The sequence below is a fragment of the Hypomesus nipponensis genome, chromosome 23 (genome assembly GCF_054491055.1).
Source record: "Hypomesus nipponensis isolate SF chromosome 23, ASM5449105v1, whole genome shotgun sequence".
Lineage (NCBI taxonomy): Eukaryota > Metazoa > Chordata > Actinopteri > Osmeriformes > Osmeridae > Hypomesus > Hypomesus nipponensis.
This window is the reverse complement of record NC_140383.1, coordinates 21,823,452-21,891,923: the sequence shown is the minus strand read 5'-3', so window position 1 is coordinate 21,891,923 and position 68,472 is coordinate 21,823,452. Positions and strand designations below refer to the sequence as shown.

At 44.5% G+C, this 68,472-nt stretch overlaps 5 protein-coding genes across 9 annotated transcripts in view; all 5 read left to right on the top strand.

Annotated features, from left to right (window-relative positions):
* Window positions 1-4,640: 4,640 nt before the first annotated feature.
* LOC146234885 (olfactory receptor 10J5-like) lies at window positions 4,641-5,591 on the top strand. The gene has a single exon (XM_084688591.1). The coding sequence runs from the start codon at window positions 4,641-4,643 to the stop codon at window positions 5,589-5,591; it is 951 nt and encodes a 316-aa protein (XP_084544717.1).
* Window positions 5,592-7,964: 2,373 nt separating this feature from the next.
* LOC146234884 (olfactory receptor 5AP2-like) lies at window positions 7,965-8,903 on the top strand. The gene is made up of 2 exons (XM_084688590.1): window positions 7,965-8,532; window positions 8,566-8,903. The coding sequence occupies exons 1-2, from the start codon at window positions 7,965-7,967 to the stop codon at window positions 8,901-8,903; spliced, it is 906 nt and encodes a 301-aa protein (XP_084544716.1).
* Window positions 8,904-10,480: 1,577 nt separating this feature from the next.
* LOC146234883 (uncharacterized) lies at window positions 10,481-21,820 on the top strand. 3 transcript variants are annotated; one of them, XM_084689614.1, is made up of 14 exons: window positions 10,481-10,543; window positions 11,079-11,211; window positions 11,776-11,853; window positions 12,114-12,227; window positions 12,354-12,461; window positions 12,710-12,823; window positions 12,950-13,057; window positions 13,197-13,497; window positions 13,662-13,689; window positions 13,848-14,111; window positions 14,345-14,629; window positions 15,984-16,256; window positions 16,384-16,480; window positions 19,915-21,820. In XM_084689614.1, the coding sequence occupies exons 2-14, from the start codon at window positions 11,159-11,161 to the stop codon at window positions 20,876-20,878; spliced, it is 2,787 nt and encodes a 928-aa protein (XP_084545740.1). In that variant the 5' UTR covers window positions 10,481-10,543; window positions 11,079-11,158; the 3' UTR covers window positions 20,879-21,820. The 3 variants fall into 3 exon arrangements, with proteins under 3 accessions (XP_084545740.1, XP_084545739.1, XP_084545741.1); XM_084689613.1 differs by lacking the exon at window positions 10,481-10,543 and adding an exon at window positions 10,575-10,937; XM_084689615.1 differs by lacking the exon at window positions 10,481-10,543 and having other exon boundaries at window positions 10,986-11,286.
* A 4,392-nt stretch (window positions 21,821-26,212) lies between these two features.
* lypd6b (LY6/PLAUR domain containing 6B) lies at window positions 26,213-46,530 on the top strand. The gene is made up of 6 exons (XM_084689413.1): window positions 26,213-26,330; window positions 37,567-37,616; window positions 44,087-44,235; window positions 44,375-44,473; window positions 44,754-44,884; window positions 45,208-46,530. The coding sequence occupies exons 3-6, from the start codon at window positions 44,112-44,114 to the stop codon at window positions 45,376-45,378; spliced, it is 525 nt and encodes a 174-aa protein (XP_084545539.1). The 5' UTR covers window positions 26,213-26,330; window positions 37,567-37,616; window positions 44,087-44,111; the 3' UTR covers window positions 45,379-46,530.
* A 7,996-nt stretch (window positions 46,531-54,526) lies between these two features.
* lypd6 (LY6/PLAUR domain containing 6) overlaps window positions 54,527-68,472 on the top strand; it is a 23,376-nt gene continuing 9,430 nt past the window's right edge. For 2 of the 3 annotated variants that reach the window (XM_084689230.1, XM_084689228.1), the window contains exon 1: window positions 54,527-54,671. The gene's annotated coding sequence lies outside the window, so the exon portion shown is untranslated. Of the gene's footprint in view, window positions 54,676-68,472 lie in introns of all 3 variants that reach the window. The other variant, XM_084689229.1, reaches the window with a different exon arrangement.

Sequence of the window (68,472 nt, the reverse complement as noted above, 5' to 3'; positions counted from 1 at the left end):
AACTTTGGACTCTAATATGTTGACAAAATGAAACAAGGTTTTTCACGTTCTGATTTCCGTTCTGGAAATGTATGCAAATGATATCATATTTTACAACTTAAAAACATTGGCTCATTTAAACATACATTTACAGGAAACTGGTAATGAAAACAATATTTGACCTAGCCTACCATTAGTTATCAACTGGGCAGGTTTCATGTTGATATTATCCCTATTCACTGGGGTGTCTCCCCTTAACCCATTCTGTTGTCCTTGGGTTGCTTTGAGCCATTTTCTAATCATTTCCATATCAGATTTTTTTTTTTTTCCCAATCAAAACCTTTCAAACCAAAAAGGACAATGGGTATCTATACAATGCTCTTCACAAGTGATACATAAATGATCATTTCACTACTTTCATTGAATTTTGATGTTTTGTTCACTTTTATAGCATTTTCAAAAATAATAAATAGGACATTGAAAGAGATAAGTGGTGAAAACCCCCAGAAAATATTCAAAAGGCACAACAAGAAAGCCACAAAAAGGTATTAAAAAGACCAAAACGTAAAACAAAGTTTAACAAATACATCCTCATGTGTTCTCCCTTCCCTAGGAAAACAGAAAAATATGTCAGTTTAACTAAGTTTAGTGTCATTCATTCAGTCAATTACTATCTCTTCTCATATTCCAGTTTTTCTGTCTCCAGCCTTGTTTTTTTTATTAAAAGCCTCATATAATCAAGCTCCAGGGTTCTTTTATACAGGGCCCCTCACATTGTCTACTCCAACCTGAAACAAAAGAGCATTGTCCCTTTTAAAGGCACACTTGGTCAAAGTTGAAGGTGTCCATTTGACTATTACAAGGTTCATTGCTTATACCTTGTGTCTTTGTCTTGGCTTTGAAGTGGAGGCCCTAGGCTCAGGGGGAGGAAGACTTTCTTCTTCCTGCTGAGTTTAACACCATAGCAATATAATCAATTGAATTGGAAATTAGCAATTTAAGGACTTGTGTCTTATGTTGAGACCACCACCATTAGTAAGTCATCACAGACACTTCAATCACAGCCACATGTTCAAACACTCTCACCATCTGTGTTGCAAGTGGTAAATACAACTCAAAAGTGTACCCCCAAAATGAGCAGGCAGACACAGTTTCCTGATCATCTAGGACCTCCACTTGAGAAAGTAAATGGTATATTTGATCCATATTCAGCAATCACATATGGCATACATACTGGCGTATGACTATAAGTTTCACTGTTACCTCTGTATGGCACAGTGGGACGACAGTCACTGCAGAGAACAGTAATACATTGCCTGGGTAGTACATACATATGCCTGGGCTTCCAACCTGCTGCCACCAGGGTCTGAAGAAATGCCCCCTTCCACTCCTTCCATCATGGGGTGACCCTGATAGATATCTTAAAAAAGGGAGTTCAGGCAATTCAGCCTTGTACTTGTTGGTCTTAAAATATGTACAAGTATTGGCTTACCGTTTTGAATTGTGGTTTTATTTACTCCCACAATCGTTTGCCACTGCAGGGTTGCCACTGCAGGGTTGCAACTAAAATAATACAGCAACAAAAGTTTAACATTGTGGAATGCACACGTGTAATTAAGGTCACATCTTCAATAAGTCATGTAGTTTACGCATTTACAGCGTATGCTATTTTCTGCAAGCTTGGCAGCAGTGACTTTGTTGAATGTTGCCTGTATTATATGTCTATATTCCTGATATGCTTGTATTACAATATTTCACGCAGGAGGAGTAGACAAAGTTTGTAAGATTAATGTCTGCTCTTCCTGCGTGAAATATGCGGCTCTTGTTTTGTCCATGTTTGCGATTGGACATACGATGCAAACACCGCCCCTCTATGTGAACGCGCACGTCTCTAGATTGGAAAGATCTGGGTTGAGTTAGAAAGTTGATAACTGCCGTCGTAGTACCGCTTATCGTGACTGTGATTGTTAGGGTAATTGAAAGTAATCCAGAGCATGTTGATCTTGATTTGTAGTACAGGCCCCAGGTGAGCAAGGGGTAGGGATTGTTTTTGACCTGTTCAATACTATTGTTTGTTTTATTTGCTTAGATGGCGGCTTCTTGGTTTCGGTTACACTGTCACCTCAAGAGGAGTTCACGGTTAGCTCGCGAGGGTGGTGAAATCATGTTTCACGTCAAAGTTAGCGCGGGTAGAATACTGGAAGAGCTAGCTTCCGATACCGTTGTATTGTGACTGCGTGTGAGCTGAAACAGCGGAATAGCGTAAACTGTTAAACACACATTTTACACATAACAATGCAATATTGAATAATCTGTGTATACTAATAAATTGGGTTAATCGGTATGTCCTTGCCTACTCCAGAGGGGAGATATTGTTGGTGGTGTCTTTTGGTAGCCTGGCTGCCAGCCCAACTTCTCCCCGCCCACAAAAACATTTGGTCGGGAAGTTGGGTCTGGAGGGTCTCGTATTGGGAACAAGTACATTAAACCAGGATTTGGGCGGACCAATGAAATTGACAGGGCGGGCTTTATACGATGATGGACAGATGATCAACAGTAACGTAATCAACAACGTCACGAAAGAGCCCTTGGGTTGAATTCGTTTTGAACAAACAACATATTACGTTGCTCTGATTGGTTGTAGGTCTATCCAATTGAGCGAAGAGGCATTTGTTTTACGAGTTAGGTTGAAACACGCCCCATAGTCACAGCCCAACGGAGAGTTTTCAGACTCATATTCTGACTAGAATTATGAGTTTGACAACGTCAGGCTAGTCTTTCGGGTTTCCATGTGTGGTTTGGCGTGCAGACTGTACACCAGTAGAAAGTGAGTGTATATGAAGAAATGTCATGAACAATGGTTAATTGTCAGCCAATGTTTTGATTTACCAATGTTCTGTAATGTGTGGCTCAACCATTGTATTTTTGTTTATTTTCTTTCATTATTCAGAATAGGCACTACTGTTGCTTATACAGTTGCCTATTTTGTACCTATTGTATACATGTACCTAAGTGGGGAAATCAGTATTTTTGTTTGGAAATGTCCTTAAAGCTTAAAGATTAATACTGTTCTTAATAAGTGCAGTCAGGGAATCAAACCCACAAATAAATATAAAAACAATCTTTACAGTCCTGTGTCCGGTCTGACTATTACCGGGCCACATATGAAATCCATTATTTTGGCATTCAAATGTGCTTTGCTTCACATAAAAAACAGGATGCTTCTCACACCTCACGACGTGAGGTGGGGTTGGACCCAAATGCAGTGGAGTCAGCAGGCATGGTCGAAAACAAAGGGTTTTATACTTGAAACGGGAACAGACAGAGTACACGCACGCAGGGGTAGTAGCAGTATGACAAGACAAAGACTGGACACAAAACAGAAACCTAAATACACAGAACCAAACGACACACAGGTGAAGACAATGACACTAACGAGAACCAGACAGGTGAAGACAATGACAAAACGAGAACCAGACAGGTGAAGACAATGACACTAACGAGAACCAGACAGGTGAAGACAATGACAAAACGAGAACCAGACAGGTGAAGACAATGACACTAACAAGAACCAGACAGGTGAAGACAATGACACTAACGAGAACCAGACAGGTGAAGACAATGACAGGGAAACACGAGGACAGGGCAAAAGCAATAGGGGGGCACGGCTGTGGTCGTGACAGCTTGTTACCCATAAACCATATACAGTAATAAAACGCATACATAAAATAACAAACATCAATATAAATTATTACACTGGGTAACACTAGGTTTGCAAAACTTGCCTATCCTGACTTCAACGTTACAGACGTTTTGCGGGCCAAGTGAACATTAAGTGTTCAGCTATGACCTACAGGTTTCCGAGCACAAAATCAAAACTATACAACTACATGAGTGACTGACCACGAAGGATTGGATGAGTTAGCTGTCATCTTAGCTCCAATTTGATCTAACACTAGCTCTAAATCAATGTGTTCATATTGCAATCAAAGTTTTCTCCAAGGAAATAGATGTTCCAGATCAGTCATCTGGCTGTTCTCTCCCAGGGCGTGAAGAGGAAGGGTTATATTCTCATGAGCTTAATATAGCAGGGTATTGATCAAACATTGTTTATTCTATTCAGAGCATTACAAACAGTATAAAAGTAATAAAGTAATCATTATCTTTAATTATTGTTAACTGATCAGTGGTTAAGGACAGACCTCTTCAGGTATAAACCTTTTTTTACACTGAGCAGCCCAACTCATAATCAGCTCAATCCAACAGGGACAGCTGAGTACATCAAACATTTGGTTATCTATCTATTAACTTACATCATCTAAAGAAGATCATTGGTTGGCTACCTTGAATCCCAGAGCAACGTTATCAAGTGTTTATACATGTAGGGAGAAAGTATACTGACAGTCAGCAAGGAGTGAGAACAGAGGAGGGTGCTTCTGTAAGCTACAGCACAGGCTCATCGAGTAATTACATATATACTTTTTGTGCAATGTCTGGAAAACATTTTTCTTTTAGTAATCTTTAGTGTTAGACTGTATTAATCCGTATAGCTAGGGATATCTCATTTAGTCGTGTTTTTAGTGTAAATAAGACTATCAAGGGAGGGAGAGGACAGTAAATGTCTTTTTGATCATTTTTTACAGATTTGTTTTCCCCTTATAATGGAAAATGTGACATCTCTAATAGAGTTTACTCTATCTGGGTTCAGTGAGCTATTGGACTACAAACTAACATTCTTCTGTCTCACTTTACTGTTTTACTGTGTTATTATTATGGTAAATTTTGCGGTCATTGTTATTATTACCATGGACAGAAACCTCCATGAGCCAATGTATATTTTCCTGTGTAGTTTGTGCGTAAATGGACTTTTTGGAACTGCAGGATTTTACCCCAAGTTCCTATTGGATCTATTGTCTCATCACCAGGTAATCTCTTATACAGGGTGCATGATTCAAGTTTTAGTCATATACTCCACTGTGTGCATTGATATTTGTCTGTTAGCAGTGATGGCTTATGACAGGTATGTAGCAATCTGTCGACCACTGGAGTATCACTCTGTTATGACCAGGCAGAGGGTCGCTCAGTTAGTCTCCTTTTCCTGGCTTGTTCCTTCAGGTCTTGTATCTACTGCTATTATATTTACTTCCTGGTTGAAGTTGTGTGGCTCACACATACAGAAACTATATTGTGCTCCTTGGTTGGTTGCTAAGCTGTCCTGTGCTCCGACCAGTTGGATGACTTCATCCACACCGATCAATGTAGTAGTTAATGTGACAATACTTTTTTATGTTATTCTCGGAATTTTCATTGTTTTCACTTATGTACAGTTGATCAAATCATGTTTGGTGTCTTTGGAGAACAGAGGAAAGTTCATGAGAACTTGTGTTCCACATTTAATGGTTTTATTCAATGTCGTCATTGCTGCTTTATTTGATGTCATGTATATGCGATATGGCTCCTCAGATTTACCACAAAGTCTTCGGAATTTCCTGTCCACAGAAATGATTATAGTTCCTCCAATAGTCAACCCTGTCATGTATGGTATTACACTGACTCAAATTCGTAACAAAATACTTCCATCGTGTTTGAAAAGGAAAAGACAGATTTGTTAATGGCATCAAAATATAAGGTTCAGTAAATATGAAGAAACTTGATTTGACACTCGGAAGTATGTTATGGAATAAACATTGCATTTTTGTTGTAGCATTGATGTTGGGGTTGACTGTTGTATGAAATCCATTATTTTTATGTTCAAATGTGCTTTGCTTTACATACAAAAAATACACGTACAACAGGACACTTCTCACAGGTAAGAACTGCTTACCACATAAAGTAAAGTCAGCACTTATAAGATTATACATATTCTTACAAGAAAACAAAGAGATTTTAAGACCACAATGTTGAATGTTATTCTATCATGATTCATTACACAGCCTTGCTTGAGTTGAAATGTGCTTACATCATGGAGGTCTGTTCCCTTAATTATGTTGAAAACAAGTGACAGAGGAAGCTATATTGGATGGTAAAGATAATTGTGTTATTTCTGTCGTATTTTAATGTAACCATGCAAGTCTGAAACATTAAGATTCCCAAATTCATAGCCTTACTTTATATTTGTTATTAATTGTACCTGTACTGATAAGCAATTATACAGCGGATGCAGGGGGTGCATTTGCTGCTGTTTGGATGAATACATTTACATTTTCTAGTTAATGTAAAAAAAAACAATGACATGTATTTAAAACATGTTTACGTGATGTAAGAGTTTTATGTTCTATCATGGTTTGTTGTATTCTACTGATTAATTTGACATTTTAAGACCTAGTATTAATTTTAAACAATATTTGTATGCAAAAAAACAATATTCACAACCCTTTGCACTCCCAGTTTTAAAACCTAGAATCACCTCTGCCTGTACTTACACCGTTAAGTGGTCTGAATTTTCATGATTTAATCCAACAATATTTTCTTTACATGATGATTTGTCTTTTTCCAACTCTTGTGCTTTTTGATAAACTGTGACTTTTTATTTCTCCTTGTTTGCTAGATGTTCCTGAGACTTCAGATGCAAAGTATCCCACAAATATAAGTAAGGGATGATGCCCGACAAGGTTTTCATTATCAGGAAAGGACAGGGAGGAGGACAGAATGGTTGCCTCTCTGAGTTAATTATCTCTTGATAATGGACACCTCGAAGGGCAGTATCCCTCTTATACCATGATCACTTGCCAAAGAAATAAAAAAGTACTAACATTCATTTATATTTTCATGTGTCGTGCAATAGACATCTAAAGCTTTTCACAAGCCAAAAAGCCAGCGTAAATTGTTCTAGTCCGCTTGGGTAATGGAACTTTTTGGCTGAGCTATGAGCCAGAAAGCTAACGTTATGTTAACAAGATTCAAAAGCGAAAACATTTTGTATTGTTGACAGACAGTTTATCAATAATAGCTAGCACGCCTCTATATTTAGTATGAATGTGTGACCTTTGCTAGATTGTGTCTGAAAACAATAAATGTGTTCAAAATGAATGTGTACTTATTGTATTATGAACAAGCTTAAAAGACAAACTACTGGGGTGTTGATCAGGAGGCAGCTCTGTACAGGACAGAGTCAAGGTCATGGGCGTATCTAGCCCTATTTTAGCCCTAAAGTTTCATCAGTCCCCCCAAAACGTTAAATAAATACAAATAAAGAAATTGTGTTTTAAATCTAAATTTGTTTATTTCTCTTCCTAAAACCCACTAGAGGACACTATTTAAAATGATATTTTCCAAATGTCTTCTGGGGGAACATGCCCCCAGACCCCCCTAGTTTTGCTGGGTCACAGGAAAAATGATAGGTTTTATCTAGGGGCTTAGCCCCCCCAACCTAGAACCTTGATTTACCCCTGGTCAATGTATTCTTGAATCTACATAAATCACTTGGCTCTTCTGTTCCAGGGATTAAACAAGTGCTTCTATTTCTTTCTGTAACTTTTAAGTATTCAAAAAGGGACATCTAAACATGTTGTCACATACAGAAGTAGTCAATATGTCCAGCAGTTACATGCGTAGAAAATGTGTAACATACATGATTATTTAGCATCGGTGTCATATTCGACTCTTTCATCCCATATTGTCTATAGTCCACATTGATGTTGATCTATAATATCAACTATTCAACAGAGTTCTTTACCTCAGGCTACAAGCTCACTGAGTTTAGGAGATGATGTCAGGTCAGATCACTGATTGGACACCTTGAATCCCAAAACAACATGTTCATGTGTGTATATGATTATAAATAAACAGGCTGTCAGCAAGGAGGGAGAGCAGGGGCTGGACTTTCCAAGTACAGGCTTAACATTAACAGCACAGTTATTGTGTTATTTCACTATAGCCTGTTTGGAAGTTCTGTAATGTTAAAGTAAGGTTGCTTGTAATGAGTCTCGTCATTTAATTTACATGTAGCAGAGAAAATGAAAGGTTTGGTTTAGTCTTTCCTTGGAATGGAAAATGGGTCATCTGTCACAGAGTTTACTCTATCTGGGTTAAATGAGATATTGGAATACAAGGTAACATTGTTCTGTGTCACTTTACTGTTTTACTGTATTATTAATATAGTAAATATTACTCTAATTGTAACCATTATCATGTATAAAAACCTCCATGAGCCAATGTACATCTTTATATGTAATTTGTGCATCAATGGACTGTTTGGTACTGCAGGCTTCTATCCCAAATTCCTTGTGGATCTATTGTCTTATCATCATGGTATCTCTTACATAGGATGCATTTTTCAAGGTTTTGTAATGTATTCTTTTGTGTGCATTGATATTTCTTTGTTAGCAGTGATGGCTTATGACAGGTATTTAGCAATCTGCAGACCACTGAAGTATCACTCTGTTATGACCAGGCAGAGGGTCGCTCAGTTAGTCTCTTTCTCTTGGCTTTTTCCGTTAGGTCTTATGTCTACTTATATGATATTCACTTTCCAGCTGAAATTGTGTGGCTCCCACATACAGAAACTTTACTGTGCTGGTTGGCTTATTCTTAAACTCTCTTGTGCTGCAACCAGTTGGGTGACATCATCCACACCGATCAATGTAGTTGCTAATGTGACAATAATGTTTTATGTTATTCTTGGTATTTTCATTGTTTGCTCTTATTTGCAGTTAATCCGATCATGTTTGAAGTCCTTAGACAGCAGAGGAAAGTTCATGAGGACCTGTGTTCCACATTTACTGGCGTTATGTAATATCACAATTGCAGTTTTATTTGATGTTATGTATATGCGCTTTGGCTCATCGAGTTTTCCACAAAGCCTTCAGAACTTCATGTCTATAGACATGGTTATTGTTCCGCCATTATTCAACCCCCTCATTTATGGTCTCACACTCACTCAAGTCCGTAACAGAATACTGTATCCATTCCGGAAAAGGAAATGACAACGGAAGTTTATTGTAATTGCGTAGGGGGTAGAAAAAGGGTCAAATTGTATTACAAAAAAGGGAATCATACTGTAGTCCACTTAATTCTGAGCAAACACAGAAAAATTACGGCACTGACTATTGGGTTTACCATATATTGTCTGTAAGGATTCTTTTCACCCTCAGATGTTATTTGCCTCACATGAAAAGCATGACACTTGGAATAAAACATTGGGTTTTAGCAGTCAGGATATCTTCCCAACAATATAGAAGTATCCTGCATATAACGCAATTGTGAATGCTCTGGAATCAAGCTTTGCAAGTTACCTGCAATGTGAATGCTATAAGACTTAGTCCTCCTATGAATGCAGAAAAGTAGGGGTATGATTTGTAGCTTTTACATGGTGTTTTTCATGTTGCTTTGCAAAAAAAAAAAAAAAAATGTAATTACTCAGTTTGTTGCCTTTAACTTGGTCCATTGTATGTGGTTTACTGGAAAAAGATCTGTATCAAGCTCTGTGTTCACATTAGTGATTAAGTCACAGTCGAACCTGACCCTATCCTGCCACCTAGTGGGAGGCTGCAGGATTGGATACTACAATTACACATGCTGGAGGACAGCTTGTGTCTAGCCTTTCTACCCTTGTGATTTTGTTGTAAATGAAAATATTCTATTTGTTTGCACACCTTTCTTGAGAAGTGAGAGGCAAACAGTGGCCTGGAAATATGTTTCTTATGTTGCTCATAACCCGAAGTAAAATTAGAAGTGAATACTTAAATTGTTTTCTCAACAATCTAAAACATTATTATATAAATGTGTATTTGTGTAATAGGGTAGTATTAGTGTAAGTTGCATTAAGGACATTAGTGGAACTGAAGTCAGTCACACATTACCTAGTCCATATCATTCCTAGTCCATATAGTACGGACTATATGACTACATGAGTCACTCTGGGAACAGGAAGGTCATTCATTCCTTAATGAAACATTTCCACTATCCTTGTGGAGATGTGGTCCTGTTTGTGGGTGTGAGTGTCATCACTGAGGCCTGTTTGCCCACCAGCTTGTTGCCAGTGTTTTGGTTTATCGTTATCCATGTCTAAGGACAAACGTTGAGCAGGCCCGGAAAAGAAGCCGCACCAAAGATAAACGCAACACATGCTGCTTACTTTACCTTTCCTTAAGACAAATGCAATAGGTTGTAAAAAAAAATACATTAAGATGTCATCTATGTTCTTAGTAGGCCTACTTATATGCTATGTTATGCAAGGTTGCTTGCGTTGACTTGTCCTAAGAATTTCAGTGCCTGACCTTGTGTTGTTCTGTGCACCTGACAATAAAAAAACTTGAAAAAACATTTCTGAATACAAATCTCTGGTGGCAGTTATCTTTTAAATAAGGAAAATGTTACACTGAAATAGCCTAAAATAAATATTGCGTTTTTTTTTTACTGTGACACTGACACTAAATGGACGAACACATTCCATGAGCAGCATTTTCGTTCTTTCATTTTATAACATTGTATAATGATTTGGAATGCTTCCATGCTTATTTTAACGTAGGCTACTAGGGGCGTTCCTGAGAATTTGTCTGCGCAAAAACGAAAGTGAAACTACATTTGATCTAGCAGTGCGTCTAGGACGAGGTTTGTTAGAAACGTAAGCAAAGAAACTTACTGAGCCTAATTTTAATATACTAATCCAACTAATCAAAGAAAACCTTTAGATAAAGCAATTTGAATTAAGGACGATTCCGTTCATCAAGCATGTAAAAGTTGTGTTTTAGGCCTATCGAAAGCGGATCCCTTAGATTTTTCTTCAACGTAGAGTGCGTTACAATTACGAAGTTGAATTGTGCTATACGTGTTTCGTTATATGTTAAATGTAATGTAAATTGTGTGTAATGTAAAGTGTGTTCATATGGCACGTCGCGAAGGGTTGTGATGAAACACTTTACACCCTGCTCCTGCTGGTCGTTATTGTATCAACCAAATACTTTTCGAGACGATGCAGGCCAAGATGGAAGAAGTGTGTTGTTATGTAGGACAACAAGGTGGTGACACATGAGATTCATTTAGTGTGCCTATACAATTTGACATCGTCTGTTAATGGGAATAGGAATAATTGTGTTGCAGTTTATAACCCAGTTTAAGAAATATAATATTTGTATTATTTATTATAATCTCCAATATAGGACCATGTAGGTTGTGCTGTTGTCTGAGGGTGAAAGGAGTTTCCAGCAGTACAGGAGTGGGGAGAACCTCCCAGAGCAGCATGGAGCAAGCTCCAGGTCCTCCTCATGAGGAGGTGATCTCTCAGTTAAAGAGGTGAGACTGAGAGGATGTAGGCTACTGGAGGGGACAATTACATACAGCCTGTCACCTGACCAAAAACCAGTCAAGGTATAACGACATCGATTTGTGGAGCAAGTCAAATCAACATCCATTTATTACATTTTGAGTGTCGGAACGATTTTAGGTTACTTCAAAATTATGTAAAACTAATGAAATGGTAAATTTGTCACATAAATAAAATGTTCAGATGAAAATGTGTTTGTGTGTAGAGTTTATATCTCACACAATGTGTTTTTAAGATCCTGTGATACACCTTATTTGATGACATTCTAGAAAGCCAAACCAAGCTGTACATTATTTGGCGTATGTTTGATTACAGCCGAAAGATTTACACAAAAAGGGAGATCGTTCATAGAGTTTACAGTACCATCAACCCAGAACGTTAACAACTTTGAAATAGAACCTCATTTGCACCTGAGCTAGTGTCTTGTGATTCTCATTATTTGGTAATGTTGTCATTACAATGCCAAGTCACCAGAGCGATAATGGTCCTCTGAAGAGTCACCTTTGTGTACTTTTTATCTTCAAACATGATAGTGTGTCTGTTGAGGATGCAGAGTCACAATTAGCCAGCGACGAGCCTTCAAATAAGGAACAGCAACTTATGAAAGACAGGTGAAGTATACGATCTGTACTAGACAGTTTGTTGTACAACTGTACTACTTTATATTAATGTTGTTGTGTAGTAGTAAGCCCTTAAGGGTTTGTGTTAAGATGAAATCTTCTCAGTTTTTCTAGCCTATTTGACTTTACCCAGTCTTCAAATGTTGACATGATTATTGAAAGTTCTTGTTGCTTTTTTTGTCGTCACCCCTTTAGGATGTATTAGCAAGGCATTTATTATTTTTTTTAATTGTTTTGCTGAATTGTTGTAGGGTGAACGAGGAGAGACCAGTATCACCAACCCCCAGTTATCTGTCTATGAAGAGCGAACAATCAATGTCTGTTCTTAAGAATCGCAAAGACCAAGACATGCCTGATGAGAACGAGTAAGTTGTTTTAATTATGGCAATATTATAGATTTTTACATCAACATAGAAATTAAAAATTCATTTAACCTTACTATTAATTCATGCATTCATTTATGTCACTGTAAATATGACTATTCCCTACAGGGTTCAGAGTGACAGAGCCGGCTCACCAACCCCCAGTCATGTATCCATGAAGAGTGACCGCTCCATGGATATACCCATCAGCTTCAGGCTTGGAGGTTCAGCAACAATGTGAGATCATACTACTCAAGCAATGTCACTCATGAGGGAGTGCAGTATTACTGAATATCAATACGCTGCTCTAAAACAATTTACTGGCTTTCACATGTGTATGTGATTGCTTTGTGTGCTTTTTCAACGTTCGATCCAGAGAGGGTCTTTGTGATCCTTGTTTTGATGATGAAAAAAATCGTATAGGCGTGAAGACCTGTCTCACCTGCAGCAGCTGTGACAGAAATAGTTTTGCTGAATTGTTGTAGGGTGAACGAGGAGAGACCAGTATCGTCAACCCCCAGTTATCTGTCTATGAAGAGCGAACAATCAATGTCTTTCCTTAAGAATCGCAAAGAGCACGACATGCCAGATGAGAAGGAGTAAGTTGTTTTAATTATGGCAATATTATAGATTTTTACATCAACATAGAAATTAAAAATTCATTTAACCTTACTATTAATTCATGCATTCATTTATGTCACTGTAAATATGACTATTCCCTACAGGGTTCAGAGTGACAGAGCCGGCTCACCAACCCCCAGTCATGTATCCATGAAGAGTGACCGCTCCATGGATATACCCATCAGCTTCAGGCTTGGAGGTTCAGCAACAATGTGAGATCATACTACTCAAGCAATGTCACTCATGAGGGAGTGCAGTATTACTGAATATCAATACGCTGCTCTAAAACAATTTACTGGCTTTCACATGTGTATGTGATTGCTTTGTGTGCTTTTTCAACGTTCGATCCAGAGAGGGTCTTTGTGATCCTTGTTTTGATGATGAAAAGAAGCGTAGAGCCGTCAAGACCTGTCTCACCTGCAGCTGCTCCTACTGTGACAAGCACGTCAGGAGGCACTACACTGACGCAAGGTTTCAGAAACACAGTCTGGTGGATGTGGACCCAGCCATACAGCAGAGACTCTGCCAGGATCACCACAAGCCTCTGGAGTTGTTCTGCTGGACTGATAACATGCTGATCTGCAGACAGTGTTCTGTAACACAGCACGGAGGACATGATGTCTTTGTAAAGGCTGAACAAGCTGCAGGAAAGGTAGTCACTTAAGTTGATACTGTGATTTATAACTTGTGAAATTTTGAATATGTGTAATGGATATTTGATAACACACCATACAACAACATTTATGTTCATAAATCGAACAAATGTTTTTGTTTTAAATATAATTACTTAATAAAACAACTGTACTTTATTAACAGGAACGTCAAAGGCTAGATACAGTTAATCGTAAGTGTGTGTTATGAATATCCAAAATTAGATTATTTATATTTTATTTTATTGGCAATAGAGTTTCTTTGATAAACTGAGCCTTTATCCTTTGCATGATTTAAGAAAGCTTTTGTTCATGTTAGTTTATTCATCTTTTTCATTCTGCACTTCATCAGTGTTTCCTCCTGGAGAGATCAGCTTCCTGTCAGTGAAGCCAGACTCTGTAACTCTGACCTGGGGACCTCCTGAGGGTCTGGAAGGACCCAGGAAGTTTATAGTAACCTGGGAGGGTGATGGAGAACAGAATAACCTGATCATAAAAGACATGTACAGAGTACAAATCACTGGGCTTAAACCTGGTCAACATTATGATTTCAAGGTGGCAACAATGGGAGCCGAAGGAAGCCAAAGCAGTTCTATTTCAAAAACTGTAATAACAGGTAATATTATTTTATTACTGCTAAAATCATCTAGATTCATGAATAATGCGTAATCTGGAGTCAACTGTGAACAGAATGGCAGATTACTAGTAGCTACAGTAAACAAAGTCTCGGGACACATACATACTTTTAATGTGTTTATTACATTGTGCTCTATATAACCTGGCAAGGAGTATTAAATCCCACTTGAATAATCATCTCAAAATTATTTAATGTTGTCATTTTTCTCAAAGCGGTCCCAAAGCCCAGCTACCTGGAAGTAACAGAGAGCCTGGACAGGTCTCTGTCTGTAGAATGGGGCAGAACAGAAGGATTGCAGCTCTCTCATCGCTACTTCATAACCTACAGGAGCCCTGGATCAGAACCGCTGGCATTATACACTGAACACACAACAGGTCCACTCCACTTCTCCAGAACCCTGACTGACCTGCGGCCTTGTACTCAGTACACTGTTGAAGTCTCAACAGTGTTGACAAATGGGCAGCAAAGTGAACCATTGTCTCAAACCATCTCCACCAGTAAGACATCTTTATTATTCTACTGCTCTCTGTGTAGAAGATTGACCTTTTACAGTGCTGTACAGTATTCCTGTATACAAAAACTCTTTAAATTCTTCATATTTTTGTATCCCTCTTTTTAAAACACCTTTATGGCGTCTTCTAGAGATGTTGATGATTCTTGCAGATAAAGCGGTATGCCATCTGCCTTAAGGCTGTTCTTGTGAGGAGTGTGGAGGGGTTTGGATTCCCTTGATGTTGTTGTTTTGACATATTGCAGCAGCAACAGGTTCAATGAACAGGACAAAAAGGGATAGACAGAGTGGGCATCCTTTTCTGATTCCCTGTGCCATGTGAAACTGTGATGATAATCCGTTGAAAGCAACTCGGGCCATTGGTGAGCTGTACAGTATTACTATCCACTGAATAAACATGTATCTGAAATCCAATTTGTGTAGCGTTAGAAATTGAATTTATTTGTCATTTTTTAGTTTGAGTTGGTTAGTCTGATGTTTTTCTGATTTGTTGCTCTTTGTGAATAATGTGTTGACATCAGGATCTTTAAGCACAGAAGTGTTTCATCATCATACATGCTGTGATCCAATATTGTCTCTTGCATTACTTTGTTTACGTTCGCAATGTTACTGATTTGGGCAGAGAACGTTTGAACTTTCATTTAGATGTTTTCTTCCAGAAGCATTTTGATTGGTGAATGGGAGGATTTGAGACTGGATTTCAGTTCTGTGAGGTCTGCGTGTAATTATTCCAATAATGAGAGATTGTTGTTGATAGACGAGTAAACTGACCTTGATTGTGGTAGTTTTGTACTCAGTCTCGATAGACTGGTCTTCTCAGTTGCTTTTTGCTGGGTTCGAAAGGTAGTTGTTGATGAAGGTTTACAATTTTTGGACAGTTGAAGAGGTAAGTAATCAGATGTTGGCAATAGTGGGAGTAATATATACAGGCTAAAGGTTTGGTTGTGATGTTTCTGCTTGATGAGAATTTAGAAGGATGTCGCCATGTTGTCTTAAACCGCTTCCTCACAATGTACCCATAGCTGCATCATCAATGTAGAGTGTCTTTAATGTAATAAAGTGTGTGATTGTCTTTATTGAGCAATATGTAATGCATTCAATTACATGAAGTAAGTGGAATTCCATATCCTTACGCAATGTAGAATTCCATCAGTTTGACACGTTAATGTTTGGAGTCAGTAAAAAAAGTAGCAGAGAAGAGAATGTGTCAGTTACCTTTGCCACGACTCCCTGCCTAAAATAGAGGTGTTTATGTTCAGACCAACAACTTAAACAACAAGTGTTTACTGCAAATCAAAATGTTTCTATCAAATCTCTAAAATACCCCCCTTTCACTTAAGGAGTTCCATCACCAACTGACCTGACCACAGAGCAGTTACAGCCCTCCTCTGTGACCCTGCGTTGGACCAAGCCTGAAGGAATGGAGACAATCCCACATCACTTCCTCATAACCTACAGCAGCCCAGGAACAGAGTCCCAGCCCACACAGACAGGAGACTGCTGCACAACACTGACAGACCTGCTAGCTGGTACTCACTACACTGTTGGAGTCTGTACTGTGCTGGATCATGGAGGACAACTGAGTAAACCTGCCTCCACAACCATCATCACTGGTGAGACACTTGTACATTTCAATTAAAGTTTTTGTCACCAGAACATTGTCTGCACGTAAATTTTGTCAAGGGACTCTTGAAACTGTATTTTATTACAATGTTCATGATCTTTTATTACCTTCTCCAGACGGGTGGCCTATGGGAAATTGTGGACCCACTGCAAGAACAGAGCACCCCCACCCTACCTCCCCCACCCTGCCGCCAGCCAGAGGAATTCAACATCAGTAATTACACAGAATATTTTTTTTATTTATTTTTATCGATTCAGCAACATTTGGTATATTACCATAGTATACCCTATAGCTATAGAATTTTAAGATGACATGCTCCATTACCTCTCCATTGATATGGATGGGGATGTGTAAAGCTCCAGGCTAGTCTGAAGTCCACAATGATCTCGTTGGTCTTCTTGGTGTTGAGTGTCAAGTTGTTGTCGTTGTTGGTGCCACTTAGCCAGGCGCTGGATCTCATCTGTGTAGACGGTCTTGTTGTCTCTGCTCAGGCCATTGTGGTGTCATCTGCAAATGTAATAATGCTGTTGGACCCCAAAACTGGAGTTGTGTTTACGACAGTAACGTCATAGTGGTAGCTAACTAGCTAGCCACAGTCACAAACACTGCTAATGTCACAATGTCAAACCCCTGCGTGCGTTTACCTACAGTACAAGTCGCTTTTCAGTAGCTTCTGGGAGATTGCTAGCTAACTAAAACTGCAAAAAGACTCACAGGGCACAGACCAGGGTGTCAATGATATATTGGGGTCTAACTAAATTATTTTCCCAATAAATATTCAACACTACCCCATCAGGAAAACTGGGCCCACTGAACTGTTTGCAAGTGTGTGTGTGTCATTGACACAGGTATGAGTCTCTGTAGACTGTGTGCTCTCTGTGTGTGCACACCTCTCTGTGCATCTTGTTTATGCCTTTTTCTTTTTTTAGTGATATTCCTACACAGAGGAAAAATACAAAAACCCAACAACCCAAAAACTCCACCTTACCTAACTGTTATTTAAATCTGTTAGTTATAGAAATATGTTCCCTGTTACATATTTTGTGTTGACAAAATATCAGTAACTGTGGTCTTGTGATTGATAAATATTGTTGACTTGAGAGGGTTTTTGGGTCACTGTAAAATAAGTCTGTTTCCAAAATTGACTTGAAAATCCTTTCACGAGTGAGATAAGGAGCTGGCCTCCATGTTAAATTGTTGTAGATAAGAACAAGATAGTTAAAATGCGTAAACATGTCGTCAATAGGCATAGTAGCTGCCGTCGGTATGTGTGAGTGTGAGTATGAATGGGTGCGTGAGAGGCAAAATTGTAAAGCAGTTTGGGTGCCGTTAAGTTATAAAAACGCGCTATATAAATGCAGTCCATTTACCATTTTAGCTTACTCTAAGTATTTTCTGGTGTAAAATAAGGATTGAATGACAATGATGAGGTAAGACCATTCAACAGAAAATCTAAATACATTTTCATCAACATGACATAAGCAATTGATAATGTATGAAACACCGGACAATAGTAGCATTGCCAATTTGTTTACAGGAAGGAGTAAATTATTTTATTAATGCATTAATGACTATTTTGAGGTTAAACAAGTTGTTTTGAGAATTGTAATTGTGATCTGAGAAATGTAGGTACAAAAGCCATAGGAAAAACTATCCGCATCGAAATCACAAATATCACTTCTAATTCCAGGAATCTGTGTATGTGTGTCTGTAGATTCATATTAATTAAATTGTACGCATTTTAACACTTAAGTGTTTTTTATTTAGTATTGACAATCCTTTCCATGCTGGACTTTCCATGCTGGCGCCAAATATGCTACGACCGGTGTTGTATCACCCGATGCATGACTCTCTGGATTGGCACCCCCTTGCGGGAGCGCGCGCGATTCAAAGAGTGAAGGATACTGGGGTATATTTCCTCAGAATGCGATGTCGTGGAGCAAGAATGTTGGTTCGCGTTTGTAACTATACCGTTTGAATGACGAATTTTAAGGATTTTGTGTTGAAAATAGCATCTGATATTTACACAGATAACAGACTTCTGTCTCCCCTTCTTTTGGATGCGATATCAAGACGAAATCCTTCACTCTTTGAATCGCGTGCGCTCCCGCGAGGGGGTGCCAATCCAGAGAGTCATGCATCGGGTGATACAACACCGGTACTGAATACAGAGATTCGTTATAAGAGAGATGAAGAGAAGTCTATCATTTCATTACACGTTAGTAATAACCTTTTATGCTTTTAAGTTATAATACATTTGGGCACATCCATGTTTTAAGCACCCAAATTGATACATTACCCTTGTTAACCATCAAACATGATACGCTACTGTGACTACAGGAGAAATTCACATTCAGTTTTTGTAATACCCGGTTACATGTGCAGGTGACCTTTGTTTTTATTCACACGGTTCAGACAGGAGGTAGGCTATGGTATATGTAGGAAAATACGTTAATTTAGTTAACATAGATCATAAATGTCGCTGGCACACAAGCTAAATAATAGCTAAAGAGAGAGACTAAAGCAACCAGCAGCCCTCGATATCAAAGGCGAATTACAACTGACTGCACCTGCGTGCGCTGTCCCCACGTATTCAGTGTCCATACTTATCAGGTACATTAACAGCCCTCCCGGGCCGTGACACACCAGCCCGCCTTGCATTCCCCTCTCCCAATTACTCGTGCCTTCTATTAAGGTATATCACCTGCTCATGTAGTGCACCCTATTTCAGTGTCCCACCTGACACACCGGCTTGGGATTGGTTCCACTAGGCTACATTTTGGATGCAGTGTCCGAACTGTCACACTCATGTAATTGGTGTTCACTTGAGGAAAGGCTTTTCTCCATACCGTGTAGATTTTGTAGAGTTCAGAAACAAATGGGTTGAAAACCCTCTCATTATCCTTCACATAAGATGGTCTCTCATAGAAGTTCATAGCAGGCAACAAAAGGCGTGACTGCGGCCACAGGGAAGTCAGGGTGAATTACGGCACACAGAAACGCCGAGGCAGATTCCCAAGCCAGCAACAGGATTAGACGGCTCACATTTTGAGAGGAGACTAGTGGTTATGAGTTAGACACATTAAACACACAGAAAATTCAAACGGATACAATTTAATGCACTTTTTAAAATTGGCCTAAAAACCTATGCCTTTGACTGCTTTTGTTATCTGAAAGACTGCGCATGTCTGTGGACTCCTTGCATTATTTGATGATGTATTTTTTGTAGAAATGTTGTTTAGATATAATAAATTGAATGAAATGAAATAAATTGTGACATACCCTAGGATTTGGTGAAGTGCTGCCTGCTGGAAATGCAAGCCACAAAAAATTGCTAAAAATAAAATAAAAAAAGATTATAGGAAAGCTGGCCAAGTTTTCCCAGCACCCTTCAACAAACAGAAGTATCAAGGTCAACCACCTTTACATCTGTCAAAATGTGGTTGTCAGAAAACCCAATAACCCTTTATGTAAGCCTTCAGTGTGTATGCCAAAGTAAATTTTGCATAGCTGGAGCTTTTATTGGCAAGTTTTTGGCACAGGTGAAACCATTTTAACATGTAGAGAAAAATGCTGGATGTCCTTTTTGGATAAAATATTGATTTGACTTCCTAATATTTAGTAATCTATCCAATTTCTTTTTTTAGGTTTGCATCAACAGCAAAAATGTCATACCTTTCACCGATGCTTACGATTGGTGGACAAGGAGGTTCTCCCTTTGACTTCAATGGTATCGACAGTGGAGCCATGCTGGAGAAGATCTGGGTGTGGGTAGGAGGCTGGCAGGTGAAAGCTGTGAAAGTTTGGCTTACTGATGGTCGAAGCCAAGAATTTGGAGAACCTGCAGGAAGGTTTTCTGAATTTCAGTTTGAAGATGGAGAGCATTTTACCAAGCTTTCACTGTGGGGAAATGGTGCTGGAACACGTTTGGGTGCCATGAAGTTCCAAACAAATCGCTCAAGGGAGTTCTTTGCTTACATGACAGACTGGGAGCTGAAAACTGAGTACCCTGTTGATGTCGGCTCCGGGATCTGCGTTGGAGTCTCTGGAAGGGCTGGTTCAGACATGGATTGCTTAGGTTTCCAATTCATTAATACCATCAAGTCTACCGTATTGACGGATGTCTATTACCCCACACTTCAAGATGTAATACCCCAGGTGGCTACTGAGCTAATTAAGTCTGTGACCTACAAAAACAACTTTTCTGTCCCTCAAGAATACAAAATTGAAACGTCTAAAACGATCACCAAAAAGTCATTGTGGTCTGTAACTAACAAGTTTGAAACAAACTTTAACTGTTTGGTGAAAGCAGGAATCCCAGAGGTAGCAGAAGTATCTGCTGGATATGGCTTCACTGTGGGGACAGAAAGCCCGCATGGCTTAGAGGAAGAGAGATCCCATACTGAGTGTCTGTCTTTTCCGATTGATGTTCCTGCAGGAAAGACCGTACATGTTGACATCACTATTGGTAGAGTTACAGTTGATCTCCCCTTCACTGCCACAGTGGAAATTACTTGTCTCAATAACAGTGTTCTGATGTTTAACATCAGTGGAACCTACAAGGGCCTCACTTACACAGATGCAAAAGTAGTTACAAAGGAGATGCCTTAAACCAGGCCCAGATCATTTGTCCTTTATGTAATGTGGGGCCGGGTCGGTCTGTAACAGAAACAGTATTATTGTGGAGATTTTATAATGATTTTAAATGTATTAATAATGCATTAGTTTATTATTTGCATGAGTTTATTATTTTGTTATTCACCATACATCCATACATATCAAGGGATATATAGCCTATTAAAAGAGCATTATTACCATCGTAAGGAGCTTTTTTCATATTAATTGCTATTGAAATCAAAACATTTACTAACGTATGCATATTAATCAGTGTTAACTTTTTTGTTTTTAACGTAATATTATATATAATGCTAGTAAGAGTGTTGTTATGATTTGCACAACTAAAGAGGATAAATGTCTAAGCATTTCTGTTTTTAAATTGAAAATAATCTGAATGTTCGAGTGAAGGTGAAATATATTGAAAACATTTTGATGACAGATGATGAGGACATTGAAAGGCAACATCCCATGATGTATACAGAGGATAACATACTTGCACACAAGTTTAGTGCATGTAAAGATGGGGTGAAGGTCTTTGTTGAAAGCATTTTGCACACCACTCTACACAGCACATTTGTGGTGAAACTATAGGATAGCAAGCTTACAGAGACTTCAAGAAGCTTATAATGATGCAATGGTATAGTGCGAGTGAAATGTTAGTGGCTGCAGTCAATACTTTGCATGCTGTTTTAATCAATTTTATGTATACGTTTATTTGTTGACTCAACAATTCAGAAAATGAAATTGTGGGCATATCGACTGTAAGGATCAGTACTATATACTACAAATCAAGCTGTGGAAAATCTGTTACCGTTGCGTCTTTGTTACACACTGATCTGTATGAATTATTGTTATTTTTTTGTCAATGTAATGAACTGTCTTGTGTCTTACTGTAACTGGACCCTGAGTCTGTATTAAAAGTTTTTGAATAGGAAACTATTTGATTTTGTTTGACAATGGGGACTTTTGGGAATGTTACTTTTTGAAATGACAACATGTAAGTCTGCTGTTGCAGAAGAACTTCTGAGGGGTATACAAGCCTGTATATAATGTATAATATAATGTATACAAGCCTGTTCATTGTTGCTTCATGAGAGACAACTACAAACTCGGTAGCAAGTGTCTCTTCTATGATTGCAATCATTAAAGTACTCGACTATTAGAAGCTTAGTCAAATTTATCTCGTTAAATTGATGCATGAGTTCACCGACTCCTCAGTCTTTAGGCAGGATTTAGGAATCTGTGAAGTGGTTTCCATGTGGAGAAGGAGGCATCCAAGTCCTTCTGTTATGATGGTACAGTATACAAAGTGGTGTAGTCTAGCTTTTATGTAGTGAGTATACTGTGAATTTTAGGACCTAGTCTCGGTTTGATCTGAGATATAGGGACTTTCACAGGTAATGCAAATTTGAATCTTTTAGCATTCATTTGACAAAAAAATAGTTTTGGGAGCTTCATGTAATATGAACTCATATTTTTATTTGCCCTAAAATGACAACCCACATTTCTACTAAAAAAGATTCAAGGCTTTTGAGAAAACATTCGGCTTTGCCGAATGAATGAAGGTGTCAAAGTTCTGTCACAAAACAATATTGTTACTATCCTCACACTTCTATAAGTATTATTTTTCTAAGGACAATTTTGAGTGAGCCTTCTGTTCTTCACTCAAAATTGTCCTTCTCAACTCTTTAAAAAAGGAAAGAAAAAGGTGCAGTGGTCTATATTTTGTTGCTGTATATGGCTCATTAGACTTACAAGTCACCACAATTTCTTGTCTTTGGAACTGGTTATCTTTCCGCCATTATTCAGCCCCCTCATTTATGGTCTCACACTCAGAATCGCCACACATGGCACTAGAGAGGTGGCATTGACCTCAATAGAGAACTCTGAACAAACTCAGTGAGTAGGGGACACGAGCAGACCTGCTCAGCTGCTCTAAATCACGCACCCTGGAGAGACTAGAGACCTGTGCTGGCACTCAAAACTATTCACCTTCTGGCCTCAAAGACTTGACTAAACAAATAGTTTGCCTCAATAAATCATGGTTGACACTTGAGCTCAAATACTTTAATATAGTGACTGTGAATGTAAGTAGTACCATAGACCTGGTATATACTGTATCAAGTACAGCATGTTCACTGTAAATCTACGGTGCTGTTGACGGTATGCATGTGAGTGTGTGTGTGTGTGTTTGTGTGTGTGTGGCCCCCTGTCTAAACCTGGCTGGTGTTGAACATGTCTCTCTTCCCCCACCAACCTAAGCAGAGATCCCCTTGTGAGAGTAGACCGACAGATTCCCACTCTCTGCTATTTGCAGATGGATTTTTTACACCCAAGATTGAAACAATGCACGTCTTGAAGACAGAAATATGTGGGCAAATCACATATAACTGCAGTCATAGAGCCCAGCTGTGCGCCTGTTTTTGGTCGAGTCACGCGTTTAGGCTGAATTAATCTGATTGGTCTAATTGGTGTTGGCCCACATTAACACTGTTGCATTGCAGGGGGAAGATTAACGAGGCAGTCAGGGAACCAGCATTCATTAATGAGATTTCAAAGTCTTTCAAGCTGTAATCAGTTCTGAGGAGAGTCTGGGAATCTTTGGGTTTACAGAGGAAAGCCCACACAGTCTCCTTCTGTGTTGTTGCCAGTGGCCTGGTCAGGAGAACTGCATTCATTTGTTTCCATGAATGAGGACAAAAGATCTGATTGAGAGAGTGAGTCTTCATAAAGAGCAGCCCCTACTCTGAGCTGCCAGCTGGGGTCTGATGCTGTTGTCTTTATGTTTGTTGCATTACATTAACCTGCTCTTATGGTAACTTCAGTCAGCCTTCTAAAAATGGCAAGAAATTGCCAGTCTGAACTGAGGAATGCATGACAGGAAAGGCTCACTTCAGAAATGTGCCACAAGGGGGCAGTATCTAATAAATAATCATTGAATAATGGTCATGGACGCTGTTTCAAGGCCTTAGCCATGGAGTTAACATTGGGGGGGACAAATTAAAATTGTTATGATAATTTCGGACAGCGTGCGTGGTTTCCTGTCATAGCGTAGCACATTTATCATTTTATATCAATATATTGGGGGGGACATTTTGACCAGATTTGAATATTGGGGGGGGGGGGGTCCCCCAATATATATTATGATTATGGCCTTGCACTGTTTAATACTGAAAGTGGAAAAAAACACACAGCCAGTTACAGTACCACTGTGATTATGAATCAGACTTTCATAGTGTGTTTATTTTCGTTAGCCAAGATATATACTGCACACGTACATTCATAGGATCTCACCCTATTGCTCTCCATAGCTTTTGATCCAAGCTGGATCGCCAACCACAGACCCTCTGTTCTACAATAACCTGACTTTGCTCCTGTTCTGAACATAGACCTATCCCCCCCCCCCCCCCCCTACAACTTTGATAAGCGGGACCAACACAGACCCCTCCACCCCACACCCTAGAACCCTCCCAACCACAACCCCCCCAGAACCGCCTCGATCCCATGGACCCCCTTCCCCTTTACCATCCCTGAACCACCTAACATACTGAAATGTGTGTGCACCCAACCTACTGAAATTTCATGCATTATTCGACAGTTTATTGAAGAGAAGTGTGACAGGAAAGGCAGGGAGAGAGGGGAAGGCAGGGAGAGAGGGGAAGGCAGGGAGAGAGGGGAAGACAGAGAGAGAGGGGAAGACAGGGAGAGAGGGGAAGACAGGGAGAGAGGGGAAGACAGGGAGAGAGGGGAAGACAGGGAGAGAGGGGAAGACAGGGAGAGAGGGGAAGACAGGGAGAGAGGGGAAGGCAGGGAGAGAGGGGAAGGCAGGGAGAGAGGGGAAGGCAGGGAGAGAGGGGAAGACAGGGAGAGAGGGGAAGGCAGGGAGAGAGGGGAAGGCAGGGAGAGAGGGGAAGGCAGGGAGAGAGGGGAAGGCAGGGAGAGAGGGGAAAGCAGGGAGAGAGGGGAAGGCAGGGAGAGAGGGGAAGACAGGGAGAGAGGGGAAGACAGGGAGAGAGGGGAAGGCAGGGAGAGAGGGGAAGGCAGGGAGAGAGGGGAAGGCAGGGAGAGAGGGGAAGACAGGGAGAGAGGGGAAGGCAGGGAGAGAGGGGAAGACAGGGAGAGAGGGGAAGACAGGGAGAGAGGGGAAGGCAGGGAGAGAGGGGAAGGCAGGGAGAGAGGGGAAGACAGGGAGAGAGGGGAAAACGTGCATCACACAGCCAAGACCGGACTCGAACCCAGACGCATTAATTGTATTTATTTAAATATTAACTTTTTTTTTCTTCTTTTTTATTTTACAGTTTTCCTTTTGATTTAATTGAAGCATAAAATTATAGCATGTAACTTACTGTAACTGTCACAGCCAACAGCAGCAGTCAGTCATACCAACAGCAACCTTGGGCCAAGTCCAAGTGCACAGTCATGTCCTAGCCAGGGGCATGGCCAGGAGGGCCATCTTTTCTGCATGTTTATTTGTATTCTGGTTATTTTGTGAGAAACCCATGTGAGGGTGGCACAGGGAGAACATGGAAATTCCACACAGAAATGCTTTTTTCTGATCAGTAAGTCAGGCTATCTTATATTGAAGGGGTGGGGAGATGGAAATAGCACGGGGTTCATAGTTGGTTGATGTGGATGCTATTCAAGACTTTTGGTAATTATTTGTACAAACGATGTTATTGATTTTAATTATGAATTAAAGTCATTTTAGTCCTTTTATCGCAAAAGGTTCAGTTTGTAATTTTCCAGCGGCGCTGATAACTTGGATAGGCTATGAGGAGTAAGATCATATAGTGAACTGTAGTTTTACCTGCATGCTTCCTCTACCCAGTCAGGCCTGGCTCCACTCGCGCAGAGTGGTGAAAGGTAATTCACTTTTAAAAAGGGTTATTAATTAGTGCTCTCTAATTAACTGTAGCATGATCAAATTGTTACCAAATACATTTACATGTTGATTCTATGCACATTTACGCGTGGCGTTCACCACTTCTGGAGTCTTGGCGAAGTTTAGGACCTGATTTATTGTCCTTACCTCTTGTCTAACAATATTTAATAGCCGGTTGTATTTTATCATGAATGAAAACGATGCCTCTCATATTCAAGACAAAATGATTTTCTTCATCTGAACTTTTTAAGCCTTGATCATGTCATTCCCAATCACTCAAACAGAAAGACTTACTGTAGGCTAAATAAAAATTAAAAAAAAGTATCAACTCCGAATTTATCATTTGGAGTTGGTCTTCGCTGCATATCCTAACTTCACCTGCCCTTCAACTCCGCCCTCGCCCTCTCTCCAGCCTCCGAGTCCTCCGCTATTTTAGCGCCCTGTCAGCCACGGGTAACCGGCAACATGGTTGTACATTGAGGCTTTAACCGAAGATATCTAGCCTACGCTGATTTCTGCTACTGAACATACTTTATCAACAATCTTTGTTGAAGGTTTACAGAGGTGAGTAATTTATCGTACACTGTTTCAATAAGTCAACATACGACGATTTGATTTAGCAAACTATCACACTTTAAGACAAAGGAGTTTATATTTCTTGCTGAAGCGTGTCTAAATAAAACTGTATATGCAAAGTCGGTGTTGCAGAGTAAGGAAAGTTTTCACTTTTCAGTCATGGCACCGATTCTTGTATTTGCAGTCTTTTGTGGAGCCGTTGTCCGACCAGTTCACAGCTGTTGAAGACATTTTTAATAACCCAACAGAGGCTATTGTTAGGCTCCATTTAACCCAAGGTTGAAACAGTCATGATCGATATATTCAGTTGTTGAACCGAGAAATTTGACAATGTATGTAACAATGAGTCTTCTCAGCTACGCTGCGCACAGCTGGTCAGGAATGTGTTTTGCGAAAGTGTGCAGTGCGCAGTTTTGTAAACGCAAAACAGTTAACAAAGATTAAAAAACATTCACTTTTCAGTGGATTTATCATCAGTTCGTCTTTAACATTTTTACATACAATGTAATCATGCTAAAAAAGGAAACGATCAAACACGTAATTGCGCACCACTTTATATTTTGAATATACTAGACAGTGGTATGGACTCCGGTAGCTCTGGAAAGCATATAAGGTCCCTCTGTGTGTGTCCTGCTGTCCGGAGACCTTAAACTGACCTCAGTCCCTAACTGTCACTCAAACAAACCCCAAGTAAACATCAGTGCTTCTTTTTTAGTCCTATTGCAATGGCGGGTCTTTTTTTGGTAAGTGCTGCATAAAACATACAGTACAATATTATTTATCTACAGTCAAAGTCCCAATGATAATTAACAAAGCAGAAAAAACACGTAAAAATGAAAATTAAAGATCTCAGCACATGCATTGATTGTTTATTGTCAGTCATGTACATATAATTCTCTGAATAACTAGATGTTGAGCATTATTTTAGGACTTTTGTGAACAAAGCCACATGTACCTCGTGGAAGTATCACTCAACAGAGTCCATGTGGTTTGGACAGGTGGCTCCCAGCATGGTCCACTACATTGACTGCCTCTACTCTGGGCTCTCACCAGCCAAACAGGCTAAAAACAGAACACAGACGGCCCCCTTGCAACAAGTCAAGCCACCATTTTGTTTCTTGTCGAAGTAGGAAGATTTGGTACTATATGATCCCACAGTGTATGTTGTAGTGGCTGACGGTGCCATCAATCTACCTGATTGGTACTTGGTAGTACTGTACCTAACCTATAAAGGCCTATACCTATTCGTAGCAAGGAAACAACTCTCAATGCAGTGCACTGTACGCCTGTATTTCAGGCTTTTCCGTCAGTCTGTCTACGAAGTCTGCGGACATGGCTTGTACCCTTCACTTACCTTCTCCCAGCAACTGCACTCCTCTGTCACCTCTGCCCTTTTCTGTTCTCTTCATCTCTCTCTCTCTCTCTCTCTCTCTCTCTCTCTCTCTCTCTCTCTCTCTCTCTCTCTCTCTCCTTATTTCTCTCTCTCTCCCCTCTCTGTCGCTCTTCCTCCCACTCACGCTCAATCCCCATCTCCCTCCCTGTCTGTCTGTCTGTCTCCCTCCCTCTGTCTCGCCCTCCCTGTCTCTTTACCTGTCCAACCCCCTTCCCTCCATCCCCCTCGCTCTCCCTCTCTATCCCCCTTGTCATGGCCCTCCTCCTTAACTTGTCATTGCGCTCCTCCTTCATCACCGGCCCATCCATCTTGTCCCTCTCTCCTCTATCTCCAACCATCAGTGGTGCTCCAGGCTAGTAAGGAGTGAAACCAGGCCCCGCCGCTGCCCTCCTCCTGGCCACCAGGGTGGGGGTCTGGTCTGGGTCTGATGGACCAGCGATGGGCTGAGCCAGGGTGTGGAGTGACAGGACCGCCGTAGGACACAAGCCTGTCCTGTTGTGTCTGTAGCAGGGCCTGTGTTCCTCCGATCAGGCCACAGGGATCAGAAAGCTCAGTCACACCTTAAAGCAGTTGATCTCGTACATAGTTCCTTAAGCCTTTGTAAACGCTGGGTAAGGCCTAGAATGTGTGTTTAGGGCATACCTCACAGATCATTTGTAACAATTTCCCGGTATGTCAATGGAGACGCGTGGGATAGGCCTTCTAAAGTGTTTATGTAAGCTTCTTTATGACATTTTCATCATATTGCTAAAGCATGTGAGTCATAATCCAGGTTACTGCTTAAGCAAAGTGCTGCCTTAACCCTCCTCGACTAGAGAACGTACTAGATGCAGCATGACACAGATAAGACCTTTAGTTTAGAAAACGCTGGTGTTCTGGCACATCTCACAGGGCCATTTACAATTGTTTAATGTTTGAATTTATTGGGCGCCGGGCTTGGCAGGCAGTAAGGTCCGGCTCCCAGACCTGTGGAGAGAGTGAGCGAGGGCGGCGTGGTGTAGACGAGTGCTGTGGGGGGGGGGGGGGGGGGAGAACAGTCTGTGGACAGATAAGATCACAGCAGATGGGATTTTTATGATGTGTTTAGGGCAAGAAAACCAAATATACTGAGATGTACATTGTTGCTGTTATCGTCTTCCAAAGCGAACGTGGCAAACTTTAGTTTTTAATGAGTACGTTATGAACTGCACCTATAATATGATACCACATTTACAAGTTGAGATATGTTTTTAATAGGTGAATAGTACAGATAACAGTTTTTTCTCTTTCATTCTTCACTAGACGTATTTCTGTTTTTAAGAGACTTGGAATGTGCAACCACCTTTCTGCACATGGACTTTAAATATGGATGCATGTGTTTCCCTTTGTTAGTCAACAGTTTATTACAGCAAGTTCATCATTAAGCTATCTGGGCCTGATAGCTTGGTTGAGGAGAGCTTTTGGTGTTTTTCCGTCGCTGTGGGTTAACTCACTTCATCAAGGTTGACGCAGCTCAAGGCAATTACCCAGGAATCTAAGCCCGGTCACATAGTACCTATTAACTTTTTATCACTCTGCTGAAAAGAGGGGGCCTTGTTCATTGGCCTGCTTTGATTCGGCGGGTTCTTATCCATGTGGAGGGGGAGTAGAGAGGGAAGAGAGAGGGAGTAGAGAGGGAGAAGAGAGGGAAGAGAGAGGGAAGAGAGAGGGAAGAGAGGGAAGAGAGAGGGAAGAGAGAGAGGAAAGAGAGAGGGAAGAGAGAGGGAAGGGAGAGGGAGTAGATAGGGAAGAGAGAGGTAAGAGAGAGGAAAGAGAGAGGAAAGAGAGAGGGAAGAGAGAGGGAAGAGAGAGGGAAGAGAGAGGGAAGAGAGAGAGAAAGGGATGTGGGGGGACCAAGAGATAGAGAAGAGAGAGGGTAAAGAACAAGAGAAAATAAAGAGAGTGAAAGAGGGGGAGGAATGGACAAGAGAGAACAGAATGAGAGGGGGTAGAAGACAGAGAGGGTGAGTGAGTGAGATGGAGAATAGTGAGAGATAAAGGGTGGAGAAGGAGAGACAGTTGGAGCTGAGTGAAAGAGTGATGGGTAAGATGACCAGATACATATTAAAGGATGGAAAAGAAGAGAGATAGCATAGTAGCCCTGACAAAGATGTCCATGCCCACCATCCAACAGCATCTTTATGGGAATACTCAATTTTGCTTTGTGCACGCACTGCTTTTGCAACAAATCAATATTTCCTGCCTTGATGTATGACCGAACATGCCACATATATATATAGCCTGGATGTAGGCTACAGTATATCAACATTGATTTGTATATCATTTAAAGTAGCTGCCCACTCTGCCACTCACTCTCAGTAGAGGAGGCTGGAGACAGTACAGGAGGCTGGAGACAGTGGAGGAGGCTGGAGACAGTGGAGGAGGCTGGAGACAGTAGAGGAGGCTGGAGACAGTGGAGGAGGCTGGAGACAGTAGAGGAGGCTGGTGAGGAGAGGCTGGAGACAGTAGAGGAGGCTGAAGACAGTAGAGGAGGCTGGAGACAGTGGAGGAGGCTGGAGACAGTGGATCAGGCTGGAGACAGTAGAGGAGGCTGGTGAGGAGAGGCTGGAGACAGTAGAGGAGGCTGGAGACAGTAGAGGAGGCTGGAGACAGTGGAGGAGGCTGGAGACAGTAGAGGAGGCTGGAGACAGTAGAGGAGGCTGGAGACAGTAGAGGAGGCTGGAGACAGTAGAGGAGGCTGGAGACAGTGGAGGAGGCTGGAGACAGTGGATCAGGCTGGAGACAGTAGAGGAGGCTGGTGAGGAGAGGCTGGAGACAGTAGAGGAGGCTGGAGACAGTAGAGGAGGCTGGAGACAGTGGAGGAGGCTGGAGACAGTAGAGGAGGCTGGAGACAGTAGAGGAGGCTGGAGACAGTAGAGGAGGCTGGAGACAGTGGAGGAGGCTGGAGACAGTGGAGGAGGCTGGAGACAGTGGATCAGGCTGGAGACAGTAGAGGAGGCTGGTGAGGAGAGGCTGGAGACAGTAGAGGAGGCTGAAGACAGTAGAGAAGGCTGGAGACAGTGGAGGAGGCTGGAGACAGTAGAGGAGGCTGGAGACAGTAGAGGAGGCTGGAGACAGTAGAGGAGGCTGGTGAGGAGAGGCTGGAGACAGTGGAGGAGGCTGGAGACAGTGGAGGAGGCTGGAGACAGTAGAGGAGGCTGGAGACAGTAGAGGAGGCTGGTGAGGAGAGGCTGGAGACAGTAGAGGAGGCTGAAGACAGTGGAGGAGGCTGGTGAGGAGAGGCTGGAGACAGTGGAGGAGGCTGGAGACAGTAGATGAGGCTGGAGACAGTAGAGGAGGCTGGAGACAGTGGAGGAGGCTGGAGACAGTGGATGAGCCTGGAGACAGTAGAGGAGGCTGGTGAGGAGAGGCTGGAGACAGCAGAGGAGGCTGGAGACAGTGGAGGAGGCTGGAGACAGTGGAGGAGGCTGGAGACGCCTGTAGAAGAGACGTTCAGATGAGTTACCTTGCAGGCAGGATTTAAGCCCTGTGGCAAATCAAAGCTCCACTCCCAAAACTCTGCACACAATTCCTACATGAGTGAATGTGAACATGCAGGAACATTCATTTGTCATAGTTAGGCTGCACACACACACAAGCAAGTGTTTGTAATGGCAGTGACATCATAGCCTTTGAGACAGGGTCTTAATTTAGTTCACTGAAACAGGTCAGCCCTCAGGATATGGAGGTTGTGCTGGACCTTCATCACAGCTGTCACCAGAGTGTGATTACCTCATGTTGATGTCATTGAAGACAAGGAGACAGGTTGTCATTGTCGAGCTAGAGAGAGGTAGACTGACTGATTGATGTATCCTCACCAACCTGGGTTTGTCCTCTATTTTTACTTAAACACATTCTTCTGTAGCTCGTTGTGTGGTCGGGAGAATTCCCCACCCAAGTTAGCAGAGAACACAGTGTGTAGTGGAAGGACATCAGCCATTTTTAACCATCTGTTCCCGAACCAGCGCTCCATTACAGAGCAGGGGAGGGTCTGTGGTTAATTTGGGGTTAGTCCTTAGACTGAAGGAGCAGGTGACGACCATTGATCTCTAACAAGCAGGTCTGGTCCTCATCGCTGATAAGACCTGGCTGAACCCTGAGGCACCTGCCCAGGGCCTGTCACTGACCCGGGGGAGGTGTGTGGTGTGTGGGGCCACTCCCTTGTATTCAAGCCTGGGCTGCTACACTGACTGATAGGGATCGCCTACAGACATTAGCATATATCCATGTGTGTCTTCTGTGGTGACAAACCAATAGATCTATTGAGTTCAAGTTATCTTGAATCTATATGACAAATCAGATAAGACTGTTCTACACAGGGGAAGGGGCTATTAAACAAGGTAAAACCAAGGAGTGAAGTAAATGTCTGCTGTGTGTCTATAGTAGATAAATAAGTAGATTGTTGCACAGCTTGCCGCAGTCAAACACAGGTCAGTTCTGTGTTTAAACCAGGGGTGAGTGTGGTATTCTGTTTGGGTTTCCAAGGTGATGATTCAATAATTGTAGTGTGTAATGGTAAACAGATCACCAACATCTTTATTGCGTTGCTAATATCAACAAAGAGGGTAGGAAATATGTTTGGCATAATGTTGGCAAGAAAACGATTTCTACCCGTGTGGCACTTTCAGTTGCACTCCATCTTTTTCCACACAAATGAAGTAACCATTCCCAAAACAACAGGCTTGTGCTTGTTCACATTTAGGTTTCACTTGTTTTGTGTTACTAGGAGATATCCATATTTGACCTACATTTTGGCGAAAGCCGTTATTACAAGCACCAGGTTCATAATTGGTTGCCAATGGCAATGCTGTTAAGTGGAGGTAGTAAATCAATAAAGTAACTTTGAAAACCTCTAGAAACTAACCCTTGGTGGGGCAATGTAATTCAGCCTTGAAACACCCCTTAACCTGCAACTTGGTATGTCCCATCAAAGACACTGGGACAAACCACCAAACGTATGTAGGGGGGACATGAAGGACCAGTAGAGGAGAATTACTATGCTCCAACATGGCTGGCTAGAACTCTCCGGCGTATCTCTAGCCTGGCTCCCGGCCCAGGTGGGACAGCTCAAGGGTTTTATTTAATCTTTCCCCTGACAGGGGCAATCTGGGATAGGACCCAATCTCTCATCATCTCGGGGGATTAGATCGCTAAGGAGCAAGGTCGACAAAAGCACAGATCGAGGCCAATCACCGCGTCTGCTCAGGGTCTATTGATTCCACTGTACATCTGGAGCGGCCATTGTGTCTCGTTAATTAAATGTGATTGAAGAGCCAATGCCGGTAAGGACTAGCTGGAAACATAATGAGGATAATCAGCACCTTGAATGGTCAGATTATATAGCCTGTTAAACCAGGTTCTTTCTTGTAAAGAGAGGAGCTCATTCAACATTGTTGGTTCCTAGGGGCCAGAAGAGATTGAGATGAAAATTCCTTTATTGGTGTGACTACAGAGCTTCTCGGTGAAGGGTCTTCAGTCGTTTTGTAAACATTTTATTTAAACCAATTACTGCCAGTGATCCTGTGACAGACTGGTATGAGTAGCATCTATGCTACGTAGTGGTTCCAGTTAGAGGAATGACTAAATAAAACGAAATATGAGATCTCCAGCTTCTTTATTAAACTACTGTGGTATTTGAAGGGGTCCTACCTCATCTAAATCAAGGCCTTTCTTTATTTTCTATCAAGTTCCTGGTACAAAAATATAACAGGACATTTTGGCTTCACTTTTCAGTTGGCTTGCAGGTTTATTATTTTAAAGACCTGCTTTGTTCTATGCATCGTCTACCAGCTGCTTAACACACACACACACACACACACACACAATAATTTGCTTAACTTACGTTACAGTGTAACTACCAATCAGTTAATACATAACTTTGCTAGATGCCAATATGTTGTTGTTGCTGTGTGTACGTGCGGTTGTTTGACCCAAGAACAGGATGATGGGAACCTGACCTCAGATTCCTCACGTCTATACGGGTGAACTCCCCATCACCTTGACGGTCTTCACACAGAATAAGATCAGGCTTCATGGGATCAAATGGTTTCGATTTCGTCAGACTAAACGTTCATACGTTTACCCTCGGCGATCCTTCGCGTAGCTTTGTCCCGACTGAGAGGTGACTGGTGGGACATGTGCTGCTCGACACACCTGAAGTGGGTGGAGTAGCGGGCCATTCGAAACCACTAGAAATCGAAGGAGGATAAGCCTTATCCTGGAAATGACACGGGTCAAGCTGTCAAAGCACAATGGGCCCCGCAGAGACAGAGTGGTGGCCCGACACAGCTCGAGCTTTTGTCCCTTCCAATACATGAGTGTTCCCGTGTGATATTCAAACCATTCAAATCGGCAATGCACTTAATACAGGCGGGCTATCTATGTCTCGAGTGGCCGGCCTCACGTTCGGAAATGTCTTTGGTAGCGTCGGACATTTTTGCCGTGCCTCGAATCATTTTTGCGCCAGCCGACCATGTCATTTATGTCTACATATTCAACATGGAGATAAATCCGCTCCCTTTTAAAGATCAAACCAACATTTTTCCAAATCAGCCCTCCTGAAACGGCTTAGCTGTCTGTGCCGTCCGCCCTGGCTTCACTTGCACAGCGCCTCCAACTGACACTTGAGAAGACGTTTTTTTTTTCTTCTTCTTCTTCTTCTTCTTGGGCCCGTTCACCCCCTCTCTGCGGCCTCGGAGAGAAACGTTTTCGATTTCCCAGCGCAGCGAGGGACACAAAGACAGGCCTTGTGTGCGCTGGGTCCATCCTCCTAGCCTAGCGGGCTGGAACCAGGAGAGCAGGGCAGGACCTGTAAGGGGAAGCCGGCGGTTGTAATCAGACGGTCAATTTAACTGGCCCTGGTCCTCTGCCCTGGTGTAATGAGCGGGTATTAACCCAGGTGGGAGAGTCCTCTGGGGGGATGGAGGGTAGGGACCTGAGCCCAGAGAGAAGAGGTGGCCTGGGCACATGCTAATTTGGTAGTGCATGGATGGATGGTAGAAAGCAGGTCATGGTTGTGGAAAGATCTGGGCTTTTGTCTGCCGTTAATCTAGTGTGTGCAAAGCTGGCCATTGTTAAAATGGCTGCAGTAACTTATCCTTTGAAATGCGTGTACTTTTAGCTTGATTTCACAAGTCTTAAAAGGTTTGGAATGTGTATAAAGGGCTGTTTGTGCTTGCTTTTGTGATGATTATTAGCTGTGTGTTTTGGAGGATTTGGAATAAACTTGTTGTTTTAGGGCTTTTTCTAAGTATTTTCTGCAAGGAGTGGCAGTTGCTAAGTTGAGCTACTCCAGATAACATAACTCAAAAAAAAGGAAGGTCACTGACCTGCGCTGAGAAGGAGATGAAACGTGAGATGGATGTGATTGGTGGAGCTCTTTTGTTCCACAACTGAAATTGAATTCTTTTCTTGGTTCACCTTACAGATAAAGCTATCCTTCTCACATGTACCTTGCAATAAACATATCCTTCTCACATGAAGGCACACAAACCTTCTGAAGGTCCTTCCCATTGTCTGTTGAAGTAACTTGTCATGCAGGGCAGTGAAACTAACTCAAACGGATACTTTCTATGAATTGAAATGCAAACATACCATAATCGTTCTTCAAAGCAATTGGTTGCGAGAGGATTATATACCATACGTCTACATGAAAGTCCCTAATTGCTACATTCAATTATTTGGCACATTCACAATAGGCAGAGAGGTTGTCCCAGGTCTGGCATATTTGTAGCCCATGACATCATGCGTTCATGATGCAACAACAATGAATCACTCACAAGGTGTTCACTTCCCCTCTCTCTGTCAAGAAGGATTCATAAGGAGGCCAAATTCAGCCGTATAAAAACTTACCTACCTGAAGGGGGGGGAACTACCTGGAGGCCTGGGCCAGCCTCTTCAGCTTTCTGGGGCTCACCTGGACCAGATTAGATAACAACCACACGCTACACTCACCAATTTATGACCTCTATACATCACCCCTGAAGCTGGCCAGCGGGAGCACAATTCAACTTTTAAGTGTGGGTTTTACGTGGTACCACAACACTGTCACCCCCGGGGTGTGTGCACAGAAAGGGGTGTTCCTGGCATACCACTGAGACGTTCTCCAGGGTTGAATGAATGGACTCTGGCGTGTAGCGGGTAGGGATTTCCCCCACTTCTTCATTCGAGTGATGTCATTTTGTTTGTCACGGTAAATCAATGTCATTTGTGGTGTGAAATCATCCTCGATCAAGAAAACTTGCAAAGTGAAGAGGTTTCAACACGCTTTCAGATCTCCTAACATTATATCTTTGTATTCCTTGTAGTCATTATTTGTTTAGATCAGTTAGATAAAGTAACAGTTAACAGTAAAGTAATAGAATGGCAGGTTTCATTCAGTAGTACAATGTTCACTAACAGTAGTACAATGTTCATTACCAGTAGTACAATATTCACGGCAATTCGGTTGGTGTGTTGTGTAACAGTGCTTTGGGACGAGTTACTAAAGCCTTGGGTTAGCTTTCATATTCTCTTTACTGTGCAGTTAAAACCTAGTAAAACAATCCTCCTATAGGGTCCTGTGTTTACTCATCACCATCATCGTCTCCTGAGAAAGTAACATAGAGGTCGGTGAGTGGCACTGCGCTAACAAAGACAGGTGATAGATAATGTCCCAACCGCTTAGTGACCAAAGACATACCACAGATTTCTGAGTGCTGTTCAAGGTGAGGGTTGCTCCCAGATATTCGTAGGAGTGGTCCTTTGTCACCCCTCGTTGGCTTTGTTTACTATATTCCCACATGCTCGCCTGTCATTACTGAAAGACCAGACAGGACTCAACACAGTTTGAGTCTCTCACTCACGCAGCACTTACACAAGGAGAGACTCGACTTCCTCTGTGGTATAACAACACTAGAGCAGCACCACCTTACACAAGCATAGACAGTCGTCTTCTGTGGTAGAATACTCACACTAAATGATCTTACTCTGAGAGACTTCTTAGAACTTTCCATGGTTTTCTGAAAGAGATTCTGTGCAAGACCAGCTTCATACAGTGACCATAATCAATGACAAATCAAATAATCATGATCAAATTCATTCAATGATCAAATTCATTTACAATTCATTACTGAAGTTAAGCAATGTGTCATAGCAGTTTGTCCTTACATAAAAATTGTTTGGGGAGCCACACAACAATCTAAAAGAAGTAAACTCTTGTCTAGACATGCTAGGACGTCACAGTGTTTGTCTGAGTCACAGCCGTCCCTGCCATTCACAGCTGGGTGCTCACGGCTCCCCATAGCTCTGGTGTTGATCATCAGTGGAGTGTCTGGAGGGTCCAAGTGCTTTACAGCCCTCTTTGCTGTGTTCTGGCCCAGAGGCATTGTCTAAGGCGGTCCAATGACCCACTCTCCCTCAACACAGCCATAAAACCCCCCCAAAAGGCCCCCAGGGTTTATATAGCCTATCCCCAGGGCTTTACGAGGGGCCAGCCCCCTGTGACTTCCCGGTGTGGAGGGTCCTCCAGGCGTGGGAGAGGGGGAGGACAGATGGGGGTTGACGGTTAAAAGGCACACGTAGGTAACCAGGGATCACGTTTGGTTTCAGGATACACGGTAACCACAAAACTGTTTGTTTTGTTGACGACATACAGTGACCACATACCAGTTTGCTTTTGGGAGCAGTAAGGGACCGGAATACTTTTCTAACCTTTCCGTCTTTCTTTCTTTCTTTCTTTCTTTCTTTCTTTCTTTCTTTCTTTCTTTCTTTCTTTCTTTCTTTCTTTCTTTCTTTCTTTCTTTCTTTCTTTCTTTCTTTCTTTCTTTCTTGCAGGCAAGGATTATTGGCAGGTGAAGACAAGAGCGTGCATCAGGATCTCTCAGGTAACGGATTCGTTTGCATGCGGATGTCCTTTGTCGTTTGGTCCCGCCCCCTGCTTGTGTGCACCGCTACCTGTTTAGCATGTTTGTACTCGCTCGCAATATCGTATGGAACAAACGGGACGCTGCTGTTAATTAGCCCAAGTGCTTTCCACTGCTGCAGAGGCGGAGGAACTAACGCATTTGTGGAATGGGAGAGGGTATCTTTTCCCTGTAAGCTCTCGTTTGAAGTTACAGTCTCCAGAGGGAGGTTTGTTGGAGATGAGGTTCTCTGAGGCATCTCCCTGAGTCCTCTTCCCTCCACCCCCCCCCCCCTGTGTTCCACACAAACAGAAACATGAGACCCTCTCTCAGGATCTTAAGGGGGTGCTCTGTTGATCGGCAGTACATTCCTGTGGGCAGCCCCCGCCGGTGCCTTTGACGGGCGCGTAGGACCACTCTGTCGGCGGCGCCGAGCGACAAGCTCTGCCGAGCGGGCGAGGGGGACCCCCGCAGAGGTCGCTTAGTCCCCCTGGCTCACCTGGTGTGATGTCAGCAGGTGTATAGCCGTGCATTGTGGGAATGGCCCGGTGAAGATGACTATCAACACCTGGGCATGTTCATTTCGTAGACAGTATCCAAAGCAAAATTACTGGAGGGATTCCAACCTGTGACCTCTTAATGTGCAGTCAAATGCTCAAGCGGTAAAGTACACCCATCCCCTCTGGCTGATAAAGTGTTCGGATGCCTTTCGTGTCCTTCTTTTTTAACGACGAGTTATATTGGAAGGGAACCGACACAATAGAGACCAGTGTCGTCAACGGAACGGAAAGGTCAAACCGAGGCTGAATCAGCAGTTTAGGTCTGGGGTTTGATTTGCAGACATCTTCCGTTCCCCAGGGCACGAAGCCCACCACCACCCACCGTCTAAAACCACGACTCCGACCATTCTCCTCCCCCACGGGGAGCCCGGGTCGAAAATAGACCCCAGCATTGTGTATGACGGTTGGGCATTTAGCTGGCCGCAACAGCTTGAAGGCCTCCCTGATCGCTGTCATCCGCACCCTGACACAAGCCACCACGCACAGACGGGTTCGGCCACTCCTAGGGCACTGCTTGTGACGAGGCCACGCCCTCATCCTGTCTCTCTCTCCTTTCACCTCTGGTAGCAAAGGACTCTCCACTCTCAAAGCCAAAAACAAAGTAGTAAATCTGTCATTTTGATTGCCCGAGGCATCTTGAGCTGCCACAGTGTAATCGCATACAGACAATAGTTGCGACATCAAGGTGAAATGCTGTCACAAGTGAAATAGTGTCTCTCTTTCTGTCTCACCCTCCTCTGCTCTGTCTGTCTCTCTGCCCATCTCTGTCTCTCTCTCTTTCTCTCTCCTTTAATCTTCGGAAGCTGTTGTGATCAGGCCATGAGATTGCATCACCTCTTGTTAAATCTCGCCTTAACTGATACAGCCTCCGTAAACTAATTTAGATGATCCTCCCCTGATAACTTCCTGTTGACAGGAGACACTGATAGAAAAAACAGGGATCAGCTAACAATTATTCTATCGCGTTTAGAAATCAAAATGAACAGGCTATCTCCCTTTTTATTTGTGCTTATCTGAAAACGATTTTCTCATTTAATTCAATACTCTGACAGAATCTCATTTGAAGCTCACCTGTTTCATATGTCGCCAAAAGACCAGCCTTGGACCAGTAGCAGAAATGACAGAGAAGTTAATCTGTTTGACAGTTGAGGAACCCTACCAGTTCTGCCCGAGGGAGAGGTGATAAGAACTGCACCAAAAGCAGTTTGCCACCCAACAGTTTTACACAGTGGAAGGGCGTTTGATGTGGTTTGAATGTTCATGACGTGGAAATTCAAGTCGGTTTGTGAGGTTATAAAGACAGATATTTATTTTTTTACCAGAAGAATTGTAAAAAATGTAAAAGGGGGTGGTCTAGCGTGAAGTGAGGGTATTTCAGTATTTGATTCTTGTCTTGACATGGGGGAATTTTCTTGTTGGTTTAGAATTGTGCCTCCCAGCATTTAAAATACGGTTTGTTCAAAGGTCCTCAGAAGGTGTTGTAAACTTCACTGACATGTAGCATTCCAGCTACGCTGAATAGGGATGATATCTCCCCCTGAGTTTATTGAGCCAGGCCTGGGGAACGGGACAGGGGGAGGGGGCGCGGCTCACCACCACGAGCTCACCACTAACTATCCGAAAATTGAGGGGCACTTCCTCATCAGATTACAACCTCTCCTCCTATGCCCCCACACAGACAACCACTTAAAATGACATACATTTGCTGTCACTGTTAGCATTCATTTTCTTTGATTTATATCACTCTAATTTAATGGTCATATCTCACAGATATATGATGCATCAACGGACCACCTTGTCTTTCTTTCAGAACATCTTGTGGTCACTCTTCAGAAGCGAGGCTTATCACACAGCTAAGTGTAGAGATCCATTGCAGTTTGAATGCGCTGGGGAAACATGCTACTGGACCCAGTGGAGCAGGAAGCAGAGATCAGGGCTTGATTTAAAAGCTGAGGAATTCTCAGTCTGCTCCATCACCCAACCGCAAACACACACACACAGACGAAGGCACTCACAAACCTATACACTCAAACACACATGCAGGCACACACCTATACGTACGTTAATACACATGCACACACACACACACACACACACCACGCTGAGGAATAGTTATCAGAGCCAGGTGCTTGGTAAGACATCAGGTGCACCACTTCACTTCTGGAATGTGTTTTACAGAGTCAGGCGAGCTTCGTCCGGAACTGCAGGGCAAGAAGTGGTTTAAATCCTTCCACAAAATGACTAGCCCCCTGCTGAGACACTGAGCCCTCTCTTTCCCTCTGCCTCTTTGTCTCCCTCTCTATCTCCATTTCTCTCTCTCTCTTTTTCTCTCTCTCTCTCTTTCTCTCTCTCTGTCTATCTCTCTCTAACTTCCTTCCTCGTCATGGGAACCAGTGCTTGTCTCTGATCTCAGAGACCTGCGAGAGGAAAACTCTGCTGATGCAGAGAGGAAGAGTGCCATTAGCCAGGACTGCTGTGGTTGTGTTTCTGCTGAAAAAGACAGCTTGATAAAGAGTTTGTTTAAAACAAACTCTTTTTCAAGTGCTGCTTAGTGCCAGGCATACCCTGTTTGGTGAGAGGGTGTGTGCAGGCTAATTGCTGAAATGTTTGGTGACTGATTACGTCTCACTATAGTCAACCTGATAAGTCTGTGGTTTCCTCATGTGACCTGTCTTGGTACCAGAGTCAATAGTGTAGATACTAGATAGCGAGGCTGTTTCAAGCCGAGGTAGTGGCTAACACTAGCCTATAAACATTTCCCAGCAAGTTTCTAACACATTCAACTTTTCCCCATCTGGCTAGTGATAACCAGTAAGTTGTTTCCCAACAAATTGCTGGCCAGTGACTTGTTCCCAGCAAGTGGCTAGTGCTAACCCGTAACCTGTTCCCAGGTAGCGAATAACGCTTACTACAACCTTTTTCCAGCTAGCGCTAACCTATAACCCTTTCCCATGCTCCCACCTGGCAGCACTGCGTCAAGGAAGGAAATGACTTGAGTCACATGATATGATAGGCTGGTAATCTCTCTCTCTGGGACATGTTTAATCTGGGTTTACCTCCCAGACAACCTCTCTGAAATAAGGATCTGTGGCAGTATCTGCTGACATCTCCCCCTCCCCCTAGATAAAGTGTGTGTGTGTGTACGTGGGTGTGTGTGTGTGAATGCTAATGAGGTGGGCTGGCAGAAGGGTTGACACCGGTCTGTTAGCCACCGACTGTTCCCATGGTTGCCCCACCCGTCATCCAATCACATTGCTGCAGAGTCAGGAAGTTGGGGGTCATTGACCCCTGAGGGACTCTGGGTTGGTAGGGAGGTGGCCATCAGGAAATGACTCCTAGCTTCTATTCAACTAGAGGACCATCTATCTCACTCAGTCTGACCTCTGTGGTCTGCTAAACAAGGCTTTTACTGACTGGTAACACATATAAGGATAATACCTCACTTTGTTGCATATGTTAGGTAAGTCCTAAACATACATGCTTTGTGTGCTCCGTATTGAAAGGCATATATGTGTTTGTGTATATTGACTAATCTGGAGTTTTTAAAGATATATGTGGTATTGGCACATTTGTATGTTTTTCACCACATCTGTAAAACTCTGTTTCTCATGTCTTTCTAGTTACTTCTCACCATTCCTATATTTACTACTGAGTGGCAGGATTTTGACCACTAGACCTCACAGTAACCTGTTCCACTACCTGCAGTTGGATAAGGGACCCAATGCTAATTTCAGTTCAACTGCCTGTGTGGGGTGTGGGGTAGGAAGTGATGGATGTGTGTGTGTGTGTGTGTGTGTGTGTGTGTGTGTGTGTGTGTGTGTGTGTGTGTGTGTGTGTGTGTGTGTGTGTGTGTGTGTGTGTGTGAAAGAGAGAGGAGTGAGGGGTTATGATGTGTGTTAGTTACTGAGGTGCCGCTCCACACAGAGGAAGTGACAGAGTCAACACCAGACTTCTGTCATTCCCTCAGAATGACAGCGGGAGGATACAGGCCTCGTTTGGAATTTCGAATAATTTACGTGAAGAAAACAACTCATTTGAATGTAAGATGACGATCAGCCTAATGCAGTTTTGCAATTCAGTTTTTACTGTGACAGTGTTAACTTGCATGGTCCAAGGTGTGTCTCCTTCATACTTACATGTTCAACTCAGGCTGTTCAACTCCCTCAAGGGGAAACCACTCCTCAGAACAGTTAGATGACCTAAAATGAGCCAGTCACACACAGAGCATTCTTGTCTCCTCCCTGCAGGCCGTGAAGTCTCCCTCCCTTGAGGTGTCACAGGGGTGTCGAATGTTTATTTGTTCAAAAGCTCAGTTTCTCCCCTCCGGCACGGGCCTTAGGAGTGTGACCTCTCCAGGGTGATGGATGGCCGGGCCTCTGCTAGGCAGAGCCAGTGTTGGTTCAGAGTGAGGAGATAAGCGAGGGCTTGTTTGTTTTCAGACATTGATTCTGTTGGAGGTCAGCGTCTGAGTGTGATTTCTGGCCCCTCAGATTAAAGTAGGCCGAGGTGAACAGGTGACTGTTGACTCACGGCTGACATGGAACAGGACTCATTAGGGCTGACTGGTGACTTTGACCAAGTCGTCACAACTGCCACATGGCAAGGTGTTGTTCAACTGGCCTTTGAGTTCCATATAACTTATTAGGTATTTATTATGTTGAAATGCAGCACAATAATGACAAGGACTACCTGCGCCCCAAGTGATAAAGTGATTCTAGTCGAAGTTGAATCTTCTAGAAACCAGCCATGATAATAAGACCAGGCTTCAAACGTTGTGTCTGTTTACCAGACAACAGACCGACGAGCTGGTTTACAGCCTTCATCCTCGTTCTCATCTACCTGTGACATCTTCGAGGTATGCAGCTCATTACTGCAAACATTCAACTTTTAGTTGTTTAATACCAGGTGCATCTCACAGTGTTTGGCACTCTCAAACCCTCTCCTTATATTAGGGCTGCTGTATTCATTAAAAACATAGACACTACACCTGTTTGCTGGTTCATGCTATTTACTGGTTCATGCTATTCACTAGTTCATGCTATTCACACGCCATTCACTGCTATTCACTGTAGGTACAAGGCAGTTTTACTCTTAGTCTGTTGTTACTGGTCTGGGTCTGTTCTTACTGGTCTGGGTCTGTTGTTACTGGTCTGGGTGTGTTATTAATGGTCTGGGTGTCTTGTTACTGGTCTGGTTCTCTACGTGTACTGCGCTGTACCATGCGCTACTGTACCATTAGATTAACACTGCATTCTTGCAGACGTCTCACTCATGTAATATAAGCTAGAAGCAGCATTAAGAGGGACTGTTCTCAGGGTGTCCACGGTCTTGACATGAGTCCCTCCCTCCAGGTCTCCTCACACTGCTCCCTGTGGACCCCTATCCTCTGGTGGCCTCTCCAATAACCACTTTCTTTACGGTCCAAACCCCTTCTCAGAGCCCCTCGGTTGACTCCTCGAGACCCCAGTGAAACTCGCTGGAGCCTGTCCTGATCCCTCCACCCCACTCATTTTCCCGGGGCTGACCCCGTCCACCTGACCCCGCGGTCACCCGACCTCAAGGTTACCTGGGCCGGGGGGGTCAAAGGTTAGGAGCAGGTGCTCAGAACCTGAGTGAGGGGAGATCCCCCCCCCCCCCCTTCACCTACAGACCCCTCCCCCCCCCTCCAGGAGGCTGTGGAGATATCCAGTCCCTCTCCAGTAGGCTGGTCCACACAATAGGAGCAGCTCGTCCCTTCCCCCCCCCCCCCCCCCCCCACATACACACAACCCCCTCCCTCCAGCCCCATCCCAGCCCCAGCTCTGCCCCACATGCGTGGCCTGCTTGAGAGGTTCCCACGTGAGAGCTGTGTGGGCGCAGGGTAGTCACCACCTCCCCCTGTCACCCCTGCAGGTGTGGTCACGGAGAGGCAGAGAGGATGGCGTTCCCCCTGGCCCCGCAGCCCAACGCTGGCCTGCAGCTCCTGGTCCTGCTGCTGGTCGGCTGTGGCCTGGCGGAGGCCAACCGCATCAACTTCTACAACGTCAGACCTCCAGTCGAAGGTTTGGCTCTCAACATTGACCCGAGCAGCTGTCATGTCCAAACCCCCACTGTCGTTCGCCCCAACCACTCAGATCGGAGGTTATTGTGCTGTGCAGTGTCGTTGTTGTGTCTTGACCCATCGTGACTATTTTCTTACAGCCACTCCGTTTCCTAAGAGCTTCAAGTGTTTCACCTGTGACAGAGCGCAGGACAACTACAACTGCAATCGCTGGGCGGAGGACAAGTGGTGTCCACCGAGTGAGTACACACACACACACACACATATACGCACACGCACACAGCCACACTCATAGGCAAATGAGTGTATATACACACACAATGAAACACAATTAAGCACACACACACACACCCACAAGCACACACACACACACAAGCAGATACACACACACACATGCACACCCACGCTCACACTTACAAATACACACTCACAGATATACAAATACCGATCACCTCTCCTATGGCCACCCCTGTCCATCCTAAGACGCTGCTTGTTTTGGATGCCGTCTCCTCCCTCCAGACACCCAGTTCTGCATGACGGTGCACCACTTCAGCAGCCAGGGCAGGACCAGGTCTGTGACCAAGCGCTGCGCGGCCCACCAGGACTGCCACGCGTCCGGCTGCAGACACCACAGAGACACAGGACACATTGTGGGTCCCCTGGAAGACACGCTGTCATGATTTGGATGTGACTTGATGGATCCTGTGCATCGCGCAGAATAGTTCCAAAAAACTGTGATGGTTTTCGGTCCTGACTTTTCGTGTCCTTCTCTTCCTGGCTCCTCCCACTTTCTCCTCCTCTCCCCCTCTCCCCTCTCACCCCATCTTCTCCTCTCTCCTCCTCTCTCCCCCTCTCCATCTCCTCAACCCCTCTCTCTCCCCCTCTCCCCTCTCACCCCATCTTCTCCCCTCCTCTCTCCCCCTCTCCATCTCCTCACCCCTTCTCTCTCTCCTCTCTCTCTCTCCTCCTCCAGGAGTGTGTTTCCTGCTGTGAAGGGATGGTCTGTAACGTGGAGGTCCCCACCAATCACACCAACGCTGTGTTTGCCAAGAGACACGCCCACAGCTCCTCCACAGCCAATGAGAGGCTGCGTGGCAAACTGACACTCCTCAGCCTGGGGCTGGCCGCGCTCCTCCTACTGTGACAGAGCAGCCAATCAGAGGAGGTCTCAGAGGGTGGGACCGACAGCGCGAGACCAGTAATCTACCCCGATACTGGTGAAGGATGTGCCCTGTGACAGTTTGTCAGACGTAACAGTTGGTGAAGTAATCACCCAGGAGTGCTCACCAAGGTGATACTGATGTTCTTCACGACTGCTTCAGACTGGGCTCCATCCACCTAGACCATGGAGTCAGGACAGACTCTCCGAACTCATGAACCTGAGACAAACTCACCGTGAAGCATGGACGCTGAACTGACTGAACTCTAGAGCCTGGGGATGCAGAGATAGTTCAGAAATGCCTCTCGTGGCTCTCCTGATAAGGTCATGAAACTCAGCCAGTAGAAACTTGGCTGATGATGAAGAAGATGATGAAGATGATGATGGTTGTTTGTTTACGACCTGCACACTGGTGGCACAGATATGGCCGTGCAGCCCTTCAAGACTCACTACAGTCTCCGCACACCCGTGAACACATGGACAATCCAAAACGGTGATGTTCGCCAACTTGCCCTGGTGTCATTCATCCCAGCAAGTTCCTAAAAGTTGAACACGTGCACCAGATGTTAGACAGAGAACACAGGCTAGCTATACAGGAGAGTTGTATGATGGTCATTGCAAAGTTTTGCGCTTAGGTTGTCAATGCCGGTTTATAGTGTACCTTCTGACAAATCCATGTTTGCACTTATTTCATGTTTGAACTTGATTTTAACAAAACGTGAATATAGCATACTCAGTTGGAGAAGTGTGGACTGTATGTGGATGTTAGTAAAAAACGTACAAGACACATTCAAATGGCTCCAGTCGTGGAAAAAAGAATTGGGTTCTTATGAGTATCGTTGTGTCTCTGCTTGTTTTTGGAAAGTATTCTAGTCATTTCTCCTTACACAACAACTTCTGTCGAAATGACATTCCAGTGTGGTATTTTGATATCCAGTTCTGTACTGTTGTGAGGTAACTTCATGAACTTTTACACAGAGCAAACCCAACATCTCAGGTCTCTAACTATAAGATCCCCAGATTGATGCTTTGTATTGGGTACAGTACTGTTAGTGGATCTAATGCATTGTTAGACATGACCTAAAGTGATCAAAAACATGTGAATGCACATGTTTGCCATTATGATTATGAAGTACTATCCTCCAATTACATGAGCTGTTTCAATATAGACTATTGTCTGTCCATGGCATTCCAGCTCCTCTGTATCTATACATAGACTGTACTTTATGAACACCACAACATCGAGGTTTATTGTTGAGTAATGCCGCTAACTATGAATTACCATAAAATCGGGTTTGTTTCCTTCTCTCCACAGTATAGTGAGCCAACTGTATGTTAGTACGTTTTTTAAGGAGCAGCGGCTTTTAAAAAAAGGAAATCAAATTAGAGAAACCGGACATGGGATCCCGCATTGCGTTTCATTTCCACCTGAAACCAATTCTACATTAATCGCCAAAAGTACCCTTGGAAGGGATTGAAGAAGCATGTGTGTGCATGTATGTTCTGACTAGGAGCAAGAGGGAGTATTTTCTTCTTTTCTCTTGCTTGTCTTTTCTTCTCGAGGGTGTTTTGGGGATCTGCTGGCGGGGAAGGCGTTGCGTGATAGATCATATCCTGGATCGTGAATATCCTGGATCTCTCCTGCTTGCTACCCTGACACCCCTATGCAGTGAGAGTGCAGCAGACAGGTCCCTCACCGAGTCCAGCCCCTTGCGTGTCTTGAGAGCGGAGGTGTTGAAGGAACTGTCAAAACAGACACTCATATTCAGAGACACGACCCCAAGGGGAGGTTTCCCTTCCTGCTCCGTCTGGGATTCTGCCTCAGTCCCCACACCTGATAAACACCGCCTTGAAGGATGTGAACTACAACTGCAGAACTAGAACAGCAGAACATGTAATATTCATTTGTGTGCTTCAGTGTTTGGCTGTGGTTTTGTGAGTGTGTGCTTGGGTGGGTGTGCGTGTGTGTGTATGTTTGTGTGGGGGAGGGGATTCCATTGTTCCTTGGGGCCAGTGAAAGTGTGTATTTCTGTGTGTGTTTTGGTGACGCAGAAAGGCCTCACTGGACCTGTGTGTGTGTGCAGTTTCCCCTGGCTGCTGCTGTCTTTGTTCTGGCTTTATTAGGCGTGGAGCTGGAGCCTGTCAGTACTGACAAACGGTACACACACACACACACACACACTCACACACTAACATACACAAACACACACGCACAGGTCTCTGACCCCATGGAGACCCACTGGCGGCACAAACACTTTGTTCCTTTACCGTTTCCTGTCAGGAGTCATCCAGAATGTTCAACCTGGTCAGTTTCTCTAACAAGCACCTACGCAGATTGAGGCACTGAAACATGAGCAACTTTCCTTAGGATACTGGATTCATATTACTTCGATCTGTCTATTCGAGTTTCAATTTTATTGTCTGTTGTAAGAAATACAGGTACATTGAAATGATTTGTTCCGGCTCCACTTGGCAGATCTAACAATGTCATAAGGGCTAGTAGTCTTATTGACAATTTACTGAGTGTGATATAAATACAAATGAGATAAATTACATGTAGTCATTTAGGAGATGCTCTAATCCAGAGCGACTTACAGTAAGTACAGGGATATTCCCCCGAGGCAAGTAGGGTGAAGGACACAACGTCCTTTGGCACAGCCGGGAATCGATCCGGCAACCTTCTGATTACTTGACCGATTCCCTAACCACTCAGCCACGTGACTCTCCCCCAAATTATAAGGACTAACGCTGAATAAATCACCTAACAACTTATAACCTCGGCTCTAGGGGACAAGCTGACAGCATGTGCCTGTAAGTGGAGCAAAGTGACCTGTGCTGGCAATGTGAGATGGAGATCAGTGGGTCCAGCTGGAACAAGGGAGGCTTGGGGGCCAGATAGTTCAGGGGAACGTGGCGGGGGTGAGGGGTGGCATGGCGGGGCGGGGCGGGGCGGGGTATGGACCATGCACATGGCTCCACGACTTCGACTTTTCTATAATCACATTTTTACATGTACATTTAAAAAAAAATCCAAAGTCACGTACAAATAGTCCATATAAAAAGTACAACAGAAGACGGACGAAGCACAGCAGACGATCAAGATAATCCATTATGGTCTCATCGAATGGAAAAAGATTCATTATTAAATGAACCGTTGCTGACGCACAGCGTTAGCTCTTGTCTGATATTAAGTGGATTGAACATGGAATGCATTTGATATTCAGCTCTTTTCCATTAGAGGGGTATCTGATTGTCCTTGTCCTTGCCACAACTGAAGGAACCCCCCCACCCTCAGGGAAGGGTCGTCATAATCAAGTTAGCCGCAGAACTACTGTGATGTCATCGTCTGTCCAAGGCACTGGTGGCCAACCAGGCAAGGTCAAGACTGCCAGTTGGGTTGACCAGCTGGATCCTCTCCTCTAATCCTCTCTCCTCCATCTCCCTCCTCTCTCGGATAAATGGCCGTTCATGACGAGGCCCTCTAAACACCTAGAACATGCTTCCATCACTCGTGTTTTTAAAAAGCGGATTGTTCCCCCCGTTGGAGCGGCGTTCTGCCCTTACTTTACAGCTGTAGTGGCGCCGACGCTGGTTACCCAACCCCGGTCCGCTGTTTTGGTGTGTTGACACAGCGACGGCCAATTGGGGATTAACATTCCGATGCGAGGGCAGAGTTCACTGTGCTAATTGGCTGACAGCGATTCCGACACTTTGTTCTGCTGTGGGGATCTGGGCCCCGGGAGAGGAGAAGGGCTTGACTCCCAGAAACAGGTGATTCAAGTGTGGATGTAAATGACCGTCATTGAGCTCAATGCCTGATTTAAAACCACAGAATCAAATCAAATATTGTATTATTATTATTTAGTATCATTTCTCAGCTTATTTTAGTCACATAGAATTATACATAAACATATTAGAGCAACGCACGTGTTTTAAGGCTACAGAACTGTGGATAATAAAGTTCTACATGAGTATAGATTTTGTGGATCCTGGTTCGATACTGTCTTATCCACCAGTCATGTCTTTAGAGAGATGCCTCCATCAGTCTAGTCATCTGTGAAACTGGGCCACGTTGCTAATATTCTGCTCCAGGATCATCAAACTACATTATTTATGGCGAAAGTGGGGGTCCCTCCTTCCCCCAACCCCACACCTTTCTAACCCCCCAGCCCCCTCATCAAAGATAGATGGGGTGTGTGTAGAGGGGGGATCACCAGGTTCAAAGATTCAGCTCCCCTCACTCTGCTCTGTCCCTGACTGGGAAAAGGTCTAATATTGAAGCTAAAAGCCCTGGTGATATATGCAGTGCATTGCTCGCCTTTGCTTCCAATTCTCATCCCCTCCTTAAAGCTGAGGGTATGACTGAAGCTAAAGGTTGTTCCAATGTGCTTTTGTCAGTAACTTGTATGTGAGGGTTTGTAGTTTGCATGAGACACTGTTCCAAGGGTGATTGCTCATCTCTGTGGAATACTGTATGTAGAAAAGAATGCTTGATTCTCACTGGTCCTCTGTCTGAGTGGGGCGCTGTGAGGAAGCTGATTGGCCAGGGTGGCATGCTTGATCAGGTTCTACTGGTCCTCTCCCCTGTCCCCAGACACTCCCTGCCAAGTGTCAACACACACCGTCTGGCTTAGTCGTTCCAGCCACCTCACATGTCTGCCTCTGCTGCTGGAAGATCCAGCCAGAGGGTCACAGCCCTTCACCCTACCCCCCAGACGGCCCTTCATGTGTGGGGCGGCGATGGCAGGTCAGGTCCCTGCTGCTGGAGGATCACCCCTGGGGAGTCAGGGAAAACACTTCTGCTTGTGGGACTTCTGTGATCTGCTCTGCACATCCCTCACCCTCTCTGTCTGCTGGAGGCCCTGTGATGGCCCTGGAGATCCTGCTGGGATCAAACACCTCCTGTTTACCCAGAGAGGGTAACCTTTACAGGGGCTGCGTTCAGAGCTGCAGGGGCGCGGGGGGTGGTGATCATGGAGGAATGATAACAGGGGGTAAATGGATTGCTTTAGGTGCGAAGACCACTGACAGTCGTTGCCTAGTCATAGATCACGGAGATCTAAGTAAGCGTCTATCACTTCAAAGGAAGTGTATAATTTCCCATCCCAGAGTTGTGCTTCCGTTCCTCTGTGAGTCTGTATGTGGAACACACTCCAGGGACGTTCAGACCCTCTGGTGCTTAATGTGTTGAGGTTTTTAAGTAAAAGTTGACGTAGAGGTGGAGGAGGAGGATGTGGAAGAGGAGGAGGAGGTGGAGGAGGAGGTGGAGGAGGAGGTGGTGGAGGAGGAGGAGGTGGAGGAGGAGGAGGAGGTGGAGGACGAGGAGGAGGAGGAGGTGGAGGAAGTTGAGCAGGAGGAGGTGGAGGAGGAGGAGGTGGAGGAGGAGGAGGAGGAGGAAGATCCCCAAAGGAAGGGCAGGAAGGGTGAGGCGCAGGACGATGAGTCGCTAACAGCATTCCTGCAGGCTGAACTACAGATGGTTCTGGCTGTCCATCTCTTTTATGAAGGTGTGGGCGACGATCCAAAAGCTGACTGGCACCTTTCAGTGAGAGATTGCTGACAGATGAATCAGGTCTCTGTGCAGCGTCTCTCTGATCCGGGTGAGGCATGAGGGATGGAATTGTAGAAAGGCACGCCTCCACCTTCTTTAACTCCTTGGTCCCTTACCGCTGAGATTAGAAGCTATTATCAAAGCTGAACGAGTAGCAAGACCTGCAACTAAATGTTGGTGTTGTCCTCGTTACGGTGTTTTCTAAACCTTTGGACCCCATGTAACTTTAAAGGAACTAAAATGTACTGAATAAAGTCAGACATATGTCTGCACCAGACCTTCTTATATCTAACAAACAAACATTTCTATGATAGCCCAACAATCTGAATTGTGTGTGTTGCAAATATTAGAACTCTTAGTTTGTCCTTCTCTCACATCTTGCCACCCAACATGTTCTTTGATGTCCATGGCCAGGTCACAGGATCCAGGTCGTAGACTAAACCCCCCCCCCCCCCCCCGCAGGGACCAGAGGGTGGCGTGACCCTGCCTCTGATCCAGGTCACAAGACAGGTGGCTCGTACCATTCACAGTTTGGAAAGGGAGACGTGTGTGAAGCTCCTCAGATCTCCACATCTGGTTTGGACTTCTAAAACGTTCCGGATGCGTTGGCGCTGTTTTTTTTTACACGTAAGTGTCCAGGAGTCTTGAACGCACACTTAGCTGCAGACAGCTTCTTTCCTGAGGCTTCATCAATACTGGATATATGTGGCACTTTGGAGTATGCTGCTACATGTGATGTGTAGAACTACGAAAGTGTGAAACCCCAGAAGGAAGCTAATGGGTTTGCATATTTCTAAGTCGGACAGATTGAGTAAGATGATTATTTTGATTGATGATGGAGGCAGGCTAGCTTAGGTTCGTCATTCTCTGTGTAGCAAACAAGCCGTCCCCTTTACCTGGGACGTGCATGGCCCCTGGACGTGTTGACAGGGACGACTGAAGAGTTGGCTGTGGCCTCCCTCGCCCACAGCGCTCTCTGCAGTACTGAGGCACGGACAAAACACAAACATGGGCTTTCAACACGTCCACACACACATCCACTAAACACACACATGCACACACACACACACACACACACACACACACACACACATAGACACGCTAAACACCCCTCAGGGCTGAGTGGATTCACTGAGCTATTAGAAAGGTGTGAAAAGCAATCAAAAAGTGAAAAACAAAACAAAAAGACGACTCTTTCCACTCGAGAGTAGACACAATTGGAGGCAGCAATCCCTGCATCGTTCTCATCCACCACAACAGAACCCCTGTGCACCGAAGGGAATCGATCTGGCTTCCTCTCACTCATCTGTCTGATCTCACAGTGGGAGGATGGGAAGACACCAGCTCAGTGTCCTGGCTCCTGATAAAGGATGTCATGTCAATCCTTGGACATGTAGACGATGCACTCAGGGCCAGTGAAGCCAAGTGAAGGGCTAGGGCGGGATCCTGGACCCTGGACCCCGCCGGCGTGTCTGCGGTCTGGATGCTTCCATATGAATGACTCCTCTGTCTGTGGATGTGTCCCCCTCACTATCCCCATTGTCTCTCCTGATGGACAGCAAGGACGCTGATAAAGAGCATGGGCACCGTATCCCAGAATGCACTGCAAACTGCACCTCACCCACACAAGGAGACAACACCTTATGTTACACAACTTTTTACTGTTTACCTTCAAGCATTATTAAGCTGTATTAAAATATGTTTTTATTACGTTGATTAAATGTATTTGGGACATTTTATAACTTCCTAACCAATGTTGACTCATTCCAAACAGACACACACACACACACACACACATGCAAAAACATATGTGGCTAAACTCCCTGAAATACTGCACTTTTCTGTGATAAAATTCCTTTTTCAGCTGGCGCTTTCCATTGAACTTCAGACCATACCTGTTCCACCTCCACAACCTCTCCTGGTCTCCCTCCCTCGCTCTTTCCCTCCCTCGCTCTCTTTCATCCTGGGGTGAAATACTCCTTATCTCCAGCCTGTCCTTGTGACATCCCCACTCCTCCATTAGGTGAGACCCGATCCTCTGCTTCGAGGCTGTAATTATGGGAAATGGCTGTTTTTTAAGATCTTAACTTCAAGTGGAATTCAGTCATGCTTGAAATCTGTACATGAAACCAATGATCTCTCTGACTACACTTGTGATCAGAGACAGAACCAACAGACAGCATCAGTGACAGATGGAGGACTGGGAGGATAATAACTTACAGCATGCGAGGGTCTGTGAGACTGAAATAAAAATGGATTATTATAAACATTACGCTTAGATCACCCTCAGGCTATCTTATGATGGTTATTTATTTAGGTTTTTCCCCAAACTTTTCTTACCAAGGGGATTTGAGGTAAAGACATACAGTACATTATAATGTATTTTCTTTTACAGCATAAAAGCTCAAGCATGTGACAAATTGTGTAATTTCACCATAAAATGCTGATTGGTTTATAGACTGGCAGACTCAGTCAGATCATGACAACTCAGCTGTGATGATCTGCTCCAAAGGCTGGTCTCTGATGCTGCCTGCTTGAAAGCATCTGATCACATATCGTCTGTTATACTTTTAAACACGATTTGTATGTGACTTTTGATCAAAGTGACTGCTAAATAAATAATACATGTAATGTCAAATACCAGTACACTCCTGGAAATATGTTGTGAACTTATGTAACACAATCCTGTGTTGTTCCAATCCAGGGGGAAAACAAATATCTTGACACCCTGTAACTTTCAACTGAAACCTACTCTCCCAATAATTACTGATCATCACCAACATCAAGATATATAGTTTTCCACAAGTCCCTGTTCTGCTCCAGAGTTTAGACTACAGAGGAGAAGCAGCAAGTTCACCCGAAGAGAAACGCACCCCTCCTCTTATATGGGACAGCAAAGCCGTTTATCCATCAACGCTCCCACAAAATAACATGACTTTTACACATAAGCAGTTCCGCTCCTATGACACTTAACAACCGCACAGCACAAATCATACTGCGCTCCGACCCAAAAGTAAGACACGTCCTTTTGAAGTGTATCTTTAGGCATAGCGTTTTATCTCTCCTTGATTTATTTATTTTTTGCTTCTCTGGGGGTGTTTAAAATACATTGTCATTATGGTTGGCAGTGTTTGGCTCGTGCGAAAGATAGTGAGAGGTAGTATATTGAAGAGAGATATGGGTGTATATCAACTGTTGTACAGTTCCACACACACGTGCATTGGACGTGAAAGACTAAATACGCCCGATAAGCAAATGAGGACGTTACACTACGGAATCCCAATCAAGATGTTTGCTTTAATATATTATGCAGATGTAATGATGAATTTAAGAAGCCATCAGTGCACTTTCTAACGTAACTCTTACATGTACATTTAAGAAACACACTAATGATGTCTAAACCATTCTTAGATTCCCGATAATCTGAAAGGGAAAGTAAAGCGGATCGTCCTGCGACAAATATTGAAGTGCGCAGAGTCCATCCCAATTCACGCTGAACACGCCCACCGCGACCTCTGATAGGACAGAAGTGGCAATTCATCCTGAACACCCGTCAACTAATGTATTCCATTTCCAAGACCTTCTAAGAGTCCCAGAACCAATACACCGACGGACAATATAATCCCTGAACCAACAAACGGATGAGTGTATGTTAGTCTGAGACCGGTGGAGTATTCAAGAACTTGGATCTGAGGTGAAGTTTGGCAGCAAGAGGAATTAATACCACGTAAGTAAGTCTTATGTTTATTCTTCCACAACCGCAACAATATGGGGATCAATAAGCGACGGTCGGTGCGTGGCAGTGCGGAGGGAAACAGACAAACGGAGCCCACTACGAAACAATTACATGCATTATTTATAGTTTGAGAAATACCAACCTTAACATTAGAAAAGCACCACTCATTATGAGGTGAATACAATAGTAACCTATTGCGCACTGTTTTTGTCTCAGCGCTAAAGGATCATTTTTTGACCTGCTCTGGCCCCGTCGGTCCCATGATATGATGCAAATGACTGGAATAAGAAATATTACCCCCCAATAATATATTTAAAGCCTCTCTTTTTATGAGATGCACCCGTAATTTTCCAAGTATGATATACTTTTTTTTGGTAATAATCACGTTAAAATATGTGCTGAAATATAAGCACATTTAAACCCTTTTTTGGACGAGATGACTGAAATTTTAATATTTATTTAAACACCAGTAAAGCAATTTAAACTCCTATACGTTTTATTATATTATTATATATATTATTAATATTATATTATATTATTTATTATCTGTAGGCCTATCATACATGTTCTTTGAGGTAAATTGATTCCTAGTGTAGAGTAATGCATCAGTAATTTCAATCCGAAAGGGCAGACTGTTTTATTTTGGTGACCTTGATATTAATGCTGAATCATGAAATATAAGATAATTAAAACCACATTCAAATTGTTTAAAGTATTCTGAAATATTTATTATTTGACACAGTTACATCTCTATCTCATCTCTACACAGTATGAGGACCATTTTGTTACACCAAAATTACTTCTCTGATGTTAGGAAATGCTGCCATTTCTCATATCTCCAAACGACAGTTGGACACCATCTGTATGTCATCTGTATGTCCCAGACTGAGAGTAGATAGGACGTTTCTGAAGCACAACCTTCCCCTATTTTAAGCTATGAAATCCATGGTTGGGTAAACCCTGTTTGATTTGATCAATACAACTATGAAAGAGAGAGCTAGAGAGAGAGAGAGAGAGAGAGAGAACATACATGTTTGTCGTGGGTTTGAATGCACTGACTTGGGAGTGTGTAGCTTTGTGCTTTCCTGTGTCGTATTCTCCAGTATTTACCGTACCGCGGAGACGATGGTGTTTTGGTGAAGGGAGCTGGCGTTCCTGTCTGGGTAGAGGAGGGGTAATGTTGAGGGGGGGGGGGGGCTTGTTGCCATGTAGACTGGAGCGCCTAAACTAGGGAGGGGTCTCGGTGCCCTATATTCGTCAGGAGGTTGCTAGGGGCAAAGACCACAGTAGTGTCAGTATCCCCGGGCTTCCCGGGCCTGGTGCTGGGGAGGGCCTGGGAGTCAGCCTGGCTCCTCCCACTAGGCTGCTCCTCCTGCCTCCAGGAGCCCATGGACGTCCACTGGGGACCAGAGGACCGGTGGTCATGAGGTCTACCCCCCCCTGTGGTGCAGTCTAGCCTGGAATAGTGGGCACGCCGTGGCCTTCACCAAGCCTCTGTCCTCCCTGCGCGTTCCTCCTACCATGCCGCACTGCTCATTTATCAGTGGACGCATAGGACATCCTGGTGGGCAAACGGCACATCTCATCGTATCACATGGACTGAAGGGGTCGGTTTGGTTTGAACAGTGATGGGGGACAAAAACAATGTATCGTCCTACATGCTAACACTGTTCATTCTTGGTAGGGATGTGGTGTGTCTTGAGGTGTGATAGGAGCGTGCCCTTACTGTCCGCCCCTAAACCTGAGCACAGACTCCACTGATGCATGAGCCGTTTACGAGGCCACAGACGCACACACAACCCCTTTCTCTATCTGCTCCCTTGAACGTTTCCTAGCATTTGGATGTTCCGTCGTTGCTTCCTTTGACTGTCTCCTTGCGTGCGCGAGAAGGACTCGAGCGCGCAGACACAGAGGAAGGAGCCCAAGTCGTGAGCAGCGACCTCACTTCTGAACCGCTCCGTGATCTGAATGGAAGGATGGAATGCTTTAATTCAGTGTGAAGTCCATCTGTAGCCCGGCTCATACTGATAATCACAGTGACGTGAGAGCCGCGCTTTTGTTCAGGCGCATCAGCATAACAATGGTGGATGAAAAATGAGTTTAGGATGAAAAGAGTTTTCCAGAAGGCTGTGCGTGCGTGTGTGTGTGTGTGTCTCTGTTGGCTCAGCTGTATCTTTGGTAACTTGGTGCCCACGCGTGGAAGATACCACCAGGGAGTCCCCTAGGCCCCATTCTTGGCAGTGTGTGTGTGTGTGTGTGTGTGTGTGTGTGTGTGTGTGTGTGTGTGTGTGTGTGTGGGATGGTGTGCGTGCATGAGGCTGTGTGTGAGTGGGTGAGAAGCTGAGAGTTCGTCTTTGTTTGTTAAATGAGCATGTCAACTTTTGTATCAAATGAGTGAATAGTCTATTACAGTGCACTACATGACTTATCAACAATGCTCAAATCAAAAGCAGTATATCATTGTATGCATCAATTTCACTGATGCCAAAGTGATACACAGTTACAAGCCACATAAGCTTTGATTTAATTGTATTTGAGTGCCAGGGACAGGGTAACTACTTCACTCTGAAAATGCCTTTCCTTTATGATAGATGACTGTTTATAAACCCTCATTCATCCCTGTGAGGAGGATTCTTACTTGATTTAATATTGGAATGCTGTGATGGTTCTGTAATGTGAAGGTTTTGTTGGGTGATGGTTCTGTAGTGAGATGGTTCCATGGTGTGATGGTTCCACGGTGTGATAGTTCTATGGTGTGATAGTTCCATGGTGTGAGGGTTCCATGGTGGGATGGTTTCATAGTGTGATGGTTCTGTAGTGAGATGGTTCTGTAGTGAGATGGTTCCATGGTGTGAGGGTTCCATGGTGTGATGGTTCTGTAGTGAGATGGTTCTATAGTGAGATGGTTCCATGGTGTGAGGGTTCCATGGTGTGATGGTTCTGTAGTGAGATGGTTCTGTAGTGAGATGGTTCCATGGTGTGAGGGTTCTGTAGTGAGATAGTTCCATGGTGTGAGGGTTCCATGGTGTGATAGTTCTATGGTGTGATATTTCCATGGTGTGAGGGTTCCATGGTGGGATGGTTTCATAGTGTGATGGTTCTGTAGTGAGATGGTTCTGTAGTGAGATGGTTCCATGGTGTGAGGGTTCTATGGTGTGATGGATTAGTCTGTCTAACAGTGCATCATCGGGTTCTGTTATTGATGGAGAACCTCCCCCCCACTCTCCCCCTCCCCCCTTATCCCCTCCCCCTTCTCCCCTCCCCCTTCTCCCCCCTCCCCCCTTCTCCCCCACTCCCCCCTCCCCCCCCCCTTCCAGAGAGCTGTCACTCTCTCTGTCACTCTCTCTGACCCTGAATAACATGTGTGCCTCGAGTCTCGGGTCGGACAGACGTGCCACCTGCAGGGTGTGCGTGTGTGTCATGCGAGACAAGGCTAACGACCGCGATGCAGGCATCTGGGTCATTATCCTCGGGCGGACTGCCAGCCAGGTATGTGGGTAGGACCCCAGGATGCAGGTAGGCTGGCCCTGATGCATGGCTGCTGGAGCCCTCATACAGCACTGCAGTCCACCAGTATAGCCCTCCCTTCTGCTGCACGTCGATGGAGGCCCTGTGTAACGATGTTTCCTCCCTCCCTCTCACATGTCACCACGTTGTTAATGTGTTCTCCCGGCTCTGTGCTGCTGGAGGGGCCGTATCGGCTGCTTCGCTCAGGGGAGAAAACGCCTCCTTCTAACAGAGGCGGTGTTATCGAACGCCCCCCGGTGACAATGCGCTTGGAAAGAATGAGAGGGCAGGAGCAGCGATAGTGTCGTCTCTCTCTCTCTTTTGCTCGGTCTCGCTATCTGCCTTTCCTCTCCAGACATACACACATACGCACACACACACACACACACACCCACGCACGCACACTGACACATGCACACACACACACTGGAGTGCCTTGTTGAGAAGGCTGACCCCAGTTTCATGCTAGTAAACGTGTGGTTCAGATCAGAGCATGTCCACTTTATCAACCCAACAAGATGAATGTTTTTATGTCGAAAAACTCTTGAATATGTTATGACATTGGAAGAGATAGACCTTTTAAAATTGTCCTTCGCATACACATTTGTATGAAAGGGTCAAACTGGAGGCTATATATCTGTAGAGACAACTTTAAAGTCTACCGCCCGCCCCTTTCCGACTCTCTAGCCTGTTAAAAGTGACAAACGGAAATACCTCACATTTTTATGAGGGGGCTGAGGATATCTTCAGCTGGCCTATGGCGCTGCTCTCGCAAATCACCTCGACCACCTTGTCATCGCCAACCAGTCGAGTAGGTCACATCCGGGGGTTGGCGACAGGGGCAGGCGAGCTGTCATGGCGTTGCGTTTTGAACCAGCTGAAACCGGTTTATCTCCCAGGCCGGCGAGTCCCAGAGCGGGTCAGGGACAGAGGTCTGGAGATGGTTCCTCCATTACCTCAGAGGCTAGGCGCGCTAACCCTCCTGTGTGGGTATTCACCCAGTGGACGTCTTGTCAGGGGGACGGGCCCACAGGCAGCCACCCCACCCTACCCCCTTCTTGCTATAAGCCTTTTCTACAAATGTTCTCTCCTCTGTGACTCATTTTTTACGAGTTCTTCTCGTCTTCATTGACGATATAGGTTGGTTATCTGTGGGCATCTGTGAGGCCCTTTAAAGGCTTCGTACAAATGACGCTTGATTTGATTCGATTAGATGAGTGGCCAGGGACAGAGACGGCTGTACGTGTCCCCGGCTTCATGCTGTGGCGTCCCTCCAGGGTAGCCAAGGAAATCCTCCACACATCAGCTTAATCAGATCCCCGACGTGGCTTTCTGGACCTATGCTCTATCAAAGAAAACGAGGCTTGTCCTTGACATTTGGCCGCATGACTTTAATCCTGGAGGTGGTAGACTGTGTCTGTACGTGTGTGTTCGGGATGTGGTTACCCTCATGGTATACATCAATGTCTGACATACTCCTAATGCTCACTTTGAATAATTCACTAAAGTTTGTGCAAGCTTAAACGCATGGATGACTCCTACAAGGTCTTTATGTTCGGTCAGTGCCTCTGCACTCCATACTGAGAGAACACCACTGGCCTGTCAAAGTCAGAGAGCCCGGATACATCGCGAAGACACAGGGTGCACTGATGTGTCACGTCCAGTTAGCATGAGTGGCTTTTACAAAACGAGGTTTCCAGGAATGGACGTACTCACACTCATTGTTTGTGAAGAAGGCCTTCCTCGTTGGTTTGGGCCTAGGGGAAACTGACCCGGGGAAGATTCTCCATGGTGACAGTGGGTGTGGCATTTAGCTCTGATTTAGTATTCGAATGAGCTCCCAGTCTGCTCTTTCCAATTGGTTTAGAGAACAGATGTAGCTGATTGGTCCGCACTGTCTTGTGCCATTTTGTGGCTGTGAGAAGCTTGTATCCTAGGGTGAACCTGCTGTCGCTCTTTACCCTGCAATATTGGGGTTAAGTGCTCGATTACCATAATCTGTTGAACCCCTGAATAGCACATCCAAAATATTCAGCCCGTTTGAATATTCCTTTTAGATTTTTCCGTGCCATTATGCAGTGTTTTTCAACGGCAGATCGCTGGAAACGGAATTTGCATGGCAATGAAGTGTGCGGAGGCTCTCACATCTGAGATCGCGTTGGCCCACAAACAGATCAAAGCAGAAATGAAGAGAGAGGCTTCGGCTGGGAACAAGGCGATGTGTTTAATTTGGGAAATACTTTGAACTGAGTCCCCCCCCCCCCTACTCCCTCCACTCCAGTATCTGCTCCTTCAGATACACAGATCATTGATTAGCTGTGATTTAAAGCGAAGACAAAAAAGACTTGGTTGATTCACAACCTCTGCCACATTGCATTCTGACGATGGAACATGAAGAGGGCGGATGTGGTAACCTTATCTTATTTCAGAATGCGGGTCTTCGCCCTTCGCACGCCTTAGAAAGGACCAGGGCATGGAGGCACAAACCTCTCGAGGTTTATCGTTTCATGATCTCCTTTGAAGTTCAGCACTTTTATCTCACTCCTGTGATTGGGTGGCTTTGTATGAATAATTCATGCCTTGGAGTAGTAGTAGTCGTCGTAGTAGTACTATAATAGTACCAGTGCTCGATTCAGAAAATTCTCTGGCATGAAGAGCTGAACCGTAAGATTTAGTCAAAGAAACAAGATTAGGATTCATTTCCTTTAATACTGCAAATCTTACTTTTTTAAGTTCAGTTTATTGAATTCCTAAGGCTGGTTTTGGAATGATAATCACAACATTGTCCCTGCTTCTGGTACACCAAATACCCTGATGCATTATCTCTGCATTGCCAAAAAACAAATGGTCCTGTTTCAGGGGATTTGAGTCTGGAAATCCATCTTCAATTGAACGCTTGCAGCTATTTTCCGAGCTGTGAATTGATTGGTCCAATTTTACTCAGGTTACATGGTCATTCTCTTCAAAACAAGGCGGACTTTGATGTCGGAGAGACTTTTAAAAGCTTTTTGCACCGTGTCTAATTGTGCTTTTTTTGGACAGGTTTTGGCATTTGAGAAGAAAGGACCGTAACACGTGCCCCTGAACTGCTAATATTTCCTGGTGCTGTTGTCCTGACAAGACCATATCTGTCTATCCTAAAGACTGCTGCACTAAACCTTTGGTTGGACAGATTCACCTATTCCTAATTGTCATATGGATGAAAAGTCCTCCAAGTTTTTAAACGCCCTGTGCTTCCCACCTCTTCTTTGCTGGTTCTGTGAAGAGGTAGAGTATGTATTTCTCCCGCCTGTAGTCTACTGAAGACCGAGGTACAACCTGGGGGATATTGAACCCTAACCCAAGTCCATGTGGTGTGAACAAGGTCAGCCCCTGGTTACCTATGTGCCATCGTTTCCCTCGGAAAGACTAAAGTGGACCCCGACACCAAGCCGTCTGAAAAACACACCAGCTCTGTCCGTGTGTCAGCCTGGCCTCAGCTCCAGTCCTGGTCCTCCAGTTCAAGGGGATCAAATCCACCCCTGCAGCCCCTCCAAAATCCCTGCAGCTGTCACGAGCGTACATTATCCATGCTATGATCTCCCCCAACGCACCCCTCATCCCCCAACCCCGCTCCCCTCCCCCCACTCATCTCAGCCCCCTGCTTCAAAGGGACCTGCCTGGTGTGCACCCTCTGCCCCTCATGCAGAGCCCGAGTCCCCTAGCAGCCGCACCGTGTGGTGTGGAGATGGCGGGCATCTCCCTGCTCACCCCTCCCCCTCCAGCACCAGCACCAGCAGCAGCAGCGAGAGAGAGAGAATATCCCCTGCTAAAGATTTGTGTTCAAAAGGATGGCTTGTTTGGCACGTTACACCTGGATTGGATTAGACTTTGTGTCATTCCTCCACTGGGGGAAGTAAACAAGGGTGACTCATCAAGGGACGAGAGAGTCTATCTCAAGAGAGAAGGGGGAGAGTGAAATGAAGGGAGGGAAATAAAGATATGGAGGGAGGGAGGGAGGGAGGGAGGGAGGGAGGGAGGGAGGGAGGGAGGGAGGGAGGGAGGGAGGGAGGGAGGGAGGGAGGGAGGGAGGGAGGGAGGGAGGGAGGGAGGGAGGGAGGGAGGGAGGGAGGGAGGGGCAAAAAATCAGTGGGGGAAGGAAAGGAAAAGATAGAGAGACAGGGTTGAAGGGGGCAGGATAGGAAGAGGACAGATTAGACCGTGGAGTAGGTCTCATTCAGAACCCTTCAGGTGAAACAGCAAAAGATCCTCTTGAGTATTTGGAGAAGACCATTGTAATGAGTCCTTTGGTGTCCGGCAAAGGCCTTCCTGTTTATTCAGTAACCACCCCACATTGTGTGGTTGGAACCAAACAAACATGTACTATAAGACGTGACTATGTACAGTACAGTTAGAGGGTTTATTCTGTGCGTTGTTTACACACCTGTTGACTTCTCTATCATCCTGCTGGAATGACACAGAGGATTGGCAGACTCTGAATGAATTTGTTTGAGAGGATTCAGACATATTTCAGGTCATATTTTCACAACTGTAAAGAATAGATTTAAATGTATTCAGAATACCCAAGTTAAACTGAATGAGGGCTCAACCCACAGAAGGATGCTTTCTGAGCCAGGAAGAAATGCACATACCTGTATGACCTCTTCACCAGCCAGGAACCACAGACTGTGGAAATCAAAGTCATTATTTTGACGTTGAGGAAATCACCCTGTGATTAAAATGATTTACAGCTCCTGTGTTTGTTTTATCGTGTCAGAGCAGGGTTTGCGAAAGGGTGATTAGTTGAACTACTTGAGTGGATACCAATCACATTTTAACTGGGAACGGTTCCTTGTTAATCGGGTTGTACTTTGTGCACCGAGCTATTTTCTGTGGTAACACAGACAGTTTGATTGTGATTGGCTGAATTTAGACCGGGGGGGGGGCTTCAGTACGGCATGTCTTTATCATATTGAGAGATCCTCCAATGTTCCATGGTCAAACCTGCCCTCTCTGGCCTAATCTCTCACATTGGCCCTTCACGCTGAGTCAGCAGACTCAGGTAGCGTGGCGTTCGTGCCCCGCTACGGCCGAGGCAGAGAACCACACCCAGAGTGTCAGCTTCAGCAGTGTTCCAGGGCCTTTGTTATTCCACCGTTAACACCTCTTTTTTTCCCCTCGACCGCGGCGCTTTCTGGCCCCGAGTGTCTCGTGGAATCTACTCTCCTAATCCCCAGGATCTCCGTCTGCACCGAGCGGTCGAGATGGGGATTAAACAATTAGACAGCTGACTTGGAGCACTTCAAAAGAAAACGTCTGGCTTAGGGGGTGCGTGTGCATGGGGGGTTTCTGTCCGGCGGCCCGGGACCGAGAGCCTTTCCTGAGCCCCCAGATTTGCGGGGGGACCGAGAGGGGCCCCGAGGCTCCGTCAGTCACCATATGGTTGGTGACAGCAGAGGACGATCCGCGACAGTGACACATTGTCCTGTTTGGTTGTGGGACTGTTGGGTCCATGGCCGGCTTGAGGTTTGACTACGGCTGTCGGCCCGAGCTGTGTAATCAGCTTTAGCCGGCAGCTCTGGTGTTGAACTGAGAATGCTCTAATTGGATTTGTTACGGGACAAAGGGTTTGCATACTGTATGGATTTGCAGTGCTTTTCGGACAGCCCAGACTTGTTTGCAAAATCAGTTTCCCGGAGAGAAGCTCATTAAGACTATTATGCTTTATTCTGATCCCTACACGGTCCTATCAGACTTGTCCTGTAATTGAGTTTGGAGAGTTTGTCTCTCTGCACAACTGCAAAAGGCCCTCAGGAAATAAAAACTCTGTGTAACCACCTCCCTCCCTCCCATCCTCCCTCTCTCTCCCCCAATCTGGTCCGACCAGTTCTCAAAGTCACAAGACGGCCAATTTGCATTCCCCCCCCCCTCTCTCTTCTCTGTGTGGGAGGAACCACTATTCACAGGTCATCGCCCAGCTCCGAATATCGTGTTGCCAGCCCTGGAGATAGCTTTACCCAGCTGGCTGCGCTTCAGAGAAGTACTGCAGGAGGTTTGACCTTTGACCTGCGAGGAAGCAGCAGGCCTGAGCTGTTTTTGCTTTGGTTTCCGTCGGGAGTCCTGGAGGTCTGGCCTTGGCAGTGACCTGGGAGGAGCCACATGGTGCGCCGGAGCGCGGTGAGCGGAGCCAAGGCTAATGGTATTTATCATGACGATCCTCCACGTTGTACCATTAGTGTTCCTAGCAGTTCATTGCTGTCTGCAGAGAAGGCTACTCCAAGGGAGTTATGGCACACAGGTTAGCCTGGGGAAGACTGTGGGTCCGTGTGAAGTGCAGGGTGAAGAGGTAAATTAGACCTTTTCCTCTGACACTGTGGCGAGATGTTGAATGGCATTTGTTTTCTCCATATCCCCAGCCTCATGGCTAGGGCTCAAAAGAGCCGTATTTGTGTGTGTTTGTGTGGGGGGGGGGGGGACAAGAAAATAGGAAGCGTTACTGCTTTGCTGCAGCGACAGACCCCTCCCCCACACATGTCCCCTTCGCCTCCTCTCAACCTCATTACATCTACACTTCCTGGATCATTAACCCTGAGCACTCGCAGACGCCCTCCACTACCTGTGTAAGTTCAGAGCTCGGAGGGCACGGAGGTGTTTTTTCTTTCTTCTTCACCTGCAGTCTCAGAGAGGGTAATTACTCCGAGCTGTCGCAGAGAGGATGAAGAAGAAGAAGAAAAGAAACAGCGAAAAGCCAGAGGAGAGAAGAGAGACGGATCTGTCACTCTTTTGACATCTTGGTTTGTCAGTGGTTTGACTGGCTGCGCTGGTATGCCAAATAGTCAAATTTACCACACAGAGGCCAAATAGACAAAAGGCTTTGATTCAAACAAGCAGCCACCGTTTCCATTTTCCCTGAGCGACAACGGGCAATAAGCCTTTTATGACAGGTGTTGCTTGTGGCAGACGATCTGGCAACGCTTGAGAGAAGTTTGACGATTGAAGTTTTCTGATTCAACCATTTCCTGAGAGCTTGACATTCATTGGATGGTTGCCCCGTACAACCACCTATTAATTATGATGTCTTCCTTAAGATAAGAAAGAAGTCATTCTTAATAGTGCTGTGTTTATGTCTGTCACGTACTCGGAGTAGTATGAAAAAATTCTGCCAGCGAAAGGATAAGCTGAGGAAGTTTGCTGCTTTGACAAAAATAGACAGGGTTTGTTTCTGGTTGGTATCAGGTGAGAGGTTTGCTGACGTACAGTATGTTTATAGATGATATCTTGGTTATTCAGTCATCTGGGTGAAGACTTGCTTTGTTTAGAAGACCCGATTCTGATCAACGTTCAATACCTCAACACCGAACAGACTGGCCTCTAAAAATCTCTTTCGATTGACTGCCATGTCTAAGCCTTTAAACACAGAGTTGAAACATCAACTGTCTTCCAGACACTGGAGGTCATGTTCATATTGTGTCCGTGTCCTCTGTAGCCTTCTCCAGTGTTTTCGGAGGGAAATCCATTACCATCGCAGGGACCTGCCAACAGTGTCAGCCCCTCCTGTGGACAAGGCCCCAGCATGCAGCGATCCCCTCCTCCACCCTCACAAAGAGATGGGGCTAAAGATGTCTTCGGGCTTCTGTTGGGACACCTGTAGCATTGAAACCGAACCCACGTCTCCGTGTCAATGGGAAGTCTGTTTGTGTCCTTCAGCTCTCTCTTCATATAGGAGCCATTCTCTGGGCATTGTCGCCACGTGAAAAGGTGGAGCCAGAGGTTGGGTAGAACCACATCTATCTGGAGAACTTATCTGATCTTCCTTGTCCGCCGTGAGGGGAGTCCACGGCTCCTGTGGTTCGTTTTCTGAGCCACGAGTGCCCCATGAGTGCTCTCCACCCCCCCTCCCCCTCCCCCACCCCAACAACATCCTCCCCCCCACACACCTCCTCCTCTAACGACATCATGTGCTACTGAGAAACTGTTACAAACTATTAAAAAATGATCAGTAAGCTGTAAAAAAAAAGGCAATTACTTACCTCAAACTGGCAATGTCTGGAATGCCGGTATTTCTAACTTGGCATTTGACAAAGGCACTCTTGTTAGATTGTTTGCACAGACTCTCTGTTTTGTCTAATTCAGCAGTCCAGCTACAGATGACCAAATGCAGACGACTGTGTTCCCTCTGTTGCCACTCTGTTGTTGCTGCAGAAGGTGTTCTGAGGGTCTGTGCTACCAGAAACGTCAGGTTACAAGAAACAGGAAGTGGGTCAGGGGGTGTCCCTCGTTGCTATGCACACCGTCCACTCTGGTCTGTGACTGAATACACAGTGGACCTTCAGAGATGATAAGAATCTCTCCATGGAAACTCAATGCAGTCCTGCATGGTTAGGGACTGTGGCGGTGTTTTGTGGTGAGGGTCAGAAGGTAGAACAAGAAGCTGTGACTCTGGGCAGCCACTGTTGTTGCCAGAGTGTTTCTCTTTAGTGACCCAACATGCTTTGCTCAGAGTGTGCGCTGGTTCACAGGGTTGTACTGTATGTTGGATTTTCGGAATTCCAAGACCCTTCAGATACCCTTGAGTAATTGACAATATTTACTTAAAAGGCATTAAAAAGACTTATCACAACTGTGTTAGATAAACACACTTATCTTCTCTCTCCAAATAAAGCGTAGGGTAGCGAAGAGGAGGCATACTGTATGTAGCCAAGCCCAGAAATTGAGGGCTGTTTTGTTTTGGTGCAGTTCAAAATCAAACAGTGCCATTGTTGCCACACCCTGAGATAAAGATTATTTACTCAGCTTTTCAAACGCTTTGGCTTGTGTTTCCCATAAGCTCCTTCAGTGTAAAGGGTCATAAGTAGTTGAAATCCATAGTCTGGCCTAGGATTGGAGTTATGGTGAGTTTATGAGTTGTTACAATATACAGTTAGGTGTTATAAAGTGTTACACTCTTCCAATCCGCAGCAGTTGCCTTGGGAGACCGAGGCCTTAAATAACCCAATACATCTGTCCTTTAATGACATCATCGGCTGTGCAAAAGCTAACTTACGGGAGACCTAGACTGCTGAGCGAGATGCTATTTCCAAGCAGCATTTACTGTAATTAGGCTTTGAGTTGTGAAATTCACACTCCTCAGATTGGCTCAGCTGACTCGGATGAGTTAAGCCTGAAATTACACTGGCGAGCTTTGCTGTTGAATCCCCTGTACTGCTAATAAGACTACGATTGAATACTCACTGCAGGCATCAGGTTTTGGACCGCAGAAAGGAACAGTGTGTGAACTTTCCGGGAATGTTTTGTTTGATTTCTGTTCGTGTTTACCTCAACGATGATGATGAGCCCATTTCAATTTTGCCTTTGAATCGCTGCTTTGTGCTATTCCCTATATGTTACTGGGCCAGTGTGATTAACACAAAGGCTTCGAGTCAAGTGCATGTGACAAATGTGTAAACGCCTCCAATTTTTCCGAGGCCGCTGGGCCATGGCTTGTCTAGTGGCCAGACTTTCCTCTGTATCCCTGTCAGCTCTCTTTGACAAAATGGACCCCGGTTCTTTTTCAGTTTGGCGAGGCCGCAATTAAACCATAGCGTATCCCGGCTTTACCCTGGGGGTGATGGACGAGGTTTGTCTCCAAACTCTCCATCTGAGCCTGGAGATGGGGCTTTGCCCAGGGGACGGGGGGCCCAGCTCCCCGCTACTCTGTCAGGGAGGCTAGGCCGTGAATGAGGGCCTTCTCAGGGCTTTCTACCATTCTCCTGTGAACACAAGGGTAAGGAAGACTCTTCTAATGTTGCTCTGGTCGTTCGCCGAAGTCCATACGTCTCCAGAATCCATAAGTGGAGTAACAGGATTGACGTGGGTTCTGGGAGACAGTTTTGTGTGTTTATGCTGGCAAATTCCGGAATATTTAGTTTCTCCCTAAATATTTTGTCTCCTCAGTAAAGCTTGTGCATGTGTTTTGAGCATGTTATTAGTTTCACTCTCGAGAATTTAATCTTGAAACCCTTGAAACAGGCATGTCTGCCAAAAACAACTGAGAAAAAAAAACAGTTCTCCCTGTCTAATGAGAAACCAACATGTTCTCCCCTTCCCCTTATGTAATTCACACAGTCCCAGACAGTCAAGGTTACAGTACTGTGACTTACTGTACTGGGCAGGGTAAGATATGACGGGAGAGAATCTGGTCAACTTGTGGTAACGTTATATGGCAGACACTGTATTGTCTTACTGGCCTCTTTTGCTTAGAGAGAATCCCAACGCTCCTCATTGTTGGGTCTGGAACGGCAGGCATCTCTGTGTCTTTGTTGGGATG

Excerpts from the sequence above, each read along its gene's own strand:
- LOC146234885 (XM_084688591.1), top strand. The coding sequence starts at position 4,641 with ATGGAAAATGTGACATCTCTAATAGAGTTTACTCTATCTGGGTTCAGT.
- LOC146234884 (XM_084688590.1), top strand. The coding sequence starts at position 7,965 with ATGGAAAATGGGTCATCTGTCACAGAGTTTACTCTATCTGGGTTAAAT. Across the intron at positions 8,533-8,565 it reads ACTCTCTTGTGCTGCAACCA|TTGCTAATGTGACAATAATG; the intron begins GTTGGGTGACAT and ends CGATCAATGTAG.
- LOC146234883 (XM_084689613.1), top strand. The coding sequence starts at position 10,892 with ATGCAGGCCAAGATGGAAGAAGTGTGTTGTTATGTAGGACAACAAG. Across the intron at positions 13,690-13,847 it reads AAGGCTAGATACAGTTAATC|TGTTTCCTCCTGGAGAGATC; the intron begins GTAAGTGTGTGT and ends GCACTTCATCAG. Across the intron at positions 16,481-19,914 it reads GCCAGAGGAATTCAACATCA|GTTTGCATCAACAGCAAAAA; the intron begins GTAATTACACAG and ends TTCTTTTTTTAG.
- lypd6b (XM_084689413.1), top strand. The coding sequence starts at position 44,112 with ATGGCGTTCCCCCTGGCCCCGCAGCCCAACGCTGGCCTGCAGCTCCTG. Across the intron at positions 44,236-44,374 it reads CGTCAGACCTCCAGTCGAAG|CCACTCCGTTTCCTAAGAGC; the intron begins GTTTGGCTCTCA and ends ATTTTCTTACAG. Across the intron at positions 44,885-45,207 it reads ACAGAGACACAGGACACATT|GAGTGTGTTTCCTGCTGTGA; the intron begins GTGGGTCCCCTG and ends CTCCTCCTCCAG.